The 72089-nt window shown below is 36.1% G+C and overlaps 3 protein-coding genes across 4 annotated transcripts in view; 2 read left to right on the top strand and 1 right to left on the bottom strand.

Moving 5' to 3' along the window:
- The first annotated feature begins 12175 nt into the window (after positions 1-12175).
- Positions 12176-22177, top strand: LOC133547433 (gastrula zinc finger protein XlCGF57.1-like). The gene is made up of 3 exons (XM_061893114.1): positions 12176-12837; positions 14599-14853; positions 20676-22177. Exons 1-3 carry the CDS (start codon positions 12714-12716, stop codon positions 21947-21949), a joined length of 1653 nt encoding a protein of 550 aa, XP_061749098.1. The 5' UTR covers positions 12176-12713; the 3' UTR covers positions 21950-22177.
- A 9779-nt stretch (positions 22178-31956) lies between these two features.
- LOC133547431 (major histocompatibility complex class I-related gene protein-like) lies at positions 31957-42195 on the bottom strand. 2 transcript variants are annotated; one of them, XM_061893109.1, is made up of 8 exons: positions 42036-42195; positions 40694-40960; positions 40254-40532; positions 38196-38504; positions 38009-38113; positions 37893-37910; positions 35600-35679; positions 31957-35474 (listed from the first exon to the last, which is right to left on the bottom strand). In XM_061893109.1, the coding sequence occupies exons 1-7, from the start codon at positions 42091-42093 to the stop codon at positions 35636-35638; spliced, it is 1080 nt and encodes a 359-aa protein (XP_061749093.1). In that variant the 5' UTR covers positions 42094-42195; the 3' UTR covers positions 31957-35474; positions 35600-35635. The 2 variants fall into 2 exon arrangements, with proteins under 2 accessions (XP_061749093.1, XP_061749094.1); XM_061893110.1 differs by lacking the exon at positions 31957-35474 and having other exon boundaries at positions 35492-35679; positions 37837-37910.
- Positions 42196-64406: 22211 nt separating this feature from the next.
- The window catches only part of LOC133547432 (oocyte zinc finger protein XlCOF22-like), a 44831-nt gene continuing 37148 nt past the window's right edge, over positions 64407-72089 (top strand). Inside the window, exon 1 of the mRNA XM_061893112.1 lies at positions 64407-64857. The gene's annotated coding sequence lies outside the window, so the exon portion shown is untranslated. The remainder of the gene's footprint in view (positions 64858-72089) is intronic.

Consider the following 72089-nt stretch of genomic DNA (forward strand, 5'->3'; position numbering starts at 1 on the left):
CGCTGCAGTAGGTGGCAGTATTATATATATTATTATCATCCAGTATTAGTTTTGACAGTGTAAGTACATGAATATATGTGACATACTCCGCTGCAGTAGGTGGCAGTATTATATATATTATTATCATCCAGTATTAGTTTTGACAGTGTAAGTACATGAATATATGTGACATACTCCGCTGCAGTAGGTGGCAGTATTATATATATTATTATCATCCAGTATTAGTTTTGACAGTGTAAGTACATGAATATATGTGACATACTCCGCTGCAGTAGGTGGCAGTATTATATATATTATTATCATCCAGTATTAGTTTTGACAGTGTAAGTACATGAATATATGTGACATACTCCGCTGCAGTAGGTGGCAGTATTATATATATTATTATCATCCAGTATTAGTTTTGACAGTGTAAGTACATGAATATATGTGACATACTCCGCTGCAGTAGGTGGCAGTATTATATATATTATTATCATCCAGTATTAGTTTTGACAGTGTAAGTACATGAATATATGTGACATACTCCGCTGCAGTAGGTGGCAGTATTATATATATTATTATCATCCAGTATTAGTTTTGACAGTGTGAGTACATGAATATATGTGACATACTCCGCTGCAGTAGGTGGCAGTATTATATATATTATTATCATCCAGTATTAGTTTTGACAGTGTAAGTACATGAATATATGTGACATACTCCGCTGCAGTAGGTGGCAGTATTATATATATTATTATCATCCAGTATTAGTTTTGACAGTGTAAGTACATGAATATATGTGACATACTCCGCTGCAGTAGGTGGCAGTATTATATATATTAGTATCATCCAGTATTAGTTTTGACAGTGTGAGTACATGAATATATGTGACATACTCCGCTGCAGTAGGTGGCAGTATTATATATATTATTATCATCCAGTATTAGTTTTGACAGTGTAAGTACATGAATATATGTGACATACTCCGCTGCAGTAGGTGGCAGTATTATATATATTATTATCATCCAGTATTAGTTTTGACAGTGTAAGTACATGAATATATGTGACATACTCCGCTGCAGTAGGTGGCAGTATTATATATATTATTATCATCCAGTATTAGTTTTGACAGTGTAAGTACATGAATATATGTGACATACTCCGCTGCAGTAGGTGGCAGTATTATATATATTATTATCATCCAGTATTAGTTTTGACAGTGTAAGTACATGAATATATGTGACATACTCCGCTGCAGTAGGTGGCAGTATTATATATATTATTATCATCCAGTATTAGTTTTGACAGTGTGAGTACATGAATATATGTGACATACTCCGCTGCAGTAGGTGGCAGTATTATATATATTATTATCATCCAGTATTAGTTTTGACAGTGTGAGTACATGAATATATGTGACATACTCCGCTGCAGTAGGTGGCAGTATTATATATATTATTATCATCCAGTATTAGTTTTGACAGTGTAAGTACATGAATATATGTGACATACTCCGCTGCAGTAGGTGGCAGTATTATATATATTATTATCATCCAGTATTAGTTTTGACAGTGTAAGTACATGAATATATGTGACATACTCCGCTGCAGTAGGTGGCAGTATTATATATATTAGTATCATCCAGTATTAGTTTTGACAGTGTGAGTACATGAATATATGTGACATACTCCGCTGCAGTAGGTGGCAGTATTATATATATTATTATCATCCAGTATTAGTTTTGACAGTGTAAGTACATGAATATATGTGACATACTCCGCTGCAGTAGGTGGCAGTATTATATATATTATTATCATCCAGTATTAGTTTTGACAGTGTAAGTACATGAATATATGTGACATACTCCGCTGCAGTAGGTGGCAGTATTATATATATTATTATCATCCAGTATTAGTTTTGACAGTGTAAGTACATGAATATATGTGACATACTCCGCTGCAGTAGGTGGCAGTATTATATATATTATTATCATCCAGTATTAGTTTTGACAGTGTGAGTACATGAATATATGTGACATACTCCGCTGCAGTAGGTGGCAGTATTATATATATTATTATCATCCAGTATTAGTTTTGACAGTGTAAGTACATGAATATATGTGACATACTCCGCTGCAGTAGGTGGCAGTATTATATATATTATTATCATCCAGTATTAGTTTTGACAGTGTAAGTACATGAATATATGTGACATACTCCGCTGCAGTAGGTGGCAGTATGCACCTTTCATGTCATTGTTGCAAGCTGCCCTTCAACTCAAGGAAGAATTGCTCAAAGCTTCTTTCATGTCAAAGAGCTGCTACTTCAAAGAGCAGCATCTTTTAAAGGCCGATCCTTCGCCAAGCACCCATCACTCCGTGTTGGGAGCCTCAAATGCTAACATCTCATCTCTTTTTGCACTCAAACTAATTACTTACTTTTAAAATCAGCTTTTTACATGTAAAACATGAGCCAAGAAATAAGGCAGGAAAAAATGTGGGAATTCCAAAAGGTGAGAAGGTTGATGGAGCAGCGACTCAATGTTACTGTTGAAGAAATATTTGGAGTGTTGGAAAGAACCGTAGCAGAGTACCAGGAGGAACTTTCTAGGACAAAGGAGGAGAACAAACGTCTACAAGAACTACTGGACGCTGTTTTCAAACCTCAAGTTGTGCTACACAGAGCAGGTTTGTGGACATCTTTTCACCTTATGTCACGTAAAGTTAAAGTTATAGTTAAAGTAGCAATGATTGTCACACACACACTAGGTGTGGTGAAATGTGTCCTCTGCATTTGACCCATCCCCTTGTTCACCCCCTGGGAAGTGAGGGGAGCAGTGGGCAGCAGCGGAGCCACGCCCGGGAATCATTTATGGTGATTTAAGCCCCAATTCCAACCCTTGATGCTGAGTGCCAAGCAGGGAGGTAATGGCTACCATCTTTTTATAGTCTTTGGTATGACTGGGCCGGGGTTTGAACTCCCAACCTACCCATCTCAGGGCGGACACTCTAACCACTAGGCCACTGAGTAGAATCAACAGCTTGTAGAATGCTCACTAAATTATTGGATGACACTCTTGATTTGTGAATTTTATTTGACATGGTCTTCATGATGATTATCCTGTAGAAACAAGATTGTTTCTTTTAGATTTGTTTGTGTTTTCTAACAGTGGGAAAAGTCCAGAACAATTGGGAGATGACACCTTTTTAAAATGAGTGATTCATCTATTTTCTATTTGACATAAACATCATTGTGTTGAAAGCCTCTGCATGAATTTAGATATAGAAACAAGTTGCAAGTTGCAAGATTAGAATGTATGAATGGCTTTGATGTTTATACCTGGAGCTTTGTTTTCAATGAAAAATGATATTTTGCTCAATAAAAATATTGTATTGGGGATAGGTTGATTGGCAACACTAAATGGTCCCTAGTGTGGGAATGTGAGTGTGAATGTTGTCTGTCTATCTGTGTTGGCCACCTGTCCAGGGTGTACCCCACCTTCTGCCCGATTGTAGCTGACATAGGCACCAGCGACCCCCGCGAACCCAAAGGGAATAAGCGGCAGAAAATGGATGGATGGATATTAACATGACATGAGGGAAGAAGTTTCTACTTGAAGTCAGTTACATACTACATGACTTCTTCACTACTCAGTGGCTTAGTGGTTAGAGTGTCTGCCCTGAGATCAGTAGGTTGTGAGTTCAAACCCCGGCCCAGTCATACCCAAGACTAATAAAATGAAACCCATTACCTCCCTGCTTGGCTTGAAGCATCAAGGGTTGGAGTTGGGGGTTAAATCACGGGTACTTTGACTAGACATTTTCCCGGGAAGTGAAAAAGGTGGTGGTCAACCAAGCCAAGATGGCTGTTGTGCAGCAACCTGTGAGCCAACTCTCTTTGAGGACACAAAGGGCCTAGATCAGGGCTGTCAAACATAGGTCCCACGGGCCGGATAAGGCCCTCCTGTTCTACAAGTCTGACATACCAATACGTGTTTTGATACCCTCTAATAAAATATTATGATTGACAGTATCGAAAGCAGCGCTAAAATCAACAAAAAAGTATATTTTTAAAAATATACTTAATCTCCAATGTCCATCATAACTATTCATAAAACTTCTTAGAAGTCCTTCTAGACAACCAATTAACATTAAATTAGAGCTACTTTGACTATAAACCAGTCCAAATGCCAATAAAAGAAACACAAAGTCCACCCGTTGGAAAAGGTTCGCTACTAAAAAATACATCTTTAACTCTTTGTAGTAAAATATATAATTTCCAGTCCAAATGCCAAAAAAAAGCAACATAACGTGATTCAAAAGCTTTCTAGGAGCAATGCTATGCTACCTCACAAGACGTAACTACCTTACCTCATTTTTTGGCTTAACTTGCTTATGAACACATTGCTCTTGCACAAATGATAGTCAACAACCTCCATTTATAAGAAAGATGTGCTTACCTTTTTGGTTTGAACAGCTTATTTTGGTGTTGAGTCAGCCGACATGTCCTGCACTGCAGAGGAACCTCCTTCAGTTTGGGGACCAGGTGTAGTCCATTGGTGATCAGGGGAGGGATATGAGCCCAACAGCGAGTGCAGTACCAGCTACAGCCCTATGAGGGGGCTGCTGTGCAAATGTCTCACACTCAAACTAAACACTAAACATGGTTTATGGGGGGGAAAAAGATTAAAAATCACTTAGGCATTTTCAGAATGGATTTGACTATTACTTAAAGGGACTTTGTAAACAGAACGACGTCCCCCATAAGTAAGCATTGCCAGAACACACACACACACACACACACACACACACACACACACACACACACACACACACACACACACACACACACACACACACACACACACAGACACACACACAGACACACACACACACACACACAGACACACACACACACACACAGACACACAGACACACACACACACACACAGACACACACACACACACACACACACACACACACACACACACACATACAAAGCACTGAGGATTTGAGGAAAAAAGTCACTTTTGAGTTGTCCACACCGGAGAATAACAAAAGATTGTTGAACAAAAAAATATGGAACTGAAAAATTTCTGCAACAAAGATAAAAAAATAAAAAGATTTGGAAAATGATATCAATCCAGATACAAATGTTTTCCCCCACATCAGTAATAATAGTTGTTATTATCCAGATGAACAATATAATAGCAACATTAATTGTAATAACAAACTGTCAATTATTCATTTTAATAGCAGAAGTTTGTATGCAAATTCTAACAACATGAAGCACTTTTTAGAACAATTCAACAAACCCTTTAAAGTGATCGCTGTCACAGAAACATGGATTGATGATAAAAAAAATGAATATATTTTGATCTGGAAGGATATGAACTAAACTACATCAACAGAAGCAACAAAAAAGGAGGAGGAGTAGTTGTGTATGTGATGAAGAACCTGAACCACAAAGTGGTAAAAAACATGTCATTTGCTGTAGATAATATCTTACAAAACCAGTGAATTTGGCACGTTGTGTAAATGGTAAATAAAAAGAGAATACAATGATTTGCAAATCATTTTCAACTTATATTCAATTGAATAGACCGCAAAGACAAGATAATTATTGTTCTAAAAGAGAAACTTGTTTTTTATTGCAAATAATCATTAACTTAGAATTTAATGGCAGCAACACATTGCAAAAAAGTTGTCACAGGAGCATTTTTACCACTGTGTTACATGGCCTCTCCTTTTAATAACACTCTGTAAACGTTTGGGAACTGAAAAGACCAATTTTTAAAGCTTTTCAGGTGGAATTCTTTCCCATTCTTGCTTGATGTACAGCTTAAGTTGTTCAACAATCCGGGGTCTCTGTTGTGGAATTTTAGGCTTCATATTACGCCAAACATGTTCAATGGGAGACAGGTCTGGACTACAGGCAGGCCAGTCTAGTACCCACTCTTTTAGTATGAAGCCACGCTGTTGTAACACGTGAAATGGCATTGTCTTGCTGAAATATGCAGGGGCATCCATCATAACGTTGCTTTGATGGCAATATTTGTTGCTCCAAAACCTGTATGTACCGTTCAGGATTAATGTTGCCTTCACAGATGTGTAAGTTACCCATGCCTTGGGTACTAATACACCCCCATACCATCACACATGCTGGCTTTTCAACTTTATACCTATAACAATCTGGATGGATTATTTCCTCTTTGGTCCGGATGACACAAGTACCACAGTTTCTAAAAACAATATGAAATGTGGTCTCGTCACACCACAGAACACTTTTCCACTTTACATCAGTCCATCTATGATGAGCTCGGGCCCAGCGAAGCTGCCGGCATTTCTGGGTGTTGTTGATAAATGGCTTTGGCTTTGCATAGTAGAATTTTAACTTTCACATACAGATCTAGCGACTAACTGTTGTTACTGACAGTGGATTTGTGAAGTGTTCCTGAGCCCACATGGTGATATCTTTTACACATTGATGTCGCTTTTTAATGCAGTACCGCCTGAGGGATTTAATGTCCTCGCTTATGTGCAGTGATTTTTCAAGATTCTCTGAACCTTTTGATGATATTACAGACCGCAGATTTTGAAATCCCTAAATTCCTTGCAATAGTTCTTTGAGAAATGTTGTCCCTAAACTGTTCGACAATTTGCTTACACATTTTGTCACAAAATGGTGACCCTCGCTCCATCCTTGTTTGTGAATGAGGGAACATTTCATGGAAGCTGCTTTTATAGCCAATCATGGCACCCTCCTGTTCCCAATTAGCCTGTTCACCTGTGGGATGTTCCAATTATGTGTTTGATGAGCATTCCTCAACTTTATCAGTCTTTTTTGCCACCTGTGCCAGCTCCTTTGAAATTAGTTGCAGGCATCAAATTCCAATTGAACTAATATTTGTAAACAATAAAAACGTTTTCCATTTCGAATGTTAAATATCTTGACTTTGCAGTCTATTCAATTGAATATAGGTCGAAAAGGATTTGCAAATCATTGTATTCTTTTTTTATTTATGGTTCACACAACGTGCAAACTTCACTAGTTTTGGGTTTTGTAGAATGTATAAGCATTGAAATATGTCAGGCAAAAAGCAAACACATATTCATCAGTTGTATATATAGATTAAGTATAGAAACATTTGAGGATTGGATAAAGGCAAATTACATGGACAATGGTCAAAAAATAATGTTCTTATGTGGTGACTTTAATATTGACTTATTGAACCCTAACTAACAAAAGTCCATTGATGACTTCATTGATACAATGTACAGCATCAGTTTATATCCTAAAATCACAAAGCCAAGCAGCATCACAGGACACTGTGCCACGCTTATTGATCATATCTTTACCAATGATTTTGATAACAACATTACAAGTGGTCTACTTATAACCAACATTAGTCATCATCTGCCATTTTTCGCAATATATGATGGAAACTCCAAGAAGAAGAACATGGAAGACATTAATACATTTTGAAAAATTTGCACAGAGAAGAGGATGATTGTTTTCAAAAATGAGCTAGAAAAGCTAAATTAGGACAATGTGTCCAATGAAAATGATGTTGATGAAGCATATGAACATTTCTTAAACACGTTGATTTTTTTTATGACAAACATTGTCCATGGAAACAACTCAGTAGAAAGCAGAGAAAGAATAATCAACCATGGACGACAAAAATATTTAAAAAGCTTCTAATAAGAATACATTATATCGAAAATGTATAACACAAGCAAGTACAAAAGGTATAAAAACAAGCTAACTAGCATACTACAAACATGTAGAAAATAATATTACAGTCAATTATTAGACTGACACAAAAACAATATGAGAGCAACATGGGGGCATCCTCAATAGCTTTATTAAAAATGGTACTAAGAGGGATTGGCCCCAATTCTTCAAAGACACACTGATAGAATACAATACAATGAATAATAAAAAAACAGGAGTTGAACATGATCAGTAAAAAGTCTGATTAAAAAGGTGTGTCCTTAGCCCTTTTAAAAAATACATCAATGGTTTCTGCAGTCCTGAGGCTCTCTGGCAGGCTGTTCCACAGGTGGGGGCCATAAGAGAATATAACACCCACTCTCTGTCAAATAGTCAAAAACAGATCAATCAAAATGGTTTATGACCTCTAAGCCACGCCCCTGGCTTCCGGTGTGATCAATAGGTCACTGACAGTATGATTTGACTGATCAATCCATTAAAGATGACCATGTATTTTACAGTCTGATACTAACAGTCTGATTTGTCAGATGTCAGTTGTTTTGAAAATCTATGAAGGACTTGTCTGTCATCTCTGTACATCTAATATATTTCATTTAACAGTAATGTGTATGTCAACTATACACTCTATACAATTCTTAAAAAATGGAGAGGCTACTATGTTAGACGTGTTAATGTGTGTGTGTGTGTGTGTGTGTGTGTGTGTGTGTGTGTGTGTGTGTGTGTGTGTGTGTGTGTGTGTGTGTGTGCCCACCCAGGAAGGATAGAACAATGTCTTGTGCTACCATGAGGGTTTGTGTGGGCTCAGTTTGTTCCTTGCGTGCAACTTCAGAGTTGAAACAAACACATTAGGAAAAGTTCTGTTTATTTCTCATAAAAGTCATTATAATGTGTCTTGCAGACGTCTGTGAAGAACATCTTCTCTCTGAGCAACAGGAGTGGAGCTTCAGGATGGTGAAGGAGGAGCCTCAGCCCTCTTACTTGAAAGAGGAAGAGAAGGACCCACTCTTCCTCCATTTTAAAGAGGAAGAGGAGGTACCAGAGACCCCACACTTTATAAAGAAAGTGAATGATCCACTGACCCCCAACATTAAACTGAACATGGAGGAGCCACTGACCGACCACTTTAAAAAGGAAGAAGAGGCGCCACAGACCTCCCACATTAAAGAAGAAGAGGAGGAACACAGCCTTAGTCAGGAGGGAGAGCATATTGCAGGACTGATGTTCCCAGTGACTGGTGTCCCTGTGAAGAGTGAAGGTGATGAGGTGAAAGGTGAAAGTGAGGAGAGGGGAGGGGGGAGCCTCCAAGCAGCAGCTCAACACAACACATGACAACAGAAGCTGATGGAGACCACTGTGGAGGATCACAAGCAGACAAGCTCTTAGCTCCACTATCAGATAGTGAGGACACAACGTCACACTCTCCTGACACTGATGATGAAGACTCTAAAGATGATAAGACATGTCACACTGACAACACTCACTTCACATCTTCTCTCTGTCACAAAACTTTTAAATACCATTGTCGTCTAAAATCACACATGAGAACACACACTGGAGAAAGACATTTTTCGTGTTCAATCTGTGGTAAAGATTTTACTCAAAGGTACATTTTGAAAATACACATGAGAACACACACCGGAGAAAAACCTTTTTCCTGTTCAACCTGTGGTAAAGGTTTTACACAAAGTCAACATTTGAAAGTACACATGAGAACACACACTGGTGAAAAACCGTTTTCCTGTTCAACCTGTGGTAAAGGTTTTACAAGAAGTACAGATGTGAAAGGACACATGCAAATACACACTGGTGAAAAATCACTTTCCTGTTCAATCTGCAACATAAGTTTTCGTCACCGATCAACCCTTGAAGCACACATGAGAAGACACCCAGGAGAGAAAGTGTTGAGTTGCAGTGTGTGTGGTGAAAGATTGTCTTCTAAGTACCAGTGTAAGAAACACAAGTGTGCTGGTGAGAACAGCAGCAGCAAATGAAACTGCAGGATTTGAAATAAACTGTCCAGACTTTCATTTTGACTTTCTAACAACATCAGCACATATAACATGTGTGACATTGTTGTTTGTCTAACACAATCTTGTTAACATGCTTCTATATTTATACAACATTTTAGCAGCCCATTGCATGCATTAATATGCAACATTGTTTACTTTTATATTGACATCAATTACAAAAGGAACAATTTTTCTAAGGCCAGTAAATCCAAAACAGTACAAAACATGTGATACATTCAAATTACATTTAGTGTACATATATTTTATACAAAATAATTTCCTTTTAAAATGTGTGACTGTATGTGTAACATTATTTGTGTAATACTATTCTAATATGCTTCTACATTTATGGATTAGATATTTTGTATTAGTGTTTTTTTTATTTAGTCGAGTACCTGCATTAATATGCAACATTGTGTACTTTTATTAAAAATTGAACAGACAATTTGACTGAAAAGGTGAGAGTAAACAGTACAAGACATATTTGACATACATTAAAAAATGTAAGTGTATATATATTCATCATACAATATTAGACTTATTCATAATAGTGTTTTTTATAGGTGTTTGAAATATTGAAGTGTGACATTTTATTTCTAATAATTAATCATCCCATAGATAAGCACCTTTATATGATATACATATGTACTGGTTCACATCTGAAACATCTTCTGGACCACTTCAGGAAGCATATTATTATTTACTTTATACATCATCTGAACAGTTGTCTTTTATACAATTTTAAAATGTGTGATTTTATGAATCATTTGTTGGGTCTCTATAATCCATTTTATTAATTATTTTTATTAATTTCTTTTATTTTATGATGATTGTGTTGTGATTGTTTTACATGTATGTCCCCAGACCTTTATGCAATATAAATATTAAATGAAATGTCTGAATTGTTTATGGAGGGATGGTTTTGTTTTTACAAAGTTTTTACATTTGTGGATGAAACACAAATTTCAATTATTGTGTTTTAAACATATGTTGTTGTTTTTTTTTGTTTTTTTTAAGATCCCCAAAACATTATCAATTTCAGAAAACAAGTTTGGAGTGTCAAGCAAAAGCCAATATTGTACATCATCCCACAGAGATTTACTTTGCAAACATTCTTAAAATAAACGGTTTATTTTATTTCTCTTCAGCAGAAAGAACAAGTGTTGTCTTCAATTGCAAAACATCTTAAACGTTTTTTTAAGTGGTCAATTCTGGGTTTATTTATTTATTTATTTTTTTTTCATTAACTCCTTTGCCTTTGGTTATGAGTATTTTTTTTGTTTGTTTTGTTCCAGAGAAAATACAGCAAATAGGAAATAGTAAATAATTGTCTAATTTCAGAGTTTCAAATCTGTAATATTGTGTCCTTCCACCAAAAGCCCAGAAAGTTTAGAAAAAGTTCTGAAAAACATTGCATGCTGTATTTAGAATATTTTGAACGGAGACCTTTATAATTGTTTTTTAAATATTTTCATCTATTCGCACGTCGTACTTCATTAAGAGCATCAGCGAAAAAATGCCTTTTTCAAACCATTAGGGTTGCCAACACCCAGACTTTGAAATTAGGGACATCTTGCAGGCAGTCGGAACATTTTTGGTGTCTCTTATAAAATTTGGGTTACCCCTATTTCAGTCCGGGCCTGAAAAAATGCTTCAAAAATGCTTAAAAATGCCAAAATGCTTAAAAATGCCAAACTGCTTAGAACAATCAACTTAACACCTCCACTAGACCACTGTTGCACTTACTGTAAGTCCTATCCATACCATAATCACAAGAAAATTGTATTCTTCAATTATTTTTCCAAAATGTGCAAAACATAGGGTGATTTTTTTTTAAAAAACAATTGGGATGGATGCTGGATCAAAACTGAACACTTACAAGAACAAGAAAGAAAGAGAGGTCCGCGCACACCGCCACAGCAGTGTGAAAAAGAGCGCTTGCTAAACGTCATACTTAAATAAAATGAATCCTGATCAATGTAAAATGTGCAAAACTGAACATTTGCAGTTTCTTCAAAAACATTTGCCATTAAACAGCTGGCACACAAGGACCAAACAGAAAGGTTGATAATATGGATGTTAACAATGTCCATGTGAATGTCCATATAAGACAAAAGTCAATGGCCGTAAATGTCCTTCATGGAGTGTTAGGGCCAGGGGACGTCCTGGTGACACTTCTGATTGATCATAAAGAAAAGAAGAACAATAGGAAAAACTTATTAAGACTATGTTAGAAGCACAGCCTGTAGGGAAAAAAAATAATAATTTAAAAAAAAAAAAAAAAAAAAAAAATATATATATATATATATATATATATATATATATATATATATATATATATATATATATATATATATATATATATATATATATATATATATATATATATATACAATACAAATAAAATAAAACGCTTATTCACTCACCTATTTTTTTCTTCAGAGAAACTTTCTGCTGCTCTTCCTGCGGCCACAAAGAGCGGTCCTAGTGCCCTCCATGTATCCTAACCGCCATTCAACAAACAAAGAAGACGAGCGACGAAGCCAAGTTGGAAGTGGTCCATTGAAAAGTTGATAGGACAACCTCCTGTACTGTAGAATGTAGTATGGACCACAGGACAGGACGAAGAAGTCCCGTTAAGAAACAGTGGAGGCTTAAGATGCTCTACTAGTCTGCTGGAAATCCAAAGAAGACGAAGGAGTAAAAAGCAAGATGGCGTTTGACGGAGAAGGCCTAAACGTGGCCACTGGCCATTATTGTTTCTCTATTTGTATTTAGTGCATACATGTACGCATATATGTGTCGTGTAGTTGATGAAACATTCTTAGTCATTGTTTGTATCCGGATACATTAGTCTGAGCGCACTTTATCGCCTCTTGTGCTAGTTAGCTTAGCTTGTTAGCTGCTAACAGAAGACACAGAAGTTATCAACACATCGCTAAGTAGAGATCAAGTGTGAGAGTAAAGTGTTGTGATTGTGTGAAAATGTGCCAAAGAAGGATAGCAAAGTATGAGGAGGAACTTTGTCCAACAAAAGAGGAGAAGGAGCGACAACATCAACTACTGGACGCTGTTTTCAAGAAACATCAAATTGTGTTACACAGAACAGGTTTGTTGACTTCGTACTCTCACATCTTTACCAACTTTATATTTGATAATTAACACTCTTTTTCAACAGAAGATGCTTTGTCTTGTGGGGATGATGCAATGCTTTGATTTAGATTCTTCATGAAAAGGAGACAGTTTGAGGGTGATGTTCCTCTCAGTTTGTAACAATGTGTGATTGATTGATTGAAGGAGTTATGAGAAGTTTGCATAGGAAAGGGTACACTTTCGTCACGGTACACATTCACTGCTGCAAGAAAGCCTGAGATGCTTTCAGTTGAAATATATATTTGAACTCACACAGTACTATGTAGAAAGTAGCATTTCAAATACAAATATACTGCAGGAAAATATAGTTGAAGTAGGTAAAAGGCTTTGTATTCCCAGTTACGAGTAGCCGCAACCTGTAATGTATTTTCTTTTTGATAGGGTGTTCCACATTTTGGTGATATAGAAGGCACACAAATCAGAACCTTTTTTGGAGTGAGATCTGGGTTGAATGTGATTTTTACAACTGCCTTTGGTGTTGTAATGGTGAATATATTTTACATTTTTGAAATATTTAAACAGGTACATGGCATACTTGCCAACCCTCCCGATTTTCCCGGGAGACTCCCGAATTTCAGTGCCCCTCCCGAAAATCTCCCGGGACAACCATTCTCCCAAATTTCTCTCGATTTCCACCCGGACAACAATATTGGGGGCATGCCTTTGCTGCCTTTGTTGTTCTCAGCAACTGGTCGTATAATATATGCGGCTTTTACACACACACACACACACACACACACACACACACAAGTGAATGCAAGGCATACTTGATCAACAGCCAGACAGGTCACACTAAGTGTGGCCATATAAACAACTTTAACACTGTTACAAATATGCGCCACACCGTGAACCCACACCAAACATGAGTGACAAACACATTTCGGGAGAACATTCGCACCGTAACAGAACAAATACCCAGAACCCTTGCAGCACTAACTCTTCCGGGAAGCTACAATATACACTCTCGCTAGCACCAAACCCCACCCACCTCAACCCTGCCCCCCACCTTAACCACTTCCTGATTGGGACTTACATGGATCAATAACTAAAATTAAACATTTATTTTCAATAACCAAAGTATTCAACAACTTGAATTATTAAAAGAACATAAAGGTGACTGACTTTCCTTCAGCGTGTCGTAGATGGTCTCCAATTCCTAAAGAGGATTTGTTGATGGAGATACTCCATAAAACACCACATGTTTTTGGTCAAAGTTCCTTTTGGCCCAGCCAACAAAATGACCACAAAAATGTGTTTTGCATGATGACAATAACAAACTATTTAAGTTATTTTGGAATTTTAGATTTTTATTTCCATGATATTGAAGTTATGATAATGACTATGTCATTACAAGATCATGGTTAAATTTAGAGATAAAGTTCAGGTTTTATAGACAATATACACAATAAAATATTTACACACTTAACATCAGTGAGTGTAAGGTTAAAAAAGGCTCAATCAATGCTGCCTCATACTTATAAAACACTTTTCAAATTGCCTCCCATCAAATTTACAGGTCGGTTTTTGTACTCACTGTACCACTTTTGAATTAATTTTGGGAAAAAAGGAGGTATTTCCCGTATTTGTATTGGTTGTTTTACTAGACACGCTTTTAACACAACACACAAAACAACACATTTAATGTCATTGTGTTAACAGTGTCAGTCCAAAACTATTCATATTTTCCATTAATTTTATTTAATTATTTACCCAACAGATGTCCAGCAGCCCCCTCACATTAAAGAGGAAGAGGAGGATCCACAGCCCCCTCACATTAAAGAGGAAGAGGAGGATCCACAGCCCCCCCACATGAAAGAGGAAGAGGAGGAAGTGTGGATGAGTCAGGAGGGAGAGTGTCCTGTAGGGCAGGAGGAGGCTGATGTCAGCAAGTTTCCACTGACTGTTGTCTCTGTGAAGACTGAAGAGCATGAAGACAAACCACCTGAGTCCTCACAGCTTCATCACAGTCCAAGTAAGCACAACATTTTATTCTCAGGGCATTCAATCCATCACAACTGGACTCTTCACTTTGTCTTACAAGACCTTTGTCCTCTCATCCAAGTAGGCTTCATCACTTCATGCTCATACACTTCAAGTCTTGAATATAATCATTGGAATTTGAAGTGGAGCTGTACTTTTTTGGGGAATTTTTCTATCATTCACAATCATTATAAAATACATGATAGTGGATATATTAAAAAAAAAAAAATCCCATTCTAACTGGGCTGGGCGATATGGCCTTTTATTAATATGTCAATATGTTTAGTCCACATCACGATACAGCATATATATGTGGATATTTTGCCTTAGCCTTGAATGAACACTTGATGCATATAATCACAGCAGTATGATGATTCTATGTGTCTACATTCAAACATTCTTCTTCATACTGCATTCATATATGCTACTTTTAAACTTTCATGCAGAGAGGGAAACCACAACTAAGTCAAATTAGCAAAAGTGTATTTACTAAACAGTTATTGAGCAATGGCACAAACATTCATGTCATTTCCAAACAAAGTGCAAGATTGTCAGAGACATTTTAAAACAAGCTCATAGTGCACTTTTGTGCATGATGTCACTAATATGGCATATCAAAACAACACTAAATTAAAGTTAACTTTTTGTACAGAACGCCACTACCAGCGCCTCCCTCGTGACATGTTCAAAGTTTTTCCGGAGGTGGGAATTGAAACTCTCTCTGACAGGAGACTCTGCCAGACGTTCCCAGCAGACCCTCACAATGCGTTTGGGCCTCCCAGGTCTGTCCGGCATCCTCCCCCACCATCGCAGCCAACTCACCACCAGGTGGTGATCGGTAGAAAGCTCCGCCCCTCTCTTCACCCGAGTGTCCAAAACATGAGGCCGCAAATCCGATGACACAACTACAAAGTCGATCATGGAACTGCGGCCTAGGGTGTCCTGGTGCCAAGTGCACATATGGACTCCCTTATGTTTGAACATGGTGTTTGTTATGGACAATCTGTGACGAGCACAAAAGTCCAATAACAAAACACCACTTGGGTTCAGATCGGGGCGGCTATTCTTCCCAATCACGCCTCTCCAGGTTTCACTGTCGTTGCCAACGTGAGCGTTGAAATCCCCCAGTAGGACAAGGGAATCACCCGGGGGAGCACTCTCCTGTACTCCTTCGAGTGAATCCAAAAAGGGTGGGTACTCTGAGCTGCCGTTTGGTGCGTAAGCACAAACAACAGTCAGGACCCGTCCCCCCACCCGAAGGCGGAGGGAGGCTACCCTCTCCACCAGGTTGAACTCCAACGTCCAGGCTTTGAGCCAGGGGGCAACAAGAATTGCCACCCCAGCCCACCACCTCCCACTGAGTGCAACGCCAGTGTGGAAGAGAGTCCAGTCCCTCTCGAGAGAACTGGTTCCACAGCCCTTGCTGAGCGTCGAAGTGAGTCCGACTATATCTAGCCGGAACTTCTTTACTTCGCGCACTAGCTCAGGCTCCGTTCCCCCCCAGTGAGGTGACATTCCACGTCCCAAGATGTAGCCGAGGATCGGACCCGCCAAGTGCCCTGCCTTCGGCTACCGCCCAGCTCACATCGCACCCGACCTCTATGACCCCTGCTATGGGTGGTGAGCCCATTGGAGGGGGGAACCCACATGGCCTCTTCGGGCTGTGCCCATGGGAACCAGGCGCTCGCCATCGTGTCCCACCTCCGAGGACACGATGGGGGGCCCTAGTGACCTGCGTCCAGGCGAGGGAAATCTGGGTCCTTCGTTTGTATTTTTCAAAAAGGTCTTCGCGCTGCTCTTTGTCTGACCTAGGACCAGTTTCTCTTGGTAGACCCTACCAAGGGGGCATAAAGCCACCGGACAACAGGGCTCCTAGGATTATTGGGACACGCACACTCCTCTACCATGATAAGGTGGCAGCTCAGAGAGGAGTGTGTGTATATATATATATATATATATATATATATGTATGTATGTATATGTGTACATGTGTGTGTGTGTGCATGTATATATATATATATATATATATATATATATAATGTATGTATATATGTATGTGTATATATATATATATATATACACAGTGAGGTTCACAAGTATTTGCACACCCTGCATTTTTGCAAGTTCTCCCACTTGGAAATTAGTGAGAGGTCTGAAATGTTCATCATGGACGTATTTCCCCTGTTAAGAGACATAATCAAAAAAGACAAATCCGGAAATCACATTGTATGATTTTTTTTATGATAAATTTGTATGTTACTGGGGTTCATAAGTATTTGCACACGTGAGAATCAGCAATAATTATGACTCTCAAAGAGATGTCATTCTACCTTAAAAAAGTCCACCTTCAACCCACAACTAAACACCCACCCACCACTCTTTTGAGCTCATTAAAGTAACATGTGCAGCCCACAGTCAGTCAAGATCCACCTTCTACTATGGACAAGACCAAAGAGCTGTCAGAAGAACCCTAGATACAAAATTGTAGAGCTCCACAAAGCTGGAAAAGGCTATGTGACAATTGAGAAGCAGCTTGGTGAGAATAGATCAACTGTTGCAGAAATTGCAAATTAGAACATGGAAGAGGCTAAACATGACTGCTAATCTACCTCGGACTGGGGCTCGATGTAAGATCTCTCCTAGCGGGGCATCACTCATGATAAGAAAAGTGAGGCATCAGCCCGGAACTACACGGCAGGAGCTGGTGAATGAGCTGGGACTCCTGTCTCTAAGGCTACTATCAGTAGAACGCTACGGTTTAAAATCATGCATGGCACGGAAGGTTCCCCTGCTTAAGCCAGCCCATGTCCAGGCCCGTCTGAAGTTTGCCAATGGCCATCTGGATGATCCACAGGAGTCATGGGAGGAAGTCATGTGGTCAGATGAGACCAAAATAGAAAATGTTGGTGTAAAATCCACTCGTCGGGTTAGGAGGAAAAAGACGGCTGAGTATCATCCCAAGAACACCATTCCTACAGTGAAGCATGGGTGTGGAAAGATCATGCTTTGAGGGTGCTTTTCAGCAAAGGGGACAGGGCGACTGCACTCGATTCCGGAGAGGGTGAATGGGGCCACGTATTGAGAGATTTTGGCCAAAAACCTCCTTCTCTCATTTAGAGCATTGAAGATGGATCTGGGTCTTCCAACACGAAGCACACAGCCAGGATAACCAAGGACTGGTTCCATACCAAGCATATCAAGGTTTTGGAGTGGCCTAGCCAGTCTCCACATATAAATCCAATAGAAAATCTTTGGAGGGAGCTGAAACTTTTTGTTGGTCGGTGACAGCCCTGAAACCTGACAGTTCTAGAGAAGATTTGTGTGGAGGAGTGGGCCAACATCCCTGTTGCCGTGTGTGCAAACCTGCTGAACAACTAAAGGAAACCTTTGACCTCTGTAATTGCTCTACACTAAGTATTAACACTGATATTCTCATGTGTACAAATACTTATGAACCCCAGTAACATACAAATAAATCATAAAAAAAAATCATACAATGTGATTTCCGGATTTTTCTTTTTAGATTATGTCTGTAAAAGTGGAAATACAGCTATGATGAACATTTCACACCTCTCCCTAATTTCTAAGAGGGAGAACTCACAAAATTGCAGGGTGTACAAAATACTTGTGGACCTCACTACATATATATATATATATATATATATATATATATATATATATATATATATATATATATATATATATATATGTATATGTATATGTATATGTATGTGTATGTATGTATATATGCATTAGGGCTGAAAATCTTTGGGTGTCCCACGATTCGATTCAGTATCTATTCTTGGGGTTGTGATTCGATTAGATATCGATTTTTTTCGATTCAACATGATTCCCAATTCAAAAACGATATTTTTCCGATTCAAAAGGCCCGATCTATTCTGTATTCATTCAATACATAGATTTCAGCAGGATCTACCCCAGTCGGCTGACATGCTAGCAGAGTAATACATTTTTGTAAAAAAACATTTATAATTGTAAAGGACAATGTTTTATCAACTGATTGCAATAATGTAAATGTTTTTAACTATTAAGCGAAGCAAAAAATATGACTTATTTAATCTTTGTGAAAACATTGGACACAGTGTGTTGTCCAGCTTATGAGATGCCATGCAAGTGTAAGCCACTGTGACACTATTGTTCTTTTTTTTTTTTTTATAAATCTCTCATGATAATGTCAATGAGGGATTTTTAATCACTGCTATGCTGAAATTATAACTAATAATGATACTGTTGTTGATGATATTCATTTTGGTTTCAATACTTTTAGTTTGTTCTGTGTGGTGTTTGTGTCTCCTCTCAATTGCTCTGTTTATTGCAGTTCTGAGTGTTGCTGGGTCAGGTTTGGTTTTGGAATTGGATTGCATTGTTTTATGGTATTGCTGTGTATTGTTTTGTTGGATTGATTAGTTTTTATTTATTTAAAAAAAAAAAGTGAGAATCGATTCTGAATCGCACAACGTGAGAATCGCGACCCAACTTCGAATTGATTTGTTCCCACACCACTAATATATATATATATATGTATGTATATATATATATATATATATATATATATATATATATATATATACACACACACACCATATTTTCCGGACTATAAGTCACAGTTTTTTTCATAGTTTGGCCGGGGGTGCGATTTACACTCAGAAGCGACTTATGTGTGAAATTATTAACACATTACTGTAAAATATCAAATAATATTATTTATCTCATTCACGTAAGAGACTAGACGTACAATATTTCATGGGATTTATGGATTAGGAGTGACAGATTGTTTGGTAAAGGTATAGCATGTTCTATATGTTATAGTTATTTGGATGACTCTTAGCATAATATGTTAGGTTAACATAGCAGGCACCTTCTCAGTTGGTTATTTATGCCTCATATAACCTACACTTATTCAGCCTGTTGTTCACTATTCTTTATTTATTTCAAATTGCCTATCAAATGTCTATTCCTGGTGTTGGGTTTTATCAAATAAATGTCCCCAAAAAATGCGACTTATTCTCCAGACCTAGATGTTTTTTTCCTTCTTTATTATGCATTTTCGGCAGGTGCGACTTATACTCCGGAGCGACGTATACTCTGAAAAATACGGTATACACTTTTTCGAAATCATTTTGGCATAAGCAGGATCATTTCGATTTCTTACATTCACTTGTTATTTCATATGTTGATCAGAAGGGGAGCACTTTTAAAACCGACACGCATTCAATTTGAAAAATTCCTCCTTTTTGGGACCACCCTAATTTTGATAGATTTCACCACCGGGGGTGCAAATGAGACATTCTCTATTAGATACAACGGTTTTCCGTAATGGCACCATGATTTATGTCCTAACTTGTTCACACCTCCTCATATGGAAGGTACTTGGTGTCTCAAGAAGGGTAGAAATACAAGAACAAATACATGAATGCACACTGTGGAGTGTTTTGTAAGGTGTCTCCAGCTCAATGACAGATAGTTAACAGCAATTGACCCTCACTGGGTCCATGTGCACACTCTCAGTTACATTAACACTGACATTATACATGTGGGCCAATAGATAGAAATGCTGTTAAATGTAGCTTTGATGTGGCAAGCTACTTTTGCAGTGTAGCGTGTAGTGTAGCTTGCTACAATTCTCCAAGGATAGCTTTGCTACATTTAATGGAGAGTAACTTGTAGCTTAGCTTACTACGTTTTCCAGGTCGCTTGCCCATCACTGTCTGTTTGGCCTAGCTCACATTTGAATAGTTTGAATACTGCAAACTTCTATACAGTAACACCTCATTTGTGTTTTATGTTCTGCAGACGTCCAGCAGGTGTCAGCAGAGAGTCATGAAGAGATTCCCTCCAAGCAGCAGGAGTGGAGCTCCAGTGTGGGACAGAAGGAGCTACAGGCCCCCTCCCACATTAAAGAAGAAGAGGAGGAACTGTGGAAGCAGCTTCAAATGTTGGTGGAGGATATTGATGAAGATGAAGCTCAGTCCTTACAGCTTCATCACTGTCAAAGTGAGGAGAACAGAGGGGTGGAGCTTGTAAGTCAACACATCACAGAAGCTGATGGAGAGCATTGTGAAGATATAAAGTCGGATCCAGACAGCATCTTTGCTCCACTGTCAGACATGGACCACATGATGTCAGACTCTTCTGATCACAGTGACCACATCCAAAAACCTTTGGAGAGTAAAAACGACTCTAAAGGTGATACGAGACATCACACTAACAACAAACACTTTGACTGCTCTGAATGTGGGAAATCATTTAGACACAAGAGTAATTTTACAGTACACATGAGAATACATACTGGAGAGAAACCTTTTACTTGCTCTGTTTGTAAGAAGAGTTTCTCCACAAAGCGTAACATGACCACACACATGAGAACACATACTGGAGAGAAACCTTTTACTTGCTCTGTTTGTAAGAAGCGTTTCTCCACAAAGCAACACATGACGATACACGTGGGAAAACACACTGGAGAGAAACCTTTTACTTGTTTTGTTTGTAAGAAGAGTTTCTCCACAAAGCGTAACATGACCACACACATGAGAACACATACTGGAGAGAAACCTTTTACTTGCTCTGTTTGTAAGAAGAGTTTCTCCAGAAAGCTTGACATGACCACACACATGAGAACACACACTGGAGAGAAACCTTTTATTTGCTCTGTTTGTAAGAAGAGTTTCTCCATGAAGCTTGCCATGACCATACACATGAGAAAACATACTGGGGAGAAACCTTTTATTTGCTCTGTTTGTAACAGGAGTTTCTCCAGAAAGTTTGACATGACCACACACATGAGAATACATACGGGAGAGAAACCTTTTACTTGCACTGTTTGTAAGAAGAGTTTCACTATAAAGACTGTCATGACCAGACACATGAGAATACATACTAGAGAGAAACCTTTTACTTGCTCTGTTTGTAAAAAGAGTTTCTCCAGAAAGCCTAACATGTCCACGCACATGAGAACACATACCGGAGAGAAACCTTTTACTTGCTCTGTATGTAAGAAGACTTTCTCCAGAAAACAAAACTTGACAGCACACATGAGAACACACACTGGAGAGAAACCGTTCAGATGAACTGTGTGTGATAAGATGTTCCGGGTTAAGTATAAAGTCAGTAAACACAAGTGTGTAACAGTCACGGAAGCTGCAGGAATTTAAAAACACTTAAACAGTGATTGTGCAAAATTTACTTTATGAACACAGCATGGTTAATATGAATGTATATTTGATGTTGTATGTAATGCTTCTCATCTTCTACTGTTATATGTTGTCCTGGAATTACTTTTTAAAGGCCTACTGTAATGAGATTTTCTTATTTAAACGGGGATAGCAGGTCCATTTTATGTGTCATACTTGATCATTTCGCGATACGGCCATATTTTTGCTGAAAGGATTTAGTAGAGAACATCGACGACAAAGTTCGCAACTTTTGGTCGCTAATAATAAAGCCTCGTCTGTATTGGAAGAAGCAGACGATGTGCGCGTGACGTCACAGGTTGTGGACTCCCTCAAATCCTTACATTGTTCACAATCATGGCCACCAGTAGCGAGAGCGATTCAGACCGAGAAAGCGACGATTTCCCCATTAATTTGAGCGAGGATGAAAGATTCGTGGATGAGGAAAGTGAGAGTGAAGGACTAGATAAAATGAACAAAATAAAGACTATACAGTGAGAGTGATTTAGATGTTATTAGACACATTTACTAGTATCATTCTGGAAAAACCCTTATCTGCTCATTGTGTTACTAGTGTTTTAACGAGATAATATGGTCATACCTGTACAACTTGAAGGTCGGCCCCGCACCTTTCTTCAGCACCAGTTGACGGGTGGTGGCGATGCCCATCTCTGCCATTCGCAAGGGACCCTCTTCGAAACACGATCTTTCGAAATGATCGCTGCATAATACACTGTACTTTGTGTGTGTGGTCTAATCCAACCGTGTTCGCTTGACATCTGTGTTCCGTAGTAAAAATTCACCGTCATCTTTCGGAAATGTAAACAAGAAAACACCGGCTGTGTTTGTGTTGCTAAAGGCGGCTGCAATACACCGCTTCCCACCTACAGCTTTCTTCTTTGACGTCTCCACTATTCATTGAACAAATTGCAAAAGATTCAGTAACACAGATGTCCAGAATACTGTGGAATTATGCGATGAAAGCAGACGACTTATAGCTAGGATCGGTGCTGGAACAAAATGTCCTTTACAATGCGTGACGTCACGCGCACGCACATCATACCGCGACGTTCCAGCAGGATGGTTCGGCACAAATTTAAAATTGCAATTTAGTAAACTAAAAAGGCCGTATTGGCATGTGTTGCAATGTTTATATTTCCATCCATCCATCCATTTTCTACCGCTTATTCCCTTTTGGGGTCGCGGGGGGCGCTGGCGCCTATCTCAGCTACAGTCGGGCGGAAGGCGGGGTACACCCTGGACAAGTCGCCACCTCATCACAGGGCCAACACAGATAGACAGACAACATTCACACTCACATTCACACATCATTGATATATAAACTATCAGACTGTGTGGTCGCTAGTAGTGGCTTTCAGTAGGCCTTTAAGTTGTGTGCATTTATTGAATATCATATATGTAGTTACTATTTTTTTTTCTTCTCATCTTTGAAGAGAGGATAAGTTATTATTTCCATTAGGGGTGTTGTTGTTTCTTATAAATCCACACATTTTTTTTATTTGATTTTATTGATATTATTATTCAATTAAAAGTAAGGATGAACAAAATTGCTATTAAAATGTGGATTAGCAGCATTGTTTGTTTGATTAATTAATACTTTTATTAGTAGATTGCAGAGTACAGTACATATTCCGAACAATTGACCACTAAAGGGTAACACCTCAATAAGTTTTTCAACTTGTTTAAATCATGGTCCACATTAATCAATTCATGGTACAAAGTGAGTTCAGATAGCATAAGAACAAGTATATACAACAGAAGAACATTTGATTATTTACATTAGGTTATTTATAATTCGGGGAAACCAAAATAGCAAAATGACATCTGTGAGTGAGTAACACAGCAGTTTTTTAACATGTACTTAATTATTTCAGTCATTATTAACATACTAAGATGAAGAATATCTTATTTTCAATAAGTTTGAAAGTGTTTCTCATAATACTTCTTCTTTGTACTTTGTAAGCACTATTAATTTAAACGTCCTCTTAAACTGGCTGATATCAGTACAATGTTTAACTTCTTTACTTAATCCATTCCATCATTTAATTCCACATACTGATATGCTAAAAGTTTTAAGTGTTGTACGTGCATACAAATGTTTTAAGTTAGATTTTCCTCTAAGGTTATATTTCTCCTCTTTAGTTGAGAAGAATTGTTGTACATTCCTTGGTAGCTGTTACGCCGGTTCGGCATCGTGGTACCGGGTTCGATTCCCGCGAGGATGCGTCAAGTGAACACAGCAAAGATAAGATATACACAATTTATTTAAATAACAAAAAAGAGCTATACAACAAAAATGCTGGAGCTAGTAGAATAAAACAAATAAAGGACGCTAGCATAGAAGCTAGGATATGCAACAATGTATTTAATATTAATACACTAAACATGTATTTAATATTCGTACATGAAACATGTATTTAATATTCATACACTAAACATGTATTTAATATTCATACACTAAACATGTATTTAATATTTATACACTAAACATGTATTTAATATTCATACATGAAACATGTATTTAATATTCATACACTAAACATGTATTTAATATTAATACACTAAACATGTATTTAATATTTTACACTAAACATGTATTTAATATTCATACATGAAACATGTATTTAATATTCATACACTAAACATGTATTTAATATTAATACACTAAATATGTATTTAATATTCATACACTAAACATGTATTTAATATTTATACACTAAAAATGTATTTAATATTTATACACTAAACGTTGATTTAATATTAATACATTAAACATGTATTTAATATCTATACACTAAACATGGATTTAATATTAATACACTAAACATGTATTTAATATTCATACACTAAACGTGTATTTAATATTCATACACTAAACGTGTATTTAATATTAATATGAAAACATGTATTTAAGTTCAATAAACTAAACATATATTTAATATTAATACACTAAAAATGTATTTAATATTTATACACTAAACATGTATTTAATATTCATACACTAAACGTGTATTTAATATTTATACGAAAACATGTATTTAAGTTCAATAAACTAAACATATATTTAATATTAATACACTAAAAATGTATTTAATATTTATACACTAAACATGTATTTAATATTCATACACTAAACGTGTATTTAATATTTATACGAAAACATGTATTTAAGTTCAATAAACTAAACATATATTTAATATTAATACACTAAAAATGTATTTAATATTTATACACTAAACATGTATTTAATATTCATACACTAAACGTGTATTTAATATTTATACGAAAACATGTATTTAAGTTCAATAAACTAAACATATATTTAATATGAATACACTAAAAATGTATTTAATATTTATACACTAAACATGTATTTAATGTTCGTACACAAAACATGTATTTAATATTTATACACTAAACATGGATTTAATATTAATACACTAAACATGTATTTAATATTCATACACTAAACCTGTATTTAATATTTATACAAAAACAAGTATTTAAGTTCAATAAACTAAACATATATTTAATATGAATACACTAAAAATGTATTTAATATTTATACACTAAACATGTATTTAATGTTCGTACACTAAACATGTATTTAATATTAATACACTAAACGTGTATTTAATATTCATACACTAAACAAGTATTTAATATTAATACACTGAACATGTATTTAATAATCATATACTAAACGTATATGTAATCATATACTAATCATATATTTAATATTCATACAGTAAACATGTATTTATTATCCTCTAAATAAGGCACACTTGGAAATAATGAATTTCTTTATGTGTGCAGTTGCGGCAAAACTCCACAGGAGGGCGCACGTTCCCTCTTAATAAGTCCGGTCCTCTCCGTCTCTCTCTCTCTCTTTTTCCTTTTTTTTTGTTTCTTTTATTTTTTTTACATAAGTTTGGTTTCTCATACACTTATATTTATACACTAAACATGTATTTAATATTAATACACTAAACATGTATTTAATATTTATACACTAAACATGTATTTAATATTTATACACTAAACATGTATTTAATATTAATACAAAAACATGTATTTAATTTTAATAAACTAAACATATATTTAATATTAATACACTAAACATGTATTTAATATTAATACACTAAACATGTATTTAATAATCATACACTAAATATGTATTTAATATTAATACACTAAACATGTATTTAATATTCATACACTAAACATGTATTTAATATTAATACACTGAACATGTATTTAATAATAATATACTAAACGTATATGAAATTATATACTAATCATATATTTAATATTCATACAGTAAACATGTATTTATTATCCTCTAAATAAGGCACACTTGGAAATAATGAATTTCTTTATGTGTGCAGTTGCGGCAGAAGTCCACAGGAGGGCGCACGTTCCCTCTTAATAAGTCCGGTCCTCTCCGTCTCTCTCTCTCTCTTTTTCCTTTTTTTTTGTTTCTTTTATTTTTTTTACATAAGTTTGGTTTCTCATACACTTATATTTATGCACTAAACATGTATTTAATATTAATACACTAAACATGTATTTAATATTTATACACTAAACATGTATTTAATATGTATACACTAAACATGTATTTAATATTAATACAATAAATATGTATTTAATATTAATACACTAAACATGTATTTAATAATCATACATTAAAACATGTATTTAATATTAATACAAAAACATGTATTTAATTTTAATAAACTAAACATATATTTGATATAATACACTAAACATGTATTTAATATTTATACACTAAACATGTATTTAATATTCATATACTAAACGTATATGTAATCATACACTAATCATTTATTTAATTTTCATACAGTAAACATATATTTAATATTTATACACTAAACATGTATTTAATATTCACACACTAAACGTGTAGTTAATATTAATACAAAAACATGTATTTAATTTTAATAAACTAAACATATATTTATAATTAATAAACTAAACCTGTATTTAATATTAATACACTAAACATGTATTTAATATTTATACACAAAACATGTATTTAATATTAATACACTAATCATGTATTTAATATTCATACACGAAACATGTATTTAATTTTAATAAACTAAACATATATACAATATTAATACACTAAACATGTATTTAATATTAATACACTAATCATGTATTTAATATTCATATACTAAATATGTTTTTAATATTCATACACGAAACATGTATTTAATTTTAATAAACTAAACATATATTTAATATTAATACACTAAACATATATTTAATATTAATACAAAAACATGTATTTAATTTTAATAAACTAAACATATATTTAATATTAATACACTAAACATGTATTTAATATTTATACACTAAACATTGATTTAATATTCATACACTAAATATGTATTTATTATTTATCCACTAAACAAGTATTTAATATTAATACACTAAATATGTATTTATTATTTATTCACTAAACATGTATTTAATATTAATACAAAAACATGTATTTAAGTTTAATAAACTAAACATATATTTAATATTAATACACTAAACATTGATTTAATATTAATACACTAAATATATATTTAATATTAATACACTAAACATGTATTTAATATTCATAAACTAAATATGTATTTAACATTTATACACTAAATATGTATTTAATATTCATACACTAAACATGTATTTAATATTAATACAATAAACCTGTATTTAATATTTATACACTAAACATGTATTTAATATTCATACAAAAACATTTATTTAATTTTAATAAACTAAACACATATTTAATATTAATACACTAAACATGTATTTAATATTAATACACTAAACATGTATTTAATATTCATACACTAAACATGTATTTAATATTAATACACTAAATATGTATCTACTATTTATCCACTAAACATGTATTTAATATTAATACACTAATCATGTATTTAATATTAATACAATAATCATGTATTTAATATTTATACACTAAATATGTATTTAATATTTATACCCTTAACATGTATTTAATATTTATACACTAAACATGTATTTAATATTTATACACTAAACATGTATTTAATATTAATACACTAAACATATATTTAATATTAATACACTAAACATATATTTGATATTCATACACTAAACATGTATTTAATATTCATACACTAAACATGTATTTAATATTAATACACTAAATATGTATCTATTATTTATCCACTAAACATGTATTTAATATTAATACACTAATCATGTATTTAATATTAATACAATAATCATGTATTTAATATTTATACACTAAATATGTATTTAATATTTATACCCTTAACATGTATTTAATATTTATACATTAAACATGTATTTAATATTTATACACTAAATATGTATTTATTATTTATCCACTAAACATGTATTTAATATTAATACACTAAACATGTATTTAATATTCATACACAAATCATGTATTTAATATTAATACAATAATCATGTATTTAATATTTATACACTAAATATGTATTTAATATTTATACCCTTAACATGTATTTAATATTTATACACTAAACAAGTATTTAATATTCATACATTAAACATGTATTTAATATTTATACACTAAACATGTATTTAATATTAATACACTAAACATATATTTAATATTAATACACTAAACATATATTTAATATGTATACACTAAACATGTATTTAATATTCATACATTAAACATGTATTTAATATTTATACACTAAACATGTATTTAATATTAATACACTAAACATATATTTAATATTAATACACTAAACATGTATTTAATATGTATACACTAAACATGTATTTAATATTTATACACTAATAGGTAGAGTGGCCGAGCGAAACCCGAGGGTCACTGGTTCAAATCCCACCTAGTACCAACCTCGTCACATCCGTTGTGTCCTGAGCAAGACACTTCACCCTTGCTCCTGATGGGTGCTGGTTGGCGCCTTGCATGGCAGCTCCCTCCATCAGTGTGTGAATGTGTGTGTGAATGGGTAAATGTGGAAGTAGTGTCAAAGCGCTTTGAGTACCTTGAAGGTAGAAAAGCGCTATACAAGTACAACCCATTTTATAATTTAAACATATATTTAATATTAATACACTAAACATGTATTTAATATTCACACACTAAACATGTATTTAATATTTATACAAAAATCATGTATTTAATATTAATACACTAATCATGTATTTAATATGTATACACTAAATATGTATTTAATATTTATACACTTAACATGTATTTAATATTAATACACTAAACATGTATTTAATATTAATACACTAAACATCTATTTAATATTAATACACTAAATATGTATTTATTATTTATTCACTAAACATGTATTTAATATTAATACACTAAACATGTATTTAATATTTATACACTAATCATGTATTTAATATTAATACAATAATCATGTATTTAATATTCATACACTAAACATGTATTTAATATTAATACACTAAACATCTATTCAATATTAATACACTAAATATGTATTTATTATTTATTCACTAAACATGTATTTAATATTAATACACTAAACATGTATTTAATATTTATACACTAATCATGTATTTAATATTAATACAATAATCATGTATTTAATATTCATACACTAAACATGTATTTAATATTAATACAATAATCATGTATTTAATATTCATACACTAAACATGTATTTAATATTCATACATTAAAAATGTATTTAATATTCATACACTAAACATGTATTTAATATTAATACACTAAACATCTATTTAATATTAATACACTAAATATGTATTTAATATTCATACACTAGACATGTATTTAATATTTATACACTAAACATGTATTTAATATTTATACACTAAACATGTATTTAATATCAATACACTAAACATGTATTTAATATTTATACACTAATCATATATTTAATATTAATACAATAATCATGTATTTAATATTCATACACTAAACATGTATTTGATATTTATACACTAAACATGTATTTAATATTCATACACTAAACATGTATTTAATATTTATACACTAAAAATGTATTTAATATTCATTCAATAAACATGTAGTTATTATTCTTACACTTAATATGTATTTATTAATACAAAAACATGTATTTAATTTTAATACACTAAACATATATTTAATATTAATACACTAAACATGTATTTAACATTCATACACTAAACATGTATTTAACATTTATACACTAAACATGTTTTTAATATTAATACACTAAAAATGTATTTAATATTCATACACTAAACATGTATTTAATATTCATTCAATAAACATGTAGTTATTATTCTTACACTTAATATGTATTTAATATTAATACACTAAACATGTATTTAACATTCATACACTAAACATGTATTTAACATTTATACACTAAACATGTTTTTAATACACTAAACATGTATTTAATATTAATACAAAAAAATGTATTTAATTTTAATAAACTAAACATATATTTAATACTAATACACAAAACATGTATTTAATATTAATACAAAAACGTGTATTTAATTTTAATAAACCAAACACATATTTAATATTAATACACTAAACATGTATTTAATATTTATACACTAAACATGTATTTAATATTCATTCAATAAACATGTAGTTATTATTCTTACACTTAATATGTATTTAATAGTAATACAAAAACATGTATTTAATTTTAATAAACTAAACATGTATTTAATATTAATACACTAAACATGTATTTAATATTAATACACTAAACATGTATTTAATATTGTTACACTAAACGTGTATTCAATATTTATACACTAAAAGTGTATTTAATATTAATACACTAAACATGTATTTAATATTCATACACTAAACATGTATTTAATATTCATACACTAAACATGTATTTAATATTAATTACTTTTTGCCCTCAAGTGACAAAGATCTGATTTTTTTTGACAGTCCAAACTCTCCAAAGTCCTTCAAATCTGATCTTTTGGCATCAGATTGAGGCCACATCAGGAAGTAGTCCTGATTCAAATTGGAATGTCATTTTTTTAAGTGGAACTTCTGTCTCAACGTAATGCGACCTGAATGTGACTTGCTCATCAGCTTTGGGCGAGCTACGTCATTCGTGTGTGCCGTGGATATTTGTTTGCTCACCACAACATCCGCTTTTGGTGAGCAAAGACCACCACATTTTGGGTGCATCACTTGTCAGTAGTGTTTAAATAATAGGCTACATATAATATATATATTTATTTGTATATATGATTTACTTTGTTTCCAAAGAAATAGCGATTGTTGAAGGACGGGAATTCACTCTGTGGCGAATTGAAAACTAAAGCTCCTGTAGATCCACGCTGATGTCCGTGTCTCCTCTGACTAAACACTGCATGAACGTAGCGGCCGAGTGCATCAAGTCTGGATGCAAAATTGTCCTAAAAATATACTTGATTGCAAGTTTATGAGCTGAAGTACAATAATAATTAGAGTTATTATTAGGAAAACTAACATCAAATGATTCAGTTGGTCCCCAACATGGCGTCTGTTGTTTGCTTGTCCACACTCTCTCTAGACACCACTCTGGTCACCTTAGCTAGAGAGCACCCCTAGTGGCCACCTCAGGTAAATGCTTGAGTGGCTTTTCTGGGAAATCACGTGACCTGGCAAGCACAACAGGTGTGTCAAGTTTGCAGCCCAACTTCCTCATCAGCTGTTTTTCTTCAACTGAAGCCCAACCTATCCATTGAACAACTAGTCAAACATTTGACTTGATAAGACATCTTGAATGAAGATATCTCAAATCAACATCTCTAGATCTAGAAATGAGCAGTGCCTCTGAAGCTGGAAATAAGTGTTTTATTCTGAAAACAATTAGGGAAGGCCAGTTTATTTATAGAGCACAATTCAAAGTGCTGTACAGAAAATGACAAGAAGGCAACAATAAAATGGAAGTAACCATGGAAAATACTTCAAAATACAAGAAGAAGAATCCTCATAAAACAAGGTTCTCAGAGCTAACATGTCAGAGATGTACTTTGGCACAAGACCATGAAAGGACTTGTACACAAGGAAAGCTGAGTAGCTACAGGAAGCCAGGACTGATATGGACTGATATGATCATATTTCCTAGTTCTAGTCAGGACTTGAGCAGCAGCATTCTGGGTGTACTGCAGTTGCTTTACAGCTGGTTTAAAGAGCCAAGTGAAAAGAGCATTACAGTAGTCCAAACTGCTGGAGACAAAGACTTAGTCTCTCCAAGTCTGATTCAGACATTATTCCTCTGATGTTGACAAAGTGTTTCAGCTGGTAAAAGCTGCTGATGTTATCGACTTCATGCGGCTGTTAAAGTTCAAGTCTGAGTCCATTATTACTACCAGATTTATCACCTGATTATTAGGTTTCAGTGAGAGTCTCAAGGTGACAAACAATAGTTTCTCTCTGCTAAATCTAAATCGATTTAGTTTAAGTCAACCACATCACACAACATTTTAGTCAGCTAAAATGACAGTACATTTAGTCCACTCAAACATAAAGTATAAAAGATAAGGTATCTTTAAAGTTGATTTGAAAGCAGGTTTATCTTGACTATTGTACCTGCAAAACATTTGTTCAACAAAAGTAGCATGATCTAAAGCCTTTGCTAGGTTGGAAAAGTCAAAGATTTGTCCAATTCTGTGACATTAATGAGATTTTAAAGGACTTGTTGATGTGTTACAAAGCTCTTCCTTGTTTATAAGCTACATACAACATCACTTGTTCTTTGTTCATGCACATCATACATATCAATAAAGTGTTTGGATGTATTAATTCAATCAATGAATTGTTGGTTGCCAAAAAGTGATGCAAAGTAATATTTTGTTACTGACACATCTCATCTGTGCATAAGTGACTAGAATAACTTGGGCAAACTTTTTAACTGGCAGGCCACATCATCACACGCAGGCTTGACAACTCTCTGAAAAAATAAGTAGGAGACATTTTGTTGGCAGATTGTCTTCATCTCTACTGGCATGGTGATTTTTCTGTTTGTTTGCTTGTTTTTGCCTTCTTTATTTATGTGTGTCAGAAATATTGTATGTAAATTATCAAAAAAACTTTCCGTTCTCTGAGTTCCCAGTGAACAGACGGAAGCTGTCTTTGTTGCAATAATCCAAAGGCTTGGAAAATACCACTGTGTACGATGGGAAGAGACGGGAAGGGTTAGCTATTGTGATCCAAGACTTGCCCAAGCTCGATCCAGGACCAGTACAAGCCTGAGGTATCTTTTTCTTTTGTGTTAATGTGACCGAAAACAATGGCTGTTTACATACCCCCATTCCTTTAGAAACAGCTGCTGTTATGTAAACAGGGAATATCCAAATAAAAGAGGAGACGTGAACATTTTTCCGTGAGCGCGTGGGTGACACTGTAAGAGGTTACAGGTCGACATGTTTCTCCTCAAACCGAGCAAAATTGAATTCCGTCTCTATTTATTTCCTTGCTTCTTGTCTTGTTTAATAAATGTCATCGATGTTTGAACCTGACATTGTGAAAAACATGTTTTACTATTTGACTGAAACCTGTATTTCATTACACACGTCTCAGAGTAATAAGATCACACCGTAATAAAAACATGACCAAATAATTAATGTTGGAGTGCAGAATAACACAATTAACAGAATTAAATCAGTAAATGTCTTTCATTTTTTCCCATGAGAGGTCGCCACAGCACAACAATCATGATGATTCAGATCAAAGTTTACCTTCCCATCCTGACCGGGAATCGTACCCACACCCACTGTCACACACAGCAGATGTGTATACCATTCCACTACTAGCATCAACAGAAGAACAGGTGAATTGTGTTATTTTACTCTCTTAAATTTGCAGTCATTTCCATTAAATATTGTGTTTTAATAAAGAGCTCTGTCATTCATTCTTTCTGTTGACAATTGACAAAATATTTCAAATTGTCACTTTTCCGACATGGTAAAGGCTTAAGATCATTTAATACTTGTTTTGCATGACTGCAAGGGGGAAGTGTTATCATGAGTGTAATGACAAAGCACCTCCAAAACAGAAATTGTATTTGACAAGTTTTGACTGAATAAAACCCCCAGAATGTACATGAAACATTGTACACATAAAACACTGAATATCAAGAGTATATGAACGGCCTACCTTGTTTACTTCCCAAATGACATCCTCGGCATGTTTGGCAATCAAGAAAAAATATGATTATGCAAAAAGGAACGGAAAAAACAGCAAATTGTTTCAAAAAATATAAATATTTTGCAACGCTTTGTCATAAAAAGTTTGTGTCACTGTCCCCCTCCGTCACACTAACTGGTAGGGTTGGCTACCCAATTCAGTACTTTTGTAGGTGATGACCCGATTCCCTCAGTACTATCAATTATGTAAAATCAAGTTGGATACCTTTGTTGCATGTGACGTCATGTCTGCTTTCAGACTAAACACGGGCTCAGGTAAACAATCACTCAAGCAGCACTCAGGCCGGACTCAGCCAAACTCCCTAAAAGTCACGTTGCCATTTTCAACAACAACACAGTGCTTGATAAAAAAACAGCGCAAACATAAAGTACTGCGACACTCTTCCAAAATGCGCTAGCTTATTGCTAATTTACACAGGATGTGCCAAAGACAGGCTACTATTTACATGAAGGATTTTACATGGCGATTCCAACACCTTGGAATTTGGTAAAGGAAACAACTAAGATTATAGTTCGAATTTTACAATTTTGTGTAATAACTATTCTTACAGTATTGACACTTTGTAGGGCGCAACCTAAAAAGTTAATTTCCTGAAAAAAAGCTACTTTCTAGTTTGACAACATAGCATAAATAGTTATACAGTGCTGCCATCTAATGGTCTTGGAAGTGCAACTGCATTGCAAATGAGACTAATGTCATCAGAAAAGAAGATAAAACAACTGGACAGCAGTTCTCATAATCAACATTCTTAAATGTTACATCAAAAACAATTAATATTAGCATACGGAAGTAGTTAAAAATGGTACTAATGTTGCAAAATATTGTTAAAAATAATGATGAGATGTGACACAAGGTGATATTCACTGATAAGCAGCTGTCTATTGGTTTGAAAAGGAAAGAAGAAATCCTTGTCAATGTGATGACACATGAGCCCCAAATGATGACATCACAACTACATGGACACAAAGATCAACATCTGACAAAATATTGTTGACAAATGCAGATTGAAGGTGTTTTGTCAGCCACAAACAGCCAAAGAAGACATGGTGTAAGATGAGGAGCAATTAGTGCAGATGTGAAAGAAAAGTCCAAGTGTGATGAGGTCCCTCAGCGATGGAGACATCTCTCTGTTCCAGTGCACAAAGCATCCTGGAGGAAGAAGATGACTCAGCACATTCCCAACAAAAGCAGGTGCAGATGTTAGCAGAGTGAACATCATCTTCACACAAAGTCAGAAGAACATTTGGAGGTGCGTGAAAAAGCAAAGTCCTCACTGTGCTGTGTGTCACTCAGCCTTCAGCCTTCAGCCTTCAGCCTTCACGTCTCTCTGAGAGCTGGTTACCACCGTCACCAGCTGGCGGAGCACAAAACGCACCGTGAGCTGCTTACGCTGCTCATGCTAAGCCCACACCTCACTCTGGTGAAGGAAGTCCATCTTCACTCATATCACATCTTTGCAGCTGGGAATTCTGCTCTTCTACTTCCTGACTAGTCTAAGACTAAGTCTCCAAACAGGTTCAGCTTGGCTTCAAGGCTCATGTGCAAGCAGCCCTCCAGTGTCTTAGTCAGGTCAAAAGTTTACATACACCTGTAAAGAACATCATGTCATGGCTGACTTCAGTTCCCAATCATTTCTACAACTCTTATTTATTTGTGATGTAGTGATTGGAGCACATACTTGTTGCTCACTAAAAACATTCATGAAGTTTGCTTCTTTTATGAATTTATTATGGGTCTACTGTACATGTGAGCAAATGTGCTGGGTCAAAAGTGTACATACAGCAATGTTAATATTTGCTTACATGTCCTTTGGCAAGTTTCACTGCAATAAGGCGCTTTTGGTTTTTCACGCCTCTTGACAAAATTGGTGCAGTTAAGCTATATTAGTTGTTTTTCTGACATGGACTTGTTTCTTCAGCATTATCCACACATTTAAGTCTGGACTTTGGGAAGGCCATTCTAAAACCTTAATTCTAACCATTCCTTTACCACTTTTGAGGTGTGTTTGGGGTCATTGTCCTGTTGGAACACCCAACTGCGTCCAAGACCCAACCTCCAGGCTGATGATGTTAGCTTGTCCAGAAGAATTTGGAGCTAATCTTCCTTTTTCATTGTCCCATTTAAAGCACCAGTTGTATTGGCTGCAAAACAGGCCCAGAGCATAATACTACCACCACCATGCTTGACGGTAAGGATGGTGTTCCTGGGATTCAAGGACTCACCTTTTCTCCTCCAAACATATTGCTGGGTATTGTGGCCAAACAGCTCACTTTTTGTTTCACCTGACATGGCATGGACAAAGATAAGGCTTTCTGGAGGAAAGTTCTGTGGTCAGATTTAACAAAAATTGAGCTGTTTGGCCACAATACCCAGCAATATGTTTGGAGGAGAAAAGGTGAGTCCTTTAATCCCAGGAACACCATGCCAACCGTCAAGCATAATGGTGGAAGTATTATGCTCTGGGCCTGTTTTGCTGTAAATGGAACTGGTGCTTTACAGAGAGTAAATGGGACAATGAAAAAAGGAGGATTACCTCCAATTTTTTCCGAACAACCTTAAATCATCAGCCAGGAGGTTGGGTCTTGGGCGGAGTTGGGTGTTCCAACAGGACAATGACCCCAAACACACGTCAAAAGTGGTCAAGGAATGGCTAAATCGTGTTAGAATGAAGGTTTTAGAATGGCCTTCCCAAAGTCCTGACTTAAACGTGTGGACAATGCACAAGAAACAAGTCCATGTCAGAACTGCCCCAATTTTGTCAAGAGAAGTGGTCAAAAATTCAAGCAGAAGCTTGTGGATGGCGACCAAAAGCGCCTTATTGCAGTGAAACTTGCCAAAGGACATGTAAGCAAATATTAACATTGCTGTATGTACACTTTTGACCCAGCACATTTGCTCACATGTACAGTAGACCCATAATAAATTCATAAAAGAAGCAAACTCCATGAAAGTTTTTAGTGAGCAACAAGTATGTGCTCCAATCACTACATCACAAACACATAGTAGTTGTAGAAATGATTGGAAACTGAAGTCAGCCATGACATGATGTTCTTTACAAGTGTATGTAAACTTTTGACCAGGACTGTACATGAAGACAGACACGCTAAATGGATTGCGCTCTCTATTTTGCTCATTTCAGAGACTCTGGGCAGGAGTTAAGTAGATGAGGTTTGCACATGTTTTAATACACACAAACCTTTAATAGATCAGGCCCTTGATGTTCATGATCATGAGCACTCATCAAAAGTTGGCTGTGATACTTTCTATTGTGTGGGCTTACACCAGTATCAAGCTACTCCTGATGGAGGGAAGCTTTTATTTCCCTGCTAAACTTGTAACAGGTGTCTACATCACACCTTCAAACAGCAAGTTTGCAAGTTGACCCTTACAAAGATACCAACAATCCAGAATGTAACAGAAAGTCAATATTATATTGAATATAGCTGACATAAAAGGTGTATAACAAAGATGAATCAGTCATAAATGATCGTCTTTGTGGGGGTAAACTTACAAAGTGTGCTTTGTTTATTGTTCTGGTTTCCAAGAAAGAGAAGATGTTTTACTTACCAGCTTCATGGTATTGGGCTGAAATGAAAGAGAAAGCAGGTGAAATTCACATCTGATGAATGCCGGCAGAGACTTGTTGGCGTCTTCCTGAAAGAGGAAACATTTGTGTCCCTCACCTTGTCTGCTTGGGCGACGCTTGATGATGAAGATGATGATGATGGGGGCCACCAGGAGGAGCACCACAGCGAGGACCGCCAGCGTGGCAGTGACGCTCACGTTGCCTGTTGGTATGGTATGATTGATTTGTTTGACAAGTCACATCAGGTGCTTCCATTGACACTATTCAACATGTGTCTTTCTCACCTTTATGGCTTGCGTTGCTCAGGATGCTTCTTCTCTCCAGCTTGGTGACCAGGTCCTCCTTCACGCCAGACAGCTGGAACACACATTCGTACTTGCCCTCCACCTCGGCCGTCACCTCCACTTTCAGCTCCACCGACAACTGGAAGGTTCCGTCGTGGTTGGGGAGCAGCTCTCCGTGCTCCACGTCCTCGAAGATCTGCTCGTCGTCTTTCCTCCAAAACAAGTCGGCTCGGTCGGGGTAGAAACCCGTCGCCATGCAGGTGACCGGAGAGGATGGTGTCTTCTGGAGGAGGAACACCTTTGGAAGCTCTGCCCAGGAAGTCACGTGGGAATGGAGGATGACGTGGACAGAAGATGGAGGTAAAGATGTAACAAATGAAGGTAAGGATGGAACAAAAGGTAAAGGAGAAAATGAAGTTAAGATGGCAAAAAAAAAGGAGAGAATGGAGGTAAAGATGGAGAAAAAAAAGGAAACAATTAAGGTAAAAAGAAAGAGAAAAGGTGAGCATGAAGGTAAAGATGGAGAGAAAAGGAGAGAATGGAGGTAAAGATGGGGAGAACAAGAGATAAGGGAGGTACAGATGGAGCAAATGAAGGTAAAGAAGGAGAGGGAAGGAGAAAATTAAGGTGAAGAAGAAGAGAAAAGGAGAGAATGAAGGTAAAGATGAGGTGAAGAGGCAATAATGAAGTTAAAGATGGAGAGAAAAGAGAGAATAAAGGTATAAATGGAAAGAATGGAGGTAAAAATGGATAGAAAAGGAGAGAGTAGAGGCAAAAATGGAGAGAAGAACATGGAGGTAAAGATGGAGAGAAATTGAGAGAATGGACGTGAAGGAGAGATAAGGCGAGAATGAAGTTAAAGATAAAGAGAAAATGAGAGAAAGCAGGTGAAGATGGAGAGAATTGTCATAAAGATTGAGAGAAAGGTTGAGAATAAAAGTAAAAATGGAGAGACATTGAGAGAATGGGGTAAAGAAGGAGAGAGAAGGCGAGAATGAAGTTAAAGATAAAGAGAAAAGGAGAGAAAGAAGGTAAAGATGAAGAGAATTGACAAAGATTGAGAGAAAGGTTGAGAATAAAAGTAAAAATGGGGAGAAAAGGAGGAAAATAGATAGAAAAGGAGAGAAATAAGGTAAAAATGGAGACACAATGGGAGAAAGAAGATAAAGATGGAAAAAAATGAGAGAATGAATGTAAAGGAGAGAGAAGGAGAAAATGGAAGTAAAGATGGAGAGAAAAGGAGGGAATGGAGGTCAAGATGGAGAGAATTGACAAAGATTGAGAGAAAAGTTGAGAATAAAAGTAAAAATGGGGAGAAAAGGAGGAAGATGGAAAGAAAAGGAGAGAACGAAGGTCAAACCCGATAGAAAATGAGAGAGAGAAGGTAAAGATGGAGACAAAAGGGGAGAATGAAGGTAAAGATGGAAACAAAATGAGAGAATGAAAAGAAGGAGAGGAGGAGAAATGGATGTAAAGATGGAGAAAAACGGAGAGAAAAAAGGTAAAGATGGGGAGAATAGGAGTGAATAAAGGTAAAGATGGATAGAAAAGGAGAGATTGGAGGTAAATATGGAGAGAAATGGAGAGCATGAAGGGAAAGATGGAAGAAAAGGACAGAAAGTGAGAATGAAGGTCAAGATGGAGAGAATGGATATAAAGATGGCGAGAAAAGGACAGAATGCAGGTAAAGATGGAGAGAAAAAGAGAGAATGACGGTAAAGATGGAGAGAAAAGGAGAATGAAGGTAAGGATGGAGCGAATAAAGGCAAAGAAGGAGAAAATGAAGGTAAAGATGGAGAGAAAAGAAGAGAAAGAAGGGAAAGATTCAGAAAAATGAGAAATGGAGGTAAAGATGGAGAGAATAGGAGCGAATAAAGGTAAAGATGGAGAAAAGGGGAGAACATTGTAGTAAAGAAAGAGGGAATGGAGGTCAAGATGGAGAGAAAAGGAGGTGAAGAGAAAAGAGTATGGAGAGAGAGAGAGAGTGTAATGTGAGTAATGTTCCTATAGGGGGAGTGCTAACATGTGAGAAGGTGAAAGTACAAGGTGTGCTTCTACCTGTTCTCATTAGGACCTTCTTCCCATACTCCACATACTTCTTCAAGTAAGAAGGACATAGCTCAGTGTAATAATACTTATTGTAGTCTAGTCTACGTGTGTCCTGGTCCCACTTGAGTTTGGAGGGGAAAGCTTGTTGTTTTGCTGCAGTCCATGTCCATGTCTTCATGTCCAACGATATGAAATCTTCTCCATCATAACTGTGCTGCTGCCAACCTTTAACTTCATCAGTCTCATCATTCCATTCACATCCTGTCATCACCTGGTAAGTGTGAACACCTGAGAGACACAAAGTGTTGTAAAGCAGAGTGAAACTAACACACAACATGTCTTGGTTGCAGCTTATTATGGGATGGACAGAGACAAGGTAATGTGTGTTTTTAATACACTACCAAAATATCAAATATAGTAGAATAGTAGAAAGTTCAACATAAACAAACCTCCAGTTTGGTTTAAATGCTTCCTAAGTCTTTCAATGTTGACTTTGTAGATATGTTCTCTAACAAGATTGTACTCTGTTTCTATCTTCCAGTAGTTTGGATCCTCTGCTGTGATTTTGTTCATCCAGTCCTGTTTGGATTCTGCTTTCCTGATGTTGCTGTCATAGTAACTCACCTCAACTTCATCAACATAACCAACACTCACATACTCTGGGAAGTTTGGAACTTGAGAGCATGCGGTTAGGAAATACTGCAGCGTGTGAATCACTGAAAGACAAAACAACATTTGATTCTTGACTTTCATGTTGAACAATTCCTATTTGAAATGATGCTGTCTTCATTTCAACTTCAAACACGGCTGCTTCTCCCAGTAAACAATCACTTCCTGTTCCAGGAGACAATAACAGCGTGTGTCTTTGATGTCATGCATCTCACATTTCTACCTCACTTTAAGACCACACACATGAACAACTGCACTTATTTCAAGTGTCAAATAAATAGATGACATTATTGCCGGCAGAGAAGTGAAAGTTGTTTTTCCAGGTGAGGGGAAGTTCCAACTAGTGATGTCACTGCCAAAGCATGGAAATATAGCACCGCCTGATGGAATGTTGGCAATGGAATACAACAACAATATTATAATACTCTTCTTTTACATATTAGGACTATTACCGGTAAAAAGCATTTAAGAATCATATTGAGTCACTTTTTAGACTTAAGAGTTCATCTTTCATGTTTTTTTCTTCTCTTTTATTGTAATTAGACGTGTGTACTGTTATTTTGTATTTTTATTTTTCCTTTCTTTTATTTGTAAATAAATGTGTGCATTATTATTTTACTTTGAACTTTTGAAAAGAGGATCCCTATTTGCCGTTTGTGCGTCGGCTAATGGGGATCCTCAATAAACAAACAATAAACAATAATCCATCCATCCATTTCCTACCGCTTGTCCCTTTGGGGTCAATTATATCCATTATTTCAGAATAATTCCCACCAATAAAGTGATTTTTGTGTACATTAAATAATTCTGATCTACATCTCATCTTATAACTGATACTCCTGATTGTTTCCTGGATTAATTATTGTCATTTTCCTATTTAAAAGTGAAACCGACGTTTGCGGAAATGCTAAAGTAAAAAGTTGGATGTATGTTGCTGTTAAAGTGAGACAACTTGAACAAGTTTGACTCGTTCAAAGTTTGAGCAACAAAAGAAGATGCAAACTATTGACTGATGAGAAGAGAAGAGCGTCAATAATAATGAGAAGAAATAAAAGAGAGTATTTTGTATGGACTGAGCATGTAGGAATGAGGTGTATAAAGTTGTAAAGAAAGTGGACTTACCAGGCGTCACGCTGTGTGTTTGTACAACTAGGAGGAAGAAGCAAAGCAAGTTCATCATTAAATGTCACAAAAGTGCGGAAGTCCAGAAAAAACAAAGTTTCTAGTTTTAATCCTCAGAGAAAAGCAAGGCGACGACAACTTGCTTGACGAGTAAACATGAAATGGACGCCAAGGCGGAAACCAGATTTTATATCAAATCTCCCCTGAGCCAATGAGAATTGTACACGTCATTGTCACCAGGTAAGCTGGTTTGCTTTGCGCACACATTTGCTAACGGCTGATTTCGGGGAAATCACGTGACTTGAAATCACTTCCTGGAGGAGGATAGAAATATTTGACAGCAAGGCAGTTCCTCCACTGCAGCTAACACATGAATATTAACTCCATAAAAGTCATGTCATCATTACAAGAATAAAAGTGTCCGAGGTGATGTCATGTTTCTTGAAGCAGCTTTATTATAATACACACACTAACTTTATAGGAACAATACACAACAACTAGATGAACATTTTACATAAGTGATATTGTAGCGTCTAAGTCAGGGGTCAGCAACCTTTTTGAAACCAAGAGCTACTTCTTGGGTACTGATTAATGCCAAGGGCTACCAGTTTGATACACACTTAAACAAATTGCCAGAAATAGCCAATCTGCTCAATTTACCTTTAATAAATAAATCTATGTATATAAAAAAATGGGTATTTCTGTCTGTCATTCCGTCGTACATTTTTTTTCCTTTTACGGAAGGTTTTTTGTAGAGAATAAATGATGAAAAAAAAACACTTACTTAAACGGTTTAAAAGAGGAGAAAACGGGAAAAAAAAAAGAAAATTAAATTTTGAAACATAGTTTATCTTCAATTTCGACTCTTTAAAATTCAAAATCCAATGGAAAAAAAGAAGAGAAAAACTGACTACTTCGAATCATTTTGAAAAAATTAAAAAAAGAATTTAAGGAACATGATTAGTAATTTTTCCTGATTAAGATTAATTTTTGAGTTTTGATGACATGTTTTAAATAGGTTAAAATCCAATCTGCACTTTGTTAGAATATATAACAAATTGGACCAAGCTATATTTCTAACAAAGACAAATCAGTTTCTTTTAGATTTTCCAGAACAAAAAATTTAAAAGAAATTCAAAATACTTTGAAATAAGATTTAAATTTGATTCTACAGATTTTCTAGATTTGCCAGAATATTTTTTTATTTATTTTAATCATAATAAGTTTCACAAATATTCTTCGTTGAAAAAACTGAATCTATTATAAAGAATTAAATTAAAATGTATTTATTATTCTTTATAATATTAAAATGAATATACTTGAACATTGATTTAAATTGTCAGGAAAGAAGAGGAAGGAATTTAAAAGGTAAAAAGGTATATGTGTTTAAAAATCATTTTGAAGGTTGTATTTTTTCTCTAAGATTGTCTTTCTGAAAGTAATAAAAAGCAAAGTAAAAAATAAATGAATTTATTTATGTCAGACATGGATTATTTGTGCTCCTTCGACGCAGAGGGATTACAGGACGAGCCAGGCGTGAATTCAGGTACATGTGTTTTATTTATACTCAAAATACAATAAATAAGGCAAAACAAAAAGCGCGCTCGATGGCGGATAATAATCTATACTAAAACTTAGAACAAAAACAGCACAATGGCAATACTATCTATAAACAAACAAAAGATACTATCAAAGGCATAGATACAAACACAAACTTACTTGGCGTGGATGAATCGAAAAGCATGGCATAAAGTATGAAAGGCAATGAAAGCGAAGTTCCCAGACTGATGAACAGAAAGAAAAATGACTTAAATACTAGCTGTGATCATCAGGAACTGGTGCGGGACTGAGGGCAGGGGCGTGACAAGGTGGGCACTAATGTGTTGGCATGGAAACAAACAAAACCAGGAAGTGCAAAACGTGACAATGTCCAAAATCAAAACAAAACATGATCCATAGGTGTGACAATTTAAACAAGTGAAGACCAAGTCTTTCAAATATTTTCTTGGATTTTCAAATTCTATGAGTTTTGTCTCTCTTAGAAATAAAAATGTCGAGCAAAGCGAGACCAGCTTGCTGGTAAATAAATAAAGTTTAAAAAAATAGAAGCAGCTCACTGGTAAGTGCTGCTATTTGAGCTATTTTTAGAACAGGCCAGCGGGCGACTCATCTTGGTCTAGAGTCCCATTAGGCTTCTGTTTATTTACCTGAATCCGTGCAGAAAAGGTTTAGCAACAAGTATGAAAGCGATCATTAAAAATAGATATTTAAAATGGGATGGAGTGGATTTTTGTACTCTTGATAAAAATATTGTTTTTAAAGATTTAAAGCATTTATGATCAGCAAGACGTTACTGCTCGCTGCGACCTCACTTCATGTGACACTCACAAGGATTTAGAGAAGAAAGCATTAGATGCACCAATGTCTTTACATCTGAGGACTCCACTAATTAAACATTCATCCCTGAAAGACAAAGTTGGATTTATTGGTGCTGCTGAGATGGTGACGCTAATGAGGAAAAGGATAACTTTGTTTGCAGTTGATTTCCTGCTACAAATAATAGTCTCATCTACAATTCATCGTTGGGACTTAAACTTAAAAAAAATGATACCAAAGATGTATTTTAATGAGTCACTCATTTAATCACATCAAGGATTGTTTGTTACATTTGTTCACCTTCATAAATCATGTGCTGTGTGTTGATAATTGAAAATATGAAATGAAGAGAAACATTTTAATTGTTTCATCTTTTATATAGGCATAAGGCATTTCAAGAAATGCAATATTAATTACTATATATGTATATGTCAATAAGAATGTAAGATGAGGGTGCTAATGCACAATCTTATGTATGTACTCTTCTCTTCTTATAAACAGGAGGCTGCAACAACAATGCCAACACACAGCAATTCCACTCAATCTACGCCAAGCTGGCTGTACACTGTGGCATTGAAGCCAGCAAAACTGGAAATGCCACAACTAAGATCCTCCCGATGACGAAGGACTCCGAGGACAGCATTCCAGGTGCCTTTAAGGTGGTGCCAAGAGTTCTTGTCCAGCACGACTATGCCAAGTGGACGCCACCTCAGAACTGTCCGTGTCACATACATTGGTGGCTGGGTGGTAAGAAACATTCTCACCAGGCTAACATGTCACACATGTAGATTTATCTTAGTTACACAAGTTCTCACACAGTCATACCACTTATTAAAATGAATAAACAATGGCGGACTTGTTATGTCTTCCATGAATATTCATGGTGTCAAGGTGTGCAGGTTGCAGCATGTACAAGTTGAACAATAGGGTCCCAGAATAGAGCCCTGAGGAACCCCACAGGTCATAGCCATTTGGTCAGAAACACCGTTAGCAATTCTAAGAAGTGGATATTCCCACCCAGTTTTGTAACCTCTGTAATAAGATGGAATGGTCAACTGTGTCAAAGGCAGCCCTCAGGTCCAGCAGAACCAAGACTGAGACTTGTCCTGCATCTGTTTACAGGCAGACATCATTTGTCACCTTATCACTGTTTCAGTGCTGTGGTGGGACCTAAAGACTGATTGGAAAGTATCAAACACATTGTTGAACAGGAGAAAGTCACCAAGCTTTTGCTAGTGATGTACGGATCGATACTGAAATTTCAATACCAGCTCTTTATGCTCTAATATTGATTCTCAAGTCAAAATATTGATATTTTAGTTATTTGAGATCATGTATATCATTAACATGAACACAGTGTAAAGTTACTAAATCACTGAGATCTTGTCCAAATGAAACGTGATTGGTGGGAACTACTTCTTCTCCCGCAGAGGTAAGTACGTAGCGCAGCGGCACATTGTGCTGTGCTCAGTCTTTCAGAATTTCCGGCAAGTAAATTGTGTCAGTCAGTATTCTAAAACAGCAAGTGTATGTTTCCTTTTATGTAGACTATTTGAAGACACTTCATACAGAGTTGAATATAGACAAGATAATGCATTTAGTGCAGAATAACACTACTATTTGTTTCGCCCTCTGACTTTATATCATTTGAAGATGATTCCCCAAGATCAGCAGCACTCAAAACACACTACTTTTTAAATATTACCAGTTCCATTAAGTATACTTGCGCAAAGTATCAGCATCGGACCCGTATTGCCGATACCAGCCTGGATATTACTTGGTATCGGTTCTGAATAAAAATCAGTGGTATTGCACATCACCAGAATTGGGAGACACCTTTTCCCAGGACTTTTCCCAAAATTGTCAGGTTTGATATGGGCAGATGGTTGTTCAGCACTGTGGCATAAAGACAATTACTTTTACAATTACTAAGGTTGTGTAATAACCAGTGCGTATAAAATGATTGGTGTTTACGGCGGTCACTCACCCTGTCTGGTCAACACGTACGTGCAGAGAACACGTGCACACGTACAAAAGCAGTCCAAGAGAGGCCTCAAACAATTTGCAATCATGTTATTGTTAAGATAGGATTTAAACTTAATTGAACTATCCAAAGACTATTATTAGCTAACAACAGCCACATCTAATGCATGTGTTACGCAGGTATGTAGTTACATCATTACATCCAAATGACTATTATTAGCTAACAACAGCCACATGTAATGCATGTGTTACGCAGGTATGTAGTTACATCATTACATCCAAATGACTATTATTAGCTAACAACTAATGCATGTGTTACGCAGGTATGTAGTTACATCATTACATCCAAATGACTATTATTAGCTAACAACAGCCACAGCTAATGCATGTGTTACGCAGGCATGTAGTTACATCATTACATCCAAATGACTATTATTAGCTAACAACAGCCACATGTAATGCATGTGTTACGCAGGTATGTAGTTACATCATTACATCCAAATGACTATTATTAGCTAACAACTAATGCATGTGTTACGCAGGTATGTAGTTACATCATTACATCCAAATGACTATTATTAGCTAACAACTAATGCATGTGTTACGCAGGTATGTAGTTACATCATTACATCCAAATGACTATTATTAGCTAACAACAGCCACATGTAATGCATGTGTTACGCAGGTATGTAGTTACATCATTACATCCAAATGACTATTATTAGCTAACAACAGCCACATGTAATGCATGTGTTACGCAGGTATGTAGTTACATCATTACATCCAAATGACTATTATTAGCTAACAACTAATGCATGTGTTACGCAGGTATGTAGTTACATCATTACATCCAAATGACTATTATTAGCTAACAACTAATGCATGTGTTACGCAGGTATGTAGTTACATCATTACATCCAAATGACTATTATTAGCTAACAACAGCCACATGTAATGCATGTGTTACGCAGGTATGTAGTTACATCATTACATCCAAATGACTATTATTAGCTAACAACTAATGCATGTGTTACGCAGGTATGTAGTTACATCATTACATCCAAATGACTATTATTAGCTAGCAACTAATGCATGTGTTACGCAGGTATGTAGTTACATCATTACATCCAAATGACTATTATTAGCTAACAACTAATGCATGTGTTACGCAGGTATGTAGTTACATCATTACATCCAAATGACTATTATTAGCTAACAACTAATGCATGTGTTACGCAGGTATGCAGTTACATCTTTACATCCAAATGACTATTATTAGCTAACAACTAATGCATGTGTTACGCAGGTATGTAGTTACATCATTACATCCAAATGACTATTAGCTAACAACTAATGCATGTGTTACACAGGTATGTAGTTACATCATTACATCCAAATGACTATTATTAGCTAACAACTAATGCATGTGTTACGCAGGTATGTAGTTACATCATTACATCCAAATGACTATTATTAGCTAACAACTAATGCATGTGTTACGCAGGTATGTAGTTACATCATTACATCCAAATGACTATTATTAGCTAGCAACTAATGCATGTGTTACGCAGGTATGTAGTTACATCATTACATCCAAATGACTATTATTAGCTAACAACTAATGCATGTGTTACGCAGGTATGCAGTTACATCATTACATCCAAATGACTATTATTAGCTAACAACTAATGCATGTGTTACGCAGGTATGTAGTTACATCATTACATCCAAATGACTATTATTAGCTAACAACAGCCACATGTAATGCATGTGTTACGCAGGTATGTAGTTACATCATTACATCCAAATGACTATTATTAGCTAACAACTAATGCATGTGTTACGCAGGTATGTAGTTACATCATTACATCCAAATGACTATTATTAGCTAACAACTAATGCATGTGTTACGCAGGTATGTAGTTACATCATTACATCCAAATGACTATTATTAGCTAACAACTAATGCATGTGTTACGCAGGTATGTAGTTACATCATTACATCCAAATGACTATTATTAGCTAACAACTAATGCATGTGTTACGCAGGTATGCAGTTACATCATTACATCCAAATGACTATTATTAGCTAACAACTAATGCATGTGTTACGCAGGTATGTAGTTACATCATTACATCCAAATGACTATTATTAGCTAACAACAGCCACATGTAATGCATGTGTTACGCAGGTATGTAGTTACATCATTACATCCAAATGACTATTATTAGCTAACAACTAATGCATGTGTTACGCAGGTATGTAGTTACATCATTACATCCAAATGACTATTATTAGCTAGCAACTAATGCATGTGTTACGCAGGTATGTAGTTACATCATTACATCCAAATGACTATTATTAGCTAACAACTAATGCATGTGTTACGCAGGTATGCAGTTACATAATTACATCCAAATGACTATTATTAGCTAACAACTAATGCATGTGTTACGCAGGTATGTAGTTACATCATTACATTCAAATGACTATTAGCTAACAACTAATGCATGTGTTACACAGGTATGTAGTTACATCATTACATCCAAATGACTATTATTAGCTAACAACTAATGCATGTGTTACGCAGGTATGTAGTTACATCATTACATCCAAATGACTATTATTAGCTAACAACTAATGCATGTGTTACGCAGGTATGTAGTTACATCATTACATCCAAATGACTATTATTAGCTAGCAACTAATGCATGTGTTACGCAGGTATGCAGTTACATCATTACATCCAAATGACTATTATTAGCTAACAACTAATGCATGTGTTACGCAGGTATGTAGTTACATCATTACATCCAAATGACTATTATTAGCTAGCAACTAATGCATGTGTTACGCAGGTATGCAGTTACATCATTACATCCAAATGACTATTATTAGCTAACAACTAATGCATGTGTTACGCAGGTATGTAGTTACATCATTACATCCAAATGACTATTAGCTAACAACTAATGCATGTGTTACGCAGGTATGTAGTTACATCATTACATCCAAATGACTATTATTAGCTAACAACTAATGCATGTGTTACGCAGGTATGTAGTTACATCATTACATCCAAATGACTATTATTAGCTAACAACTAATGCATGTGTTACGCAGGTATGTAGTTACATCATTACATCCAAATGACTATTATTAGCTAGCAACTAATGCATGTGTTACGCAGGTATGCAGTTACATCATTACATCCAAATGACTATTATTAGCTAACAACTAATGCATGTGTTACGCAGGTATGTAGTTACATCATTACATCCAAATGACTATTAGCTAACAACTAATGCATGTGTTACGCAGGTATGTAGTTACATCATTACATCCAAATGACTATTATTAGCTAACAACTAATGCATGTGTTACGCAGGTATGTAGTTAGATCATTACATCCAAATGACTATTATTAGCTAACAACAGCCACATGTAATGCATGTGTTACGCAGGTATATAGTTACATCATTACATCCAAATGACTATTATTAGCTAACAACAGCCACATGTAATGCATGTGTTACGCAGGTATGTGGTTACATCATTACATCCAAATGACTATTATTAGCTAACAACAGCCACATGTAATGCATGTGTTACGCAGGTATATAGTTACATCATTACATCCAAATGACTATTATTAGCTAACAACAGCCACATGTAATGCATGTGTTACGCAGGTATGTAGTTACATCATTACATCCAAATGACTATTATTAGCTAACAACAGCCACATGTAATGCATGTGTTACGCAGGTATGTAGTTACATCATTACATCCAAATGACTATTAGCTAACAACTAATGCATGTGTTACGCAGGTATGTAGTTACATCATTACATCCAAATGACTATTATTAGCTAACAACTAATGCATGTGTTACGCAGGTATGTAGTTACATCATTACATCCAAATGACTATTATTAGCTAACAACTAATGCATGTGTTACGCAGGTATGTAGTTACATCATTACATCCAAATGACTATTATTAGCTAGCAACTAATGCATGTGTTACGCAGGTATGTAGTTACATCATTACATCCAAATGACTATTATTAGCTAACAACTAATGCATGTGTTACGCAGGTATGCAGTTACATCATTACATCCAAATGACTATTATTAGCTAACAACTAATGCATGTGTTACGCAGGTATGTAGTTACATCATTACATCCAAATGACTATTATTAGCTAACAACAGCCACATGTAATGCATGTGTTACGCAGGTATGTAGTTACATCATTACATCCAAATGACTATTATTAGCTAACAACTAATGCATGTGTTACGCAGGTATGTAGTTACATCATTACATCCAAATGACTATTATTAGCTAACAACTAATGCATGTGTTACGCAGGTATGTAGTTACATCATTACATCCAAATGACTATTATTAGCTAACAACTAATGCATGTGTTACGCAGGTATGTAGTTACATCATTACATCCAAATGACTATTATTAGCTAACAACTAATGCATGTGTTACGCAGGTATGCAGTTACATCATTACATCCAAATGACTATTATTAGCTAACAACTAATGCATGTGTTACGCAGGTATGTAGTTACATCATTACATCCAAATGACTATTATTAGCTAACAACAGCCACATGTAATGCATGTGTTACGCAGGTATGTAGTTACATCATTACATCCAAATGACTATTATTAGCTAACAACTAATGCATGTGTTACGCAGGTATGTAGTTACATCATTACATCCAAATGACTATTATTAGCTAGCAACTAATGCATGTGTTACGCAGGTATGTAGTTACATCATTACATCCAAATGACTATTATTAGCTAACAACTAATGCATGTGTTACGCAGGTATGCAGTTACATAATTACATCCAAATGACTATTATTAGCTAACAACTAATGCATGTGTTACGCAGGTATGTAGTTACATCATTACATTCAAATGACTATTAGCTAACAACTAATGCGTGTGTTACACAGGTATGTAGTTACATCATTACATCCAAATGACTATTATTAGCTAACAACTAATGCATGTGTTACGCAGGTATGTAGTTACATCATTACATCCAAATGACTATTATTAGCTAACAACTAATGCATGTGTTACGCAGGTATGTAGTTACATCATTACATCCAAATGACTATTATTAGCTAACAACTAATGCATGTGTTACGCAGGTATGTAGTTACATCATTACATCCAAATGACTATTATTAGCTAGCAACTAATGCATGTGTTACGCAGGTATGCAGTTACATCATTACATCCAAATGACTATTATTAGCTAACAACTAATGCATGTGTTACGCAGGTATGTAGTTACATCATTACATCCAAATGACTATTAGCTAACAACTAATGCATGTGTTACGCAGGTATGTAGTTACATCATTACATCCAAATGACTATTATTAGCTAACAACTAATGCATGTGTTACGCAGGTATGTAGTTACATCATTACATCCAAATGACTATTATTAGCTAACAACTAATGCATGTGTTACGCAGGTATGTAGTTACATCATTACATCCAAATGACTATTATTAGCTAACAACTAATGCATGTGTTACGCAGGTATGTAGTTACATCATTACATCCAAATGACTATTATTAGCTAGCAACTAATGCATGTGTTACGCAGGTATGTAGTTACATCATTACATCCAAATGACTATTATTAGCTAACAACAGCCACATGTAATGCATGTGTTACGCAGGTATATAGTTACATCATTACATCCAAATGACTATTATTAGCTAACAACAGCCACATGTAATGCATGTGTTACGCAGGTATGTGGTTACATCATTACATCCAAATGACTATTATTAGCTAACAACAGCCACATGTAATGCATGTGTTACGCAGGTATATAGTTACATCATTACATCCAAATGACTATTATTAGCTAACAACAGCCACATGTAATGCATGTGTTACGCAGGTATGTAGTTACATCATTACATCCAAATGACTATTATTAGCTAACAACAGCCACATGTAATGCATGTGTTACGCAGGTATGTAGTTACATCATTACATCCAAATGACTATTATTAGCTAACAACTAATGCATGTGTTACGCAGGTATGTAGTTACATCATTACATCCAAATGACTATTATTAGCTAACAACTAATGCATGTGTTACGCAGGTATGTAGTTACATCATTACATCCAAATGACTATTATTAGCTAGCAACTAATGCATGTGTTACGCAGGTATGTAGTTACATCATTACATCCAAATGACTATTATTAGCTAACAACTAATGCATGTGTTACGCAGGTATGCAGTTACATCATTACATCCAAATGACTATTATTAGCTAACAACTAATGCATGTGTTACGCAGGTATGTAGTTACATCATTACATCCAAATGACTATTATTAGCTAACAACAGCCACATGTAATGCATGTGTTACGCAGGTATGTAGTTACATCATTACATCCAAATGACTATTATTAGCTAACAACTAATGCATGTGTTACGCAGGTATGTAGTTACATCATTACATCCAAATGACTATTATTAGCTAACAACTAATGCATGTGTTACGCAGGTATGTAGTTACATCATTACATCCAAATGACTATTATTAGCTAACAACTAATGCATGTGTTACGCAGGTATGTAGTTACATCATTACATCCAAATGACTATTATTAGCTAACAACTAATGCATGTGTTACGCAGGTATGCAGTTACATCATTACATCCAAATGACTATTATTAGCTAACAACTAATGCATGTGTTACGCAGGTATGTAGTTACATCATTACATCCAAATGACTATTATTAGCTAACAACAGCCACATGTAATGCATGTGTTACGCAGGTATGTAGTTACATCATTACATCCAAATGACTATTATTAGCTAACAACTAATGCATGTGTTACGCAGGTATGTAGTTACATCATTACATCCAAATGACTATTATTAGCTAACAACTAATGCATGTGTTACGCAGGTATGTAGTTACATCATTACATCCAAATGACTATTATTAGCTAACAACTAATGCATGTGTTACGCAGGTATGTAGTTACATCATTACATCCAAATGACTATTATTAGCTAACAACTAATGCATGTGTTACGCAGGTATGCAGTTACATAATTACATCCAAATGACTATTATTAGCTAACAACTAATGCATGTGTTACGCAGGTATGTAGTTACATCATTACATTCAAATGACTATTAGCTAACAACTAATGCGTGTGTTACACAGGTATGTAGTTACATCATTACATCCAAATGACTATTATTAGCTAACAACTAATGCATGTGTTACGCAGGTATGTAGTTACATCATTACATCCAAATGACTATTATTAGCTAACAACTAATGCATGTGTTACGCAGGTATGTAGTTACATCATTACATCCAAATGACTATTATTAGCTAACAACTAATGCATGTGTTACGCAGGTATGTAGTTACATCATTACATCCAAATGACTATTATTAGCTAGCAACTAATGCATGTGTTACGCAGGTATGCAGTTACATCATTACATCCAAATGACTATTATTAGCTAACAACTAATGCATGTGTTACGCAGGTATGTAGTTACATCATTACATCCAAATGACTATTAGCTAACAACTAATGCATGTGTTACGCAGGTATGTAGTTACATCATTACATCCAAATGACTATTATTAGCTAACAACTAATGCATGTGTTACGCAGGTATGTAGTTACATCATTACATCCAAATGACTATTATTAGCTAACAACTAATGCATGTGTTACGCAGGTATGTAGTTACATCATTACATCCAAATGACTATTATTAGCTAACAACTAATGCATGTGTTACGCAGGTATGTAGTTACATCATTACATCCAAATGACTATTATTAGCTAGCAACTAATGCATGTGTTACGCAGGTATGTAGTTACATCATTACATCCAAATGACTATTATTAGCTAACAACTAATGCATGTGTTACGCAGGTATGCAGTTACATCATTACATCCAAATGACTATTATTAGCTAACAACTAATGCATGTGTTACGCAGGTATGTAGTTACATCATTACATCCAAATGACTATTAGCTAACAACTAATGCATGTGTTACGCAGGTATGTAGTTACATCATTACATCCAAATGACTATTATTAGCTAACAACTAATGCATGTGTTACGCAGGTATGTAGTTACATCATTACATCCAAATGACTATTATTAGCTAACAACAGCCACATGTAATGCATGTGTTACGCAGGTATATAGTTACATCATTACATCCAAATGACTATTATTAGCTAACAACAGCCACATGTAATGCATGTGTTACGCAGGTATGTAGTTACATCATTACATCCAAATGACTATTATTAGCTAACAACAGCCACATGTAATGCATGTGTTACGCAGGTATATAGTTACATCATTACATCCAAATGACTATTATTAGCTAACAACAGCCACATGTAATGCATGTGTTACGCAGGTATGTAGTTACATCATTACATCCAAATGACTATTATTAGCTAACAACAGCCACATGTAATGCATGTGTTACGCAGGTATGTAGTTACATCATTACATTCAAATGACTATTAGCTAACAACTAATGCATGTGTTACACAGGTATGTAGTTACATCATTACATCCAAATGACTATTATTAGCTAACAACTAATGCATGTGTTACGCAGGTATGTAGTTACATCATTACATCCAAATGACTATTATTAGCTAACAACTAATGCATGTGTTACGCAGGTATGTAGTTACATCATTACATCCAAATGACTATTATTAGCTAGCAACTAATGCATGTGTTACGCAGGTATGCAGTTACATCATTACATCCAAATGACTATTATTAGCTAACAACTAATGCATGTGTTACGCAGGTATGTAGTTACATCATTACATCCAAATGACTATTAGCTAACAACTAATGCATGTGTTACGCAGGTATGTAGTTACATCATTACATCCAAATGACTATTATTAGCTAACAACTAATGCAAGTGTTACGCAGGTATGTAGTTACATCATTACATCCAAATGACTATTAATAGCTAACAACTAATGCATGTGTTACGCAGGTATGCAGTTACATCATTACATCCAAATGACTATTATTAGCTAACAACAGCCACATGTAATGCATGTGTTACGCAGGTATGTAGTTACATCATTACATCCAAATGACTATTATTAGCTAACAACTAATGCATGTGTTACGCAGGTATGTAGTTACATCATTACATCCAAATGACTATTATTAGCTAACAACTAATGCATGTGTTACGCAGGTATGTAGTTACATCATTACATCCAAATGACTATTATTAGCTAACAACAGCCACATGTAATGCATGTGTTACGCAGGTATGTAGTTACATCATTACATCCAAATGACTATTATTAGCTAGCAACTAATGCATGTGTTACGCAGGTATGCAGTTACATCATTACATCCAAATGACTATTATTAGCTAACAACTAATGCATGTGTTACGCAGGTATGTAGTTACATCATTACATCCAAATGACTATTAGCTAACAACTAATGCATGTGTTACGCAGGTATGTAGTTACATCATTACATCCAAATGACTATTATTAGCTAACAACTAATGCATGTGTTACGCAGGTATGTAGTTACATCATTACATCCAAATGACTATTATTAGCTAACAACAGCCACATGTAATGCATGTGTTACGCAGGTATATAGTTACATCATTACATCCAAATGACTATTATTAGCTAACAACAGCCACATGTAATGCATGTGTTACGCAGGTATGTAGTTACATCATTACATCCAAATGACTATTATTAGCTAACAACAGCCACATGTAATGCATGTGTTACGCAGGTATATAGTTACATCATTACATCCAAATGACTATTATTAGCTAACAACAGCCACATGTAATGCATGTGTTACGCAGGTATGTAGTTACATCATTACATCCAAATGACTATTATTAGCTAACAACAGCCACATGTAATGCATGTGTTACGCAGGTATGTAGTTACATTCGTACATTCAAATGACTATTAGCTAACAACTAATGCATGTGTTACACAGGTATGTAGTTACATCATTACATCCAAATGACTATTATTAGCTAACAACTAATGCATGTGTTACGCAGGTATGTAGTTACATCATTACATCCAAATGACTATTATTAGCTAACAACTAATGCATGTGTTACGCAGGTATGTAGTTACATCATTACATCCAAATGACTATTATTAGCTAGCAACTAATGCATGTGTTACGCAGGTATGCAGTTACATCATTACATCCAAATGACTATTATTAGCTAACAACTAATGCATGTGTTACGCAGGTATGTAGTTACATCATTACATCCAAATGACTATTAGCTAACAACTAATGCATGTGTTACGCAGGTATGTAGTTACATCATTACATCCAAATGACTATTATTAGCTAACAACTAATGCATGTGTTACGCAGGTATGTAGTTACATCATTACATCCAAATGACTATTATTAGCTAACAACTAATGCATGTGTTACGCAGGTATGTAGTTACATCATTACATCCAAATGACTATTATTAGCTAACAACTAATGCATGTGTTACGCAGGTATGTAGTTACATCATTACATCCAAATGACTATTATTAGCTAACAACAGCCACATGTAATGCATGTGTTACGCAGGTATGTAGTTACATCATTACATCCAAATGACTATTATTAGCTAGCAACTAATGCATGTGTTACGCAGGTATGCAGTTACATCATTACATCCAAATGACTATTATTAGCTAACAACTAATGCATGTGTTACGCAGGTATGTAGTTACATCATTACATCCAAATGACTATTAGCTAACAACTAATGCATGTGTTACGCAGGTATGTAGTTACATCATTACATCCAAATGACTATTATTAGCTAACAACTAATGCATGTGTTACGCAGGTATGTAGTTACATCATTACATCCAAATGACTATTATTAGCTAACAACAGCCACATGTAATGCATGTGTTACGCAGGTATATAGTTACATCATTACATCCAAATGACTATTATTAGCTAACAACAGCCACATGTAATGCATGTGTTACGCAGGTATGTAGTTACATCATTACATCCAAATGACTATTATTAGCTAACAACAGCCACATGTAATGCATGTGTTACGCAGGTATATAGTTACATCATTACATCCAAATGACTATTATTAGCTAACAACAGCCACATGTAATGCATGTGTTACGCAGGTATGTAGTTACATCATTACATCCAAATGACTATTATTAGCTAACAACAGCCACATGTAATGCATGTGTTACGCAGGTATGTAGTTACATCATTACATTCAAATGACTATTAGCTAACAACTAATGCATGTGTTACACAGGTATGTAGTTACATCATTACATCCAAATGACTATTATTAGCTAACAACTAATGCATGTGTTACGCAGGTATGTAGTTACATCATTACATCCAAATGACTATTATTAGCTAACAACTAATGCATGTGTTACGCAGGTATGTAGTTACATCATTACATCCAAATGACTATTATTAGCTAGCAACTAATGCATGTGTTACGCAGGTATGCAGTTACATCATTACATCCAAATGACTATTATTAGCTAACAACTAATGCATGTGTTACGCAGGTATGTAGTTACATCATTACATCCAAATGACTATTATTAGCTAGCAACTAATGCATGTGTTACGCAGGTATGCAGTTACATCATTACATCCAAATGACTATTATTAGCTAACAACTAATGCATGTGTTACGCAGGTATGTAGTTACATCATTACATCCAAATGACTATTAGCTAACAACTAATGCATGTGTTACGCAGGTATGTAGTTACATCATTACATCCAAATGACTATTATTAGCTAACAACTAATGCATGTGTTACGCAGGTATGTAGTTACATCATTACATCCAAATGACTATTATTAGCTAACAACTAATGCATGTGTTACGCAGGTATGTAGTTACATCATTACATCCAAATGACTATTATTAGCTAACAACTAATGCATGTGTTACGCAGGTATGTAGTTACATCATTACATCCAAATGACTATTATTAGCTAACAACTAATGCATGTGTTACGCAGGTATGTAGTTACATCATTACGTCCTAGAAGCTGAAAGAAGGAGGGATATGCTGTGTGAAATCAATTGGAAAGTTAGCGCCCTCTAGACATCTGTGTAAATGTTGCAAACAGCCCCTTTAAGGCCTTTGCAAATGTTCCAGTCTGAAGTGAGACCTTAACAAGATGAAGGAATTGTGCTGACAAACTGCTCAGCACAGACTTTAGACATCTAGTGGGTAACTCATCAAGGTGTGTATGTTAATGTTAGATATGTGCCGTCTCCAAGCAGAAGAACATCTTTCACCTTGGCTCTTGTTCGCTTTCTGCTGACTTGACCCATTTTATAGTTTTATTTCTGTTTATGATAGTCACATTTGGCACTTCTGCCTTGCATAGGTTAGAGTCCAAGCCAGGGATAAATTCCAAGCCAGGGTTGGTTCAGGAAGTAAAAACTAAAGCTGAAACAATTCATGCCATTGAATCGCTGTGGCCAAACTACTAAAAGTGGGAGCAGGGGAAAAGTGTGAGGCTGAATCTTCTGGTGGCAAAGCATCAAAGAAAAGGAAAGTGAAATGTGAAATCCGACACGGTAAAGCCAAACATTGACTGGACGCTTGTTTCAAGCCACTTAACCGCAGTGATTGATTACTTGTATTAGTTGATAGCACAGTACAGTACATATTCCGTATAATTGACCACTAAATGTTAACACCCAAATAAGTTTTTCGACTTGTTTAAGTTGGGGTCCACGTTAATCAAGTCATGGTAAGTGACCATCATGAAAGATAAAGATGGTACATTTCAACATGATAAGATCTGCTGCTATGAATATTACTGAGTTACCTGTTACATCTCAGGACAACAGGTGTGTACTTGTGGTTTAAAGACTACTTTACACGCTATGTCAACCTTTTCCAGCGTGTCTTTACAGTAGCAAAATGTATGTTTGAGGACTATATCAGACAACATGGGTTGCCAGAGTGTAGTCACACAGACCAGGTAGGCAATTGGAGTCAGACCTTGTAAAACACTTTGGAAAACCTTGCTGGAATAGTTACCTCTACTGCCCCCCAGTGGCCGTTAGAAAGGATGCACACATTTTGTGTTGAAGTCCTTAAAGCTGTCTTTCACTTTTTGTCTTGTCCTTTGTGTCCCAGATGAAGTCGTGAGTGGCTCGGGGGAGGATAGGCGGGACATTAGCTCGGCAACATTCTTCTTTTCTTTTTTACAAGAACTTTGCTGAGGAAGTGCAAGTGTTTGTGGGCGTTACTGTACATGTTGGTATTGTTGTACAGACTTGACCTTTAAGCTGATACTGAGGGCGACTGTGTTGACTAGTTTGATGCGTGCAAATGATTCAATGTCCAGTACTGTGGAAATATGTTTGGATATGACAATCCGTTTATTTTAAGCTATCAAACTGAAATCAAATGTAGACTATAGAACATAAAGTATGCTGACCTTGGCTTGAATGGAACATTGTCACAGCAGCGAGACCTGACCACGCACGGCACCGTCCTAAACTGTTTGTGTCCTCCATGCAATCGCCCCGAATACTCCTACCTGAACCCGATTAAATGACGTTACCATGGCAACTGCACCATAGCAACGGTCCCATCCCTGTCAACATTTCCTGGCACTCAAGAGGAAGTGGGCGGAGCAATCTGCCAAAAAGGAAATTCCGCATCAACAGAGCCAGCAATCAAATGGAGAAAACAAAATAAAAACAAAATAAACAAATAAGGAAATTTGGCTCCAACAAAATGCAAAGTAAATATCTGTAGGATGATGTACAATATTGGCTTTTGCCTGACACTCCGAACTTTGATTGATATTGATATTGTTTTGGGGATGTTTAAAAAGAAAACACATTAAACACAAAACCCAATATTGGAATTTTTTGTTTTATCCACGAATGTAAGTTCGTAAAAAAAAAATAAATAAAATAAATAAAAATAAACATCCTTCCACAAACAATTCAGCCATTTTCTCCCACTGTTATATTGCATAAAGGTCTGGGGACATACATATAAAATAATCACAACACAATCATCATACTACAAAAGAGAGTAATGAAGATAATTAATCAAATGGATTATAGAAACCCAACAAAAAAATCATGAAGTCACACATTTTAAAAATGAATAAAAGACAACTGTTTAAATGATGTATAAAGTAAATAATAAAATGTTTCCTGAAGTGGTCCAGAAGATGTTTCAGATGTGAACCAGTACATATGTATATCATATAAAGGTGATAATCTATGGGGTTATTAACAATTACAAATACAAGTATGTAATATTTTCATATTTCAAACTATGTAATTTATAAATGTAGAAGCATATCAAACAGATTGTTAGACAAACAACAATGTCACACATGTTATATGTGCTGATGTTGTTAGAAAGTCAAAATGAAAGTCTGGACAGTTTATTTCAAATCCTGCAGTTTCATTTGCTGCTGCTGTTCTCACCAGCACACTTGTGTTTCTTACACTGCTACTCATTAAAGACAGCACCGTTAAAGACAAACCGTGGATCACAAGAGGAATACTGAAGTCTTGCAAAAAGAAAAATTATCTTTACAGAAGACATTTAAAGCACAGAACCAAAGAAACTGAACACAAATATAAAACGTACCAAAATAAGTCAACACAAATAATAAAGCACTGCAAGCGAACATATTACTGTAACCTATTAGAACAACATCAAAATAGCATCCAGGGTACGTGGAAAGTTTTAAATGGTATCATTAAAAAAAAAGACATGACACATAAGGAACATCCTAGCTATTTTATAGAAAATAATCTAACTATAAATGACCCTAAAGGGATAACTGATGCTTTTAACAACTTTTTTGTAAATGTTGGACCTCATCTAGCAAATGAAATTGTACAACCTGAAAACAGTGCAAAATTTAATGAACAAACCATTCAAAACTTTTGAATCGTTTTTTATTTCCCCCCGTAAATGAAAGTGAAATCAAAACAATTGTAAATTCTCAGGAAAACAAGAAGTCAACAGACTGCTGTGACTTGGACTTTTCTCTGATCAAGGAAGTTGTTGATTTTATAGCTGTTCCCTTCACTTATATTTGCAATATTTCTTTTATAAAAGGTGTCTTCCCAAAGAAAATGAAAACGGCAAAAGTCATTCCCATCTTCAAAGTGGAGATAAGCATCAGTTCACAAACTATAGGCCTATTTCTTTACTCTCACAATTTTCAAAAGTCCTTGAAAAATTATTTGTGTCAAGACTTGACAGTTTTATTGATAAGCATCACTTGCTAAGTGAACACCAATACAGTTTTTGATCTAAGAGGTCCACTTCCATGGCAGTGATGGAAGTAGTTGAGGAGGTAACCACTGCAATTGATAAGAGGGACTTTGCTGTTGGTGTTTTTATTGACCTGAGCAAGGCCTTTGACACCATCGATCACACATTGCTTTTAAACAAAATGCAGAGGTATGGTGTCAGAGGTCTTGCTCATGATTGGTTGAAAAGTTATCTTGGTGGCAGAGAGCAGTATGTGTATATGAACAATGTAGATTCAGACTAAAAGATCATAACACATGGAGTACCCCAAGGTTCTGTACTGGGACCAAAATTGTTTTTACTATATATTAATGATATTTCCAAAATCCTTAAAAAACTCAACTGTATTCTTTTTGCTGATGATACAAGTCTGTATTATTCTGGACAAGACCTTGACCAACTCCTAGAGGTTTTAGAGGTCGAACTCCACATACTAAAGCAATGGTTTGATGGCAATAAACTATCAATCAACCTAAATAAAACTAAATATATAATTTTTGGAAATAGGAAAAATAACATACAGCGTCATATAAGAATTGATGATATGGAGATAGAAAGGGTGTATTTAATAACATTTTTGGGAATCTATATAGATGATAAATTAAATTGGAAACTGTACATAAATATACTTAAGACAAAGATGGCAAAAAATATTGCTATGTTACATAAAATTAAAAACTCTGTGAATCAAAAGGCTCTTATCATGTTATATAATTCTTTCATACTCCCATATCTTAATTATTGTGTTGAAATCTGGGGAAAGAATTACAAATCAAACATCAACTCTATATTTTTACTTCAAAAGAAAGCGATTAGAATTGTAACTTATGCGAATTATCATGACCATACCAATGCTCTGTTCATTCAATTAAAAACATTAAAACTGCACCATCTTGTTGACCTCAATACTACTATTGTGGCTTTCAAAGCTCATAACCACATGCTGCCTGGGTGTCTACAAGTGAGATTTAAACCCAGAGAGAATCCCTATGACCTCAGAGGTTCAGCTTTCTTTCAGAAAGCCAAAATAAGAACAAGCTTAAAAAGTAGATGTGTTTCTGTTAGAGGAGTTCAACTGTGGAACAGCTTGGATGATTCCTTCTAATGTTCCAGTTCCATTCACACATTGAAAAAACACTTTAAGACCAATGTCTTGAAAAAATATATCACTCTTGAATTAACATTGTAGTTAATACTATGATGAATGTTAATTAAAAATTAAACATGAGATATAAATAATAATAGAAGTACAATTGTTTGTATATATTGTATATATAATTAGTGCAAAGGTCTTATATGTACACAGGGATATTTCACATGCCTGTACTGTGTATAAAATTGAACTACGTTCATGTTGTTTATAATGTTGTTTATAATGTTGTTTATAATAAGTTGTGCAAAGGACATTTTGTAATTTTCCGAAGTTTATTTTGTACTTGAAATTGTTTACAGGGTTAGGCACAATAAGTGTTTAAGTTCAGCCTAAACCCTTTCGGTCTGTAACATTTTTAATTTTCAATCTCTGAATGTACAACTTTTTATTTTCAATCTATGAATGTACAACTGTTTGTTTGCTTTGTTGACCATTGACCGAAGAACAATAAACTTGAACTTGAACTAATTATTAGTAATAAAAGACACTTGTATATGTACATATCATGTATAATTGTGTGTGTAAACACAATAAGAGAAGAAGAATGGCGCCACATATGCTGTGTCCACATGTTGTCTGCTCACTATACATCCATTCATTGTTACCTCAGCAAACATGACGCAAAATACTTGCATATGTTTTTGAGAACGACAACGACTGAATGTTTGACGACAAACAAAAATAGAAATTTTGTATTATTACATGTTATAACATTCTTTGTACAGTAGATGACGCCCTTGTATTGTGCAAATGATCAAAGAGGGAAAAAACACCTGAAGTCTTGTGACTGACATCTATTCTGCTTTACTGGATCACACTTGGGAGAGTTTTGCATCATAATAAAGTACATTCAATACTTGTTGAAATTCCCTTTTAAAAGACTTCAAAATGTAACGCTTGCCAAAAAGTAATTTGGAGTATTGAAAAAAACATAATGAACTTCAATATGATTTATTTCATTAAAATAACTGAGATTTAGGTTGTTTTTATTCCAGAAAAGATGTGTCAGTAAGTAAATATTTTCCACATCACTTTATGTTAAGTGCCATAATGTTTAGTTATGGGCTGATTCCAGGTTTTAAAAAGGTATTGCAACAAGTCAACAGTACTGAATAAGTTGTATTATATTTTTTAATTTTTTCCAATATTGATGCAGCAACTATAAAGCAGAAAATACGTGTCAATCATTTAGAAGATACTGCAAGTCACTTTTTTGCTGGCATCATGTCGTAATTAAGGGGTTATATTTCACATAAAGTCTATTTTTTAACGTTAAGAGTACTTATAGTGCTATAATATTTTAACATATTTATGAACAATATAACAATACATAATATAAGACTACTAGATAATACAATTTATTATATCGCTTTTTTAAAGCACGAAACATCTCGCGAGAGCAGAGCAGCGGCGTCTCGTGACGTCAAGTGTGCCAACTGTCGTAAAAGCACATGGAAGAAGGACAAAGAAGTGAAGGCGGACGCTAATAAGTTAGTGTTGTTATTTGTTCGCTATGATGTAAATATTTATGTCGTAAAGAGACATATTTAATTATTTATTTCAGGGTAGAACGTCTCAGTCTGCGAGAATCTTTTCGTTACTTTGCTAGTCAGGACTATAAAGCTGAGAAGCGTCACGTGCTAGTTAGCTTAGCTTGTTAGCTTAGCCTGTTAGCTGCTAACAAAGAAACGCGGACGTTATCAACACTTCGCTAAGTAGAAATCAAATGTGAGTGTAAAGTGTTGTGATTGTGTGAAAATGTGCGAAAGAACGTGAGCAAAGTGTGAGGAGGAACTTTCCAAAAGAAAAGAGGAGGACAATCAACTACTGGACGCTGTTTTCAAGAAACATCAAGTTGTGTTACACATAAAAGGTTTGTTGACTTCTTACTCTCACATCTTTACTAACTTTATATTTGATTATTAACACTATTCTTAAACATATTGTGTATAAGAAAGTAAATTGTCTTGTGGGGATGATGCACTGCCTCCAACTCGTACCTTTTTAAATGTCTTAATACTTTTAGATACATTGCCTCTCAATTTGTAACCTGTAAATATTAAGAAGCTTACAGAATATGTTTTTCTTATTCTTATTATTATTCCACAGACATTATTACATGTCAAATTTAGAGGAAAAAAAACCCAGCATGTTTAAAGGAGATAAAATAAAAAGACTACTGAGTACATTTTGTTAATCAACTAATTCTAAATTTGATGTTATTTTAGAATGCTTAAGTGCAGTTCCCCTCTAATAATTTTGATTGACGGTACAGTTTGATGGTTGATAGGCGGAACCTTTTAATTGGCTATTGTCTACAGACGTGCACAAATTCAGAACACTCGATGTTTCCACAGACAAATACATATAAATTCTCAGATGAAACAGTCTAGAGAGCCAATTCCAATTACTAGATAGTCAAAGTTAATGTAAACTTTTCAACTATTCAACATCATCATTGTCAAATGCTTACAATTCCCGTATTTCCTTGAATTGCCACAGGGCATATAGTATGTGCCTGCCTTGAATTACTGCCGGGTCAAACTCGCTTGGCAAAATAATTAGCGCATGCTTAGTATTACCGCGGGCTTCACGGTGGCAGAGGGGTTAGTGTGTCTGCCTCACAATACGAAGGTCCTGCAGTCCTGGGTTCAAATCCAGGCTCGGGATCTTTCTGTGTGGAGTTTGCATGTTCTCCCCGGGAATGCGTGGGTTCCCGCCGGGTACTCCGGCTTCCTCCCACTTCCAAAGACATGCACCTGGGGATAGGCCCCTCCCACCTCCAAAGACATTCACCTGGGGATAGGTTGATTGGCAACACTAAATTGGCCCTAATGTGTGAATGTGAGTGTGAATGTTGTATGTCTATCTGTGTTGGCCCCGCGATGAGGTGGCGACTTGTCCAGGGTGTACCCCGCCTTCCGCCCGATTGTAGCTGAGATAGGCGCCAGCGCCCCCCGCGACCCCAAAAGGGAATAAGCGGTAGGAAATGGATGGATGGATGGATAGTATCACCGCCTGGTCAAACTCATGACGTCACGAGTGATCATTCTGAAAATGGAGGAGGCTGATTTCAATACCTGTAATTTTAAATCGCATAAAGGGAAGAAGATTAAGAGCTATTCAGTAAGATTTAAGGTCCAAGCTTACATCACACTCAAATTTTTACTGCATGCCTTTGGTAAGTGCCGGAAGGAGAAGAGGTTTTAAAATAATTAGCGCATGCTTACTTTTACCGCATCCCTTTTGATAAGCGCAGGAGTGAGAAGATGTTTTAAATTAATTAGCGCCCCGGCGGAAATTCAAGGAAATACGGTATACAGTATGTATACAGACAAAATTACCAGAAATATCATTTTGTATTTCAACTATTTTCCCTCAAAGAAGCTTTGAGGCTATAATGTGTGTTTTTTTTATTACTCGATTAATTGAGCAAATAAATCAATGGATTAGTTGATTACTAAGATAATGGATAGCTGCAGCACTAATTATATGTGATCATGTGGGATCTCTTTGTGCAGCCCTTTGAGACACTCGTGATTTAGGGCTATAAAAGTAAACATTGATTGATTGATTCATAAAAACGAGACCGTTTAGCCACACACTATTTATTAGAGGTTTATGTCAGTGGCGTGTAGACTTTTTTTGAAGCAGTGTAACATTGAATCTGGTCTGGTTTTATTATTTATGTATGGAAAGTCTGGAATCTATACCAAAATGTATGTTGATTCTTTTCGGTACTTTTTGATACTTTTCTAAATAAAGGGCACCACAAAAAAATGTATTACTGGCTTTATTTAAACACAAAATCTTAGGGTACATTAAACATATGTTTATCATGCAAGTCTGTACTTAAATAAAATAGTGAACATACTAGACAACTTGTCTTTTAGTAGTAAGTAAACAAACAAAGGCTCCTAATTTAGTCTGCTGACATATGCAGTAACATATTGTGTCTTTTATATTCTATTATTTTGTCAAAATTATTAAGGACAAGTGGTAGAAAATTAATTATTAATCTACTTGTTCATTTACTGTCAATGTCTGCTTGCTTTATATCTTAACATGTTTTATCTACACTTCTGTTAAAATGTAATAATCACTTGTTCCTCTGTTGCTTGATACTTTACATCAGTTTTGGATGATACCACAAATTAGTGTATCAATCCGATACCAAGTAGTTACAGGATCATACATTGGTCATATTCAAAGTCCTCATGTGTCCAGGGACATATTTCCTGACTTTATAAATATAATATGAAATAAAAAAACTAAAGAAGATTTTGTGATGATAAATATCGATGTAATCATAGTATCGACGAGATACATTCCTGTACTTGGTGGCTTGCTTATGGTTGTCCATCGATTCGATGATGACCATCTTCTTTTATTTGTGAGTCTGCTGATGTTTGAACAGTCCGGTTCCTGGATCCACAGATGCGGTTACAGACCGGGCATGTGAAGGAGGTGCTGGGGGGAGCAGGGGTGGCTCGGCAAGCATGCCTCTTCGCACGCTTTGCTGCACGGTGTTGTGTGCGCTGTTCCTCTATATAATCCACTCCCTGTGAGGAGTGGGAGCGCCAGAGGTCTCGGCAGGAAGCAAGTTCCTCCAGTGAAGAGAGGTTGATCTGGCATCTCTTCAGTGTGGTCTTCATTTGGTCTTTGAACCGCTTCTTCTGCCCACCAGCACTGCGTTGGCCTAGGTGCAACTGACCATAGAGGATTTTGCGTGGGAGTCTATGGCTGGGCATTCGGATGACATGCCCCAACCACCTGAGTTGATGTCGGGTCATGATGGACTCCACACTGCAGCTGCCTGTGGAGTTTGAGGTTGCTGTTCTGAAAAACCCTTCTCCTTAGACGACCAAAAGATGCTGATGCTTGCTTGAGGCGGTTCTGGATCTCGTCATCCATTGAGCAGGTGTCAGACATTATGCTCCCCAGGTATTTAAAGGTGGGCACCGTGAGCAGCTGTTGCCCTGCTGCTGTGAGGGTTATTGTGGGGCTTTGTGGGAGGTCAGCACTAGACTGACAGAGTACCTCTGTCTTCTGGGTGTTGATCGTCAGTCCCATTCTGGTATATGCAGTTACAACTGCCGAGAGGATGTTTTGCAGAGCCTGTGGTGTATGGGCAACCAGGGCACAGTCATCGGCGTATTGCAGCTATATGATGGTCTCTGAGGTCCGCTTGGTAGTTGCCTGTAGCCTCCTGATGTTAAACAGGTTACCATCAAGCCTGAAGTCTGTGGTAACTCCAGCCTGCTCCTCCATACCCTACGTAGCAGTGTTGTGACACAGACGAGGAAGATATTGAAGAGAACTGGAGCCAGCACACAGCCCTGCCTCACTCCGGTTTTCACACCAAAGGGATCTGAGCGGTGTCTTCCCACTACCACTCGGGCCATCATCCCAGAATGGAACTGTGCAAGGATAGTGAGAAACTTGGGTGGACACCCAAATCTCTTCAGGACTTGCCACAGTTGGTCCCTGTTTACTTTGTCAAATACCTTTGAAAGGTCGACAAAGGCAATGAACAAGTGTTTGTGCTGCTCCCGGCATTTCTCTTGGAGCTGACGTGTCACAAAGATCATGTGAACTCTCCCCCTGTCCTTCCGAAAACCACACTGCGACTCTGGGGTGACCCGTTCTGATATTGCGGGGATGAGTCTGCGGAGCATGGCCTTGGCAAGGACCTTTCCAGTAATGGCCAACAGAGAGATACCCCTACTATTGGAGCAGATGGATTTGTCTCCTTTGTTCTTGTAGATGGTCACAATGTTGGCATCTTTCCACTGTTGCGGGACACACTCTCGTCTCCACACCTCTGAAATGTAGAGATGCAGTGTCCGTGTACAGAGGTAGCCTCCTTCCTTGTCAGGTCCAGGGGATTTATTGTTTTTCAGGGTTTTGACTGCATGCAGGATTTCTTTGAAGGTTGGGGGGAGGTCGAGATCTGGCCAGCTAGGATGTTCAGGGAGCTCTGCAAGGACAGTTGGGTCCACTGGGGTAGGCTGGTTGAGCACGGTGTTAAAATGCTCAGCCCACCGCTCCACTATCATAGCCTGATCCTTGATTAAAGATGTTCCATCAGCAGATCTAACAGGTGCCAGGGAGCAGTTTCTGGGGCCGTAGATGGTTTTCACTGCATCATAGAAACTGTGCATATCATTTCTATCAGCGTGAGACTGGATCTCATTGGCCTTTGAGATCCACCAATCATCGTTCAGTTTTCTGAGAGTTGTTTGGGCCTCAGAACGAAGGGCTTGCCATTGCCTTTTATGGAATTGGGATTGTGGGTTGTTCAGGGTGGCTCTGTGTGCCTTGTGCATTCTGTACAGGAGGGTGGAGATCTCTCCAGCATTCTGGTCAAACCAGTCCTGGTGTTTCTTAGCTTTGAAACCAATGACTTGGGCTGCAGTGTCAAAGAGGATGGTGGATAGGGAGGTCCACTTCTCATCCATCCCAGACTCTGGGGTGATCAGCGGCTCAATGTCTGCCAGCTTCTCAGCTAGGGAGCGACAGAAGTTGTCACGGGTGTCGCTGCTGGAGAGTCTGGCACAGTTGAGTGTTTTCCTCTTAGGTGCACCGTGACGTGTTAGGGGCCGAACATCCTTTCTGACCTTTGTCAGAATCATGCGGTGGTCGGTCCAGCAGTCTGCCCCTCGCATAGCTCTTGTAATGAGCACGTCCTTGAGGTCAGCCCTCTTCACGAACGCAAAGTCGATCAGGTGCCAGTGTTTGGACCTGGGATGCATCCAGGATGCCTTATATTTGTTCTTTTGTTGGAAGATGGTGTTTGTGATGGTAAGATTGTGTTCCGCACAGAGACTAAGGAGTCTCCTGCCACTGGGGTTGACTTTTCCAATGCCGTGGGCGCCTGTCACACCATTCCAGTTTTGCGTGTTCTTTCCGACTCTTGCATTGAAATCACCAAGCAGCATGATTTTGTCACTCCTCGGGATGTGACTGAAGATGTCATCGAGTGCCTTGTAGAAGCAATCCTTCTCTTCATCATTGGATGGCAGAGTTGGTGCATAGGCACTTACCAAAGTGACTTGTCTGCATTTTGCAAGGGGGATGCGAAGAGTCATGAGCTTTTCACTGACACCCACTGGTGATTCTGTGAGCTTGAGCAGAAGGCTGTTCTTGATTGCAAAACCAACTCCGTGAAGGTGTGGTCCGCCCATGGGGTATCCTTTCCAAAAGAATGTATAACCCTCTCTTACTTCATTGAGTGAGCCTTCCTCGAGGAATCGGGTCTCACTGAGTGCTGCCACATCCACATTGTAGGGCTTTAGCTCGCTGGCAACAAGTGCTGTTCTGCGCTGTGGTCTGTCCGGACTGGCATCCAGGAGTGTCCTTATGTTCCAAGCTGCAATTCTAAATGGTATAATCTTTGTATTTCGACCGCGTAATGGAATGTCCCGACAGGTGCGGTTTCCTGCCCGGGTACTGTGTTGAGTGGGCAATCTTTAGGCCACCTTTTCTAGGCCTTCCCCCAATTGGGGTGAGCAGTGCGGTCCCTAAATAGGGGCTGCTCAGACGCACAGGAGTCTGCCGGAAACAGCTGCCACTCAATCCCAGCTGCTAACGACCATTGTCCTGTGCCGCTGACGTGCAGAGTTCCAGCTAAGAGCTTCCAGCTCATTCAAACCTGCCCCCGTTACTGGACGCTCCATCGCCGTCAGACTTTTGGGGTCGGAGACTCAGGTAAAGAAGATACCTGCGCAATGATGGTTTTTAGAGCGGCATGAAGGGTGCGCTTTTCCCAACGCCACTACCTTGATTGTAAGAAGATCGTTCCAGTGGCAAGGGAGACCCTAGACGACCGGCATCTTCTTACAGCTGCAGGAAGCTGCCGGAATCCAGGTTTTTGGGAAACCTCCTCAAAGCTTGCTGCCACCAGCTTGCTTTTCTGTCGGGGTGTGCTCCCTTAGCCTTCATCCACTTTTACAGCCATTGTGGTGCTTCTCGCTGCTACCATCTTCTGCCTGCTCCACCGTTGAGGTCTTCGGGATCACTCTTAGTCTGGCCTCTACCCTTCGACCTGTTCAACTTGGGTAACCCTGCCAGGAGTACAAGACTCCAGCCGACATAGCTCTAGGGGTCATGGAGACATGCAAAGTGCCCCACCACGATAAGGTGGTGATCCTTTGTTTACATTGTGACTCTGGTGAGCTATTGTATCTTCCTACAGTGTGTAGTAAAGCATGTTTAGCTATTCCTCATCCTGCAGTGATGATAATACTTGTAAGAAACTTACTTTATTTGTCGCCATGGAGGCGACGATTAGTGATTTAGAAGTAGCTAAAATATTGTCGACTGCAGAATGGGCTTTAGCTGCTAGCTAGCTTGCAATGTCTTAAAGCACCTCTTCCTCAGGGTGTTACAGTTATAACTTTACCTTTGTTAGTTTTAGACCAAAATGCGTCCATTCTCCTTTCTCTGTTTACACACTGTGTCTGCTTGTAAGTGCTGTGTGTGTGTGCGCTGCCGAACATGCTCCTCTGCCCGTAAACCAGCAATGACACAGCATGACAACGGGGGACAAGGGGGGACCGGTACTTTTTCGAGGCGGTATCGTACCAAATATGATTCATTAGTATCGCGGTACTATACTAATACTGGTATACAATACAACCCGAGAAAGTCATTTACAGTATGATGTGCAGGACTTCTTATTTAGATGTTATTAGATCAGTTCACTGTCATTTTCATGTAACACATGTTGTATTTGTTTTGTTCATACCACGGGTGTCAAACTCATTTTAGATGGGGGGCCACATGGAGAAAAGTCTACTCCCAAGTGGGCCGGACTGGTAAAATCACGGCACAATAACTTAAAAACAGAGACAACTTCAGATTTCACAACAAAATTAGGCATAATAATGTGTTAATTACACAACTGTATATATCGGTATCGGTTGATATCGGAATGGGTAATTAAGAGTTGGACAATATCGGAATATCGGATATCGGCAAAAAAGCCATTATCGGACATCTCTAGTCGTTATTTATACTTTCTGAATAAATTATTTGATCATGTTCATCAGTCCACTCATTGGTGTTTATTCTCAATCTATCAAGATAATAAAATATCAACAT

This window comes from Nerophis ophidion, unplaced genomic scaffold, assembly GCF_033978795.1.
Source record: "Nerophis ophidion isolate RoL-2023_Sa unplaced genomic scaffold, RoL_Noph_v1.0 HiC_scaffold_100, whole genome shotgun sequence".
In the NCBI taxonomy this organism is placed as follows: domain Eukaryota; kingdom Metazoa; phylum Chordata; class Actinopteri; order Syngnathiformes; family Syngnathidae; genus Nerophis; species Nerophis ophidion.

Excerpts from the sequence above, each read along its gene's own strand:
- LOC133547433 (XM_061893114.1), top strand. The coding sequence starts at position 12,714 with ATGTGCCAAAGAAGGATAGCAAAGTATGAGGAGGAACTTTGTCCAACA. Across the intron at positions 12,838-14,598 it reads AATTGTGTTACACAGAACAG|ATGTCCAGCAGCCCCCTCAC; the intron begins GTTTGTTGACTT and ends TTTACCCAACAG. Across the intron at positions 14,854-20,675 it reads ACAGCTTCATCACAGTCCAA|ACGTCCAGCAGGTGTCAGCA; the intron begins GTAAGCACAACA and ends TATGTTCTGCAG.
- LOC133547431 (XM_061893109.1), bottom strand. The coding sequence starts at position 42,093 with ATGATGAACTTGCTTTGCTTCTTCCTCCTAGTTGTACAAACACACAGC. Across the intron at positions 40,961-42,035 it reads AACACACAGCGTGACGCCTG|TGATTCACACGCTGCAGTAT; the intron begins GTAAGTCCACTT and ends TTTGTCTTTCAG. Across the intron at positions 38,114-38,195 it reads GAGCAACGCAAGCCATAAAG|GCAACGTGAGCGTCACTGCC; the intron begins GTGAGAAAGACA and ends CCATACCAACAG.